Source organism: Gymnogyps californianus, chromosome 24, assembly GCF_018139145.2.
Source record: "Gymnogyps californianus isolate 813 chromosome 24, ASM1813914v2, whole genome shotgun sequence".
NCBI lineage: Eukaryota > Metazoa > Chordata > Aves > Accipitriformes > Cathartidae > Gymnogyps > Gymnogyps californianus.
Window position 1 is genome coordinate 5,672,971 of NC_059494.1, and position 60,948 is coordinate 5,733,918.

Here is a 60,948-nt window from a genome sequence, read left to right on the forward strand (position 1 = left end):
TGGCAGGGAATGCACTGTCTTGTAGAGCTTGTTACAGAGATTTCCCAAGAGAATGAGTTCAGTGTCACAGCAAAACTGAAGAACTTGCTCCACTTGTGTGTTGGAGCACCAACTGTCTTCCTCTGTGGCATGAGCTTAGAGTTTGTGATTGACTTTTCTTAAACTGGGACCTATAAATCTCTCTATCTCATTGAAACCAGTTTTCTTGAGACAGCTTAACTGCTAGTGACAGAGGGCAAAACTGCTTGCTTGTGGGATTTGTCCGAGGGACGAGCCTGTGGCTTGTGTACAGGAAGATGATTGTGATATTGGAGGTACTTTTCTCACGGTCTCAAACATTTGCTCTTGTCATATGAGCATGTTCTCTATCTGATGGGGAGACCAAGATTAAAAACCAAAAAGCCATGCGATGGCCTTTGACTGAGACTTCTCGCTTATCTGTGCAATTGCCTGCACTGTTAGTACCCAAATGTTGCTCACCTCAACGTGGGGTGACGCATCTGCGCTATACGATGCTACTGCCCCGATGGGAGTTGAGGCTGTTGTGTGAGTTGTCCTCTCGGAGGAAGCTGTGCAGAGCTGCAGACAGGTGGGGTGTCTCTCAAGTCAGTGCTGATGATGACTAACTGGAAACGCCAGGGTTAGCCAGAGAAGCTCTGGCTTTTCATCAGGCTTGTTTGTACTCAGCGCGCCGTCCCCGCAGTGTGCGGAGATGAGGCTGTCCTGCCCTGATGTGTGTGTGATGAAGATCTGTCAGTGGGGATGGGCTTCTTATCCCACTCTGTGCCCTTTACTTGCTCATACTCAAGGGACTGTTTGTATCCCCCTCTCAACCCTCCCTGTTACCAGCCCTCACTTTCCTTGGGACTCTCATTCTCTTGCTCCACTCTCCTTCCAGCAAGCTTTTATCTCTGTGTCTTTCCCTTCTGATACAGCTTCTAGCACTTTCTTGACCTTTTTCCAGGTTCTTGTCAAGAATGCCTGTGATTCCGCTGCGGTAGGTCAGCTCCAATGGCCATGGCCAGTCCCCGTTATCCACCCTGCTCATGAGGACATACAACTCTGCTTGGTTGCCAAGCTCGCACATGCACAGAATAATCCTTTTAACAGCTGGATGTTAGCCTTGTCTTTCCAAGGCTTAAGTGTTTGAATACTTTTTTGCATCTCCAAAGGATTGTGGAGACAGCTGCAGAGGAGAGTGTTTGGAGGGCTAAAAGAGCCCTGATTTTCCAGGTGCATTTGAAACTGTGATGGTATGTCACCCTTCAGAAACAGAGGCTTGAAGGGAAAGGAGCTGGGACTGGAAAATGCCTTTGTCATGTGCACTGTAACAGTGAATTTAATAACGCTGGTTGAGGACTCAAGGTCTAGCTACCCCCAAGCATGTGTTGTGGAGCGTTAGAGGCAGCCTCCATTAGTAAGGAAGTCTTAACTTTGCCAGGAGTGGACCAGGTGGCACAGGAAACAGCCAAGTGTGAGCTTAATGGGTATACCATGGACATTAGATACCAGCTGTAAAACCTGGGTTGTCTGTGTGTGGTTAGCTAATTAACACCACTGGCAGTCTTTAAGTGGAAACAGGAGAAAAAAAAGCATTGGAACTAACTGTTTCTTGTTTCTGATGTGTTTGACTGACCTTTTTTTGCTGTGGAATTGCACTGAGGCTGCAGAGTGAGGTCACCCCATGCTGGATGCCAAGGAGACCATGCAGATGAGCAGTATTACAAATGTACTTATTGTAAACAGCTTCTGACAGAGTTCTTGCTTTAATACATGCTGAAAGAGGGGCTTTCCCATTCTAGGTTATTGATGCTGGCCCGAATCAAGCGAGTGCGGGACACGATGTTTCCCTGGGAGGAAGTTAGCATAGATTCCTTGAAACAGCGTGACCAAAATCAACCCAAAATGCATCCAGCACAAGCTGGGCAAGTTGAGGCTGGTTATGGGCTTTCAGACTGTTAGTCCTGAGGGACTGCTGCAGGTCCGCAGCATGTGACTTTGTAGTAGTTCTGCAGGCAAAGATACAAAGTAAAACGTGCATTTAGGGGCTTTTTTCACTATTGTTTAAAATATCTTGGCTTTTTACTCTAAAAACTACAGAAACTTTTCTTAGAAGATGAAAGGAAGAATCGGGCATCCTGAACTATAAACTACAGGATGAGTTTGTTCTTCCCCCACTTGACTTTGACTCAGCTTTGGATATTTGCAGATTTCAGAGTTTCCGTTTTCTAAACTGTTTTTTTCCCCCTCCAGATTAAAGTTTATAACTGGTGTGTCTTTTCTGCCCTCCAGTCTTATTTACTCTGGTTAACTTATGCTTCTGTATGCTCTTAGCTCAGCGCCTTCCTGTGAGAGAGAAATGATCTCCGTTTACTTACATTTGTCCCTTTGAAAACACACTAACCAATTCTAAGTTAGTAAGAAATGGGCATACGGTCTCTGTGATGTAAAAGAGAAGCCATATGAAAAATAAAGCCGTGGGTCACTTCTGTGAAGGAAACGAGCACAGCACCAAATCAATAGGAAGGGTAGGCAAGCAGTTTCCACGAAGTTTGTGTAAAATAGCTTTCTCTGGTGCTAAAACGATGGATTAATCTCTGCCGAGGGCACAGTTCGTGGCTTATTGAGACAGTTAATGTCACGCATGTGAATAGCAGGTTCTCCGCCTCTCCAGGTCTGGTCTTGTTCCCTTCCCAGCTCCGACTGCAACAGTGCCGTTCCCCGGGGAGGATGCCGTCACGCTCACTCTGTCATCTTTATGCCGTGTTTGCCATAGTTAGACCAGGTTGGCTCTAGCTCATCAGCATCGCAGCAACAAATGCAGCTCTGCTAGAAGAGGCGGTTACCCACTTGCTGAGTGTTTGGGGGAGCGCTCGGCTCTTTATCCTGCTGTGTAAAAGCAGGGAAGTCGCTACCGGGCTTCTTACGGTTTTGGCCACCTTTCCTGGTGGTGGAATATGTCTCTCTATAGCTGTGACGGTTACAGGTTGTGAGAGCTCTAAGCAGTGATGGTAAAATGCAGAATGGCAAAATCCTGAAGGCATGGACTGACAAAGTGTCTCGGGGCAGGGACTGAACCCTTTGTATCCTCTAGTAAAGTGAATAGCCTGACGGGAGCTGTACTGACCTGCAGCTCTTCCTACCTGTCAGCCGTGTAAATGCATTCCTTGCCCCAGACCTCTCTAGGACGAGCAGTGTTACAGTTTGGAATCTGTGATTTGTCCCCATTTTCAATCAAAATAGGCATCTGTAAGTTTTATTCCAGATTTTACGTAGCAATTCTAACTAAACTTGTCAATTCCTGATATAGCGCAAGATGATTATGTGTGGTTAACCTCAAGGGCAGGCATGCTGTAACTGCTCTTGCAATTTTAATCAGTTGTCATGAAGTCAGTGATAGAGTGAAGGAAACATTCTCCTGCTGTTCCCAAAAAGAGGAGACAAGGGGCAAGGAGCGGTACTGGCTTGGCAAATATAAGTACAAACAAATCAAACCTAGTTTCTAAAGCACTTCCCTGCAAATAGGGGAATGCACCAAGCTCTTACAGTCTTGGCTTTAACACCTATTTCTTTGTTTGAAGCTTTGAGAGCTTTAGTCCTGTTTCAACTGAAAGCTGTTTGGGTTTAGATTTGAGAGTGGTGGGAGGGAAAAGGTAAACTGCAATTCTGGACTCTTCTCAACTTTTATTTCCTCCCAGTTTTTCTTGTACTTCCCTGTAGATAAATCAGTCGAGGCCTGTGTCTCCAGAAGAACTAGAAATGCAGCCTAAGCAAAACATTGTGAACTTAATAGGGAGAGAGAGAGAGACTGGGATTTTGCAGCACTGATATCAGTGAAGTTTCACTTCAGGATTGAGGAGGGAATTTGTAGCGGTAAGGAGTGGGCAGAAGGGAGACGCTGGTGAGATCAGCTAGGATCAGCTAATCCTCTTCTTTGGCTGACCATGGAGAAAGAGCATGCCCTCAGCTGGTGCCTGCTCTGGAGCTCTTCAGATGCAGACGGGTGGTGGGGTCGAAGGCTGTGGTGGTGCCTTTGCTGGAAAGCTCTTTGAAAACTGAGTGTGCTAAAGAGATTTGTACGGTGAAATAGCTAGCTTGAAAAATATGAATAGGCAAGTTAAATTCCAGATCAAATATCTGTTCGAAGATCAGCACGCTGCCCGGTTTTGAGCAGTGGTTGCATGCCGGCCGCACACTGCTCTGAGCAGTTGGAGCGAGCAGGGCTGCTGCATGCTGGGGTGTGGTTTGTTCCAGCTCCAGTTTGTTTCCAAGCAGAGCGTTGTTATTTGTATAACAGTGTAAATGGTCCTTCATAAATAGAGGAGGAGAACACTGAGGAGAATGCAAGTTCTTCCTGGCATGGGTTTCCCAATCCTGAAATAATGTTTTGCATGCCCTTGGAAGGACTGACTGGTCAAACGTTGTGTGGGCACTTCTGTGTTGATCTGGTGCATGCGTTACTGCTACAGTAAAATTTTTTTTGTTTGGTTTTTTTTTTCTGATGTATTACCCAGAGCTGGAAAATCCATTTGTTCTGAATAAACTGAAACTGCCGGGCAAGCGACTGCATAGGACTGGGGAGCCCTTGAGCTTTGGCATTGCTGCAGATGCTGCCTCTCTTTAAAGGGGAGCTCTCTGAAGCGATAGGCCTAGGAAGCACAAGTATTCTTGTATGGTTGCTGCTGTTATTTTGGTAGACGACACGGGTGCAAAGACAAATGAGAGGCCATGTGGCTCTGGTGCATTCAGGAGGCAGCACTGCTAGGCAGGAGCAGGGCAGGGATGTGCTTGTGGGTGGTGGGACGGTTGTTTTCCCCGCTGATGGGTAGCACTTCTGCAAGCATTGCTTTGTGGGCATGATAACCGATTCCCCCCCCCGGTTCATGATTCCAATAAAACTTTCAAGCCTTACTAATGCATCTCTCTTTCCCTGCAGAAAGAGAGTGATAAAATGCAGAGGGAGGTGCACACAGGGTCTATGTAATTGCATTACGTAGTGAATTGTGCTGCTGTTCACCTCTAAAAGCTGATGTCTTTTGAATACTCAGAGGAGCAGCAGGTGTTTCTCATGTCCCAGCTGGTTTTCAGTTGTGTCCTTATGAAACTTGTTATTAAAATGGCTGAATGACTGATTTTTGGTTGGAGATACCCTCTGCAAAGAATTTTCTCCTAATGTTGCAATTTGTTTTTCCAGATGTTGGTAATTAAAGTGCAGTAAACTTTCCTTTCATATGGTCTTGTGGCAGATAGCAAGTCTCAGAAGATCTGAGATAACTTTGTTCATTTTGGCACTCCAGCTGTAACGCGTGGCCTGATCTTTCCCAAGTACAGCTTACAGCAAGAAAAAAAAATCACCCTTTAGGCTTCTCACTTTTATACTGATCTTTTTCTCAACATGTAAACTTGAACCTTTTGCTTCTCTTTGAATGTTGAGTAACATTGTTATATATTAGGCAACGCTCTTCTAAAATAAAGTTTGATTGAAAAACAAGGGGGTGAACAACATGATAGGTACCCCGAAATGTGGGGTAATGGGAGCCCTGCTGTGTTGCAGCTCTGCTGTGTTCACACGAGGCCCATCCCTATGGCCTTGTTTGAAAATTAGGGTTCACTCCCGGTGGGAGCCCACTGGGAACTGCGGGGTGTGTGCCACATGGGTTTCATCTTTGCCAGTCCCTAGTTTGCCAGTGCTGCAAGATACGGTGATGAAGTGCAGCTACTGCAGAGGTTGATCAAATATGCTGAAAGTTTTGGAGAGGAGGGATGTGTGCGGATGCAGGCTTTGGAAAACAACAGTATATTGATCACAAAGGCTCACTGCAATATTTTTTTACCAACGGGAAATAGAAGTCAGATCCTGGCAATATGTCTGTTTGGAAAAAAATGAGTAAATCACCGTCTGTGGAAGACTGCTCTTCATCTGTGTCTGGAAAACAAACTCATTTGCCATCAAACCATAGTCTAAATAATCAAGACTTCACAGAGCTTCTAGAATATGCCTAAATAGTGGCTTGCTATAGAGAAGTTTTGACCATTTGTCCTCAGCAGGAGCCCGGTAAGTGAAGGCTTGCGTTACTATTTCACTGCTGCTGAGTTGTGTTACTGGAATAGTTGAGAGGCAGCGGAGTCGAGTCCCTGGCAGTGGTAGATAATGTACAAATATGGCAAAGACAGGAGTCCAAAAAGGCCGCTTCCTAGAAGCGTCTAATCTCCTCCTGGGTGTTACATGGTTAAATTTGGAGTATCTTATGAACGTTTGAAATTCAGCCCTAGGGATGAGGCAGGTAAGCCTCTGTGGACAGCAGTGGTGCTTCATGGTGTCTCAGCCTGTATGTTTTGCTGTTAAAGGTGGAGGAGGAGGTTCCTGGTGTGAAGCTTTATTAGAAGGTTCACAAGCTCCCAGGATGTTGTCCCTTGATATTTTTTTTTTTTTTTTCCCAAAAAGCAATTTGGGGTTTGTTTTGTTTTGAGCCTAGGGTCAGGTCTGTCCCATGACTGTCTGATTCACAGCGTTGCTCCACTGGCACTGTCTGAAGAGCAAGTTAACGCTGAAGTTTTTACAGCACCTCCTTTAGCTGTGACTGTCAACCAAATGTTGCAGGCAAGGCAGGAAATTGAGAAGCTCCTGGGGAGTGAAATGCTTTCCTGTGTGTTATCTACCAAATTTTAAAATGCTTTTTAAAAGCTGTTGTGTGGCATCAGATCTTATTTTGAGTGTTGGGGTATAGTCGTAAAATGCTGTGTCACTTTTCTCGCTAGACAGGATTCGTTGCACCCTGACTTGTAGGACCATTGCATTGAGATGACTTCTGAGCATATGACTTAAAAGATTCCTTCCCAAGTCCTGGGCGATGTGAGAGTTGCGGTGAGGTCTCATAGCAGAATTCCCCCCTCTGTGCCTGAGGGCACATCTTGTGAAGCTGTAGAGCTATCTTCAGCTGATGGATCAAGTGTGGGTAGATCTGTTGCTGGCTTTTTGGGTACTTTTAGGGTGTTATGCAGCAGACCTGCAGGGTAACTTTGGGGAGTCAGATAGCTGACATACAAAATCATGTACTTTTTTTAAAGAACAAAATAATGCTGCGGTCTTCAGCCCTCAGCAGAGAGTATGTTTAAACAAACAAAAACAAAGCCCTGCAGCAGTTTGGGACCAGTTCTTGGGGGCTTCTTGCTTGTTTTGTTTTTTTTTCTTTAGATTAAACCACTTACGCAACCTTTTAACAGTAGCAGGGAGCACTTCAGGCCACTCATCGCATCCCGCCCATGCATATCTTTGGTAGCAGCAGGGTGTGTAATCACTGTGGGTGCGAGGGTCTGGAGGCCAGAGCTTGCCCTCCGTGATGTATAGGAGGGGGTACCCTGCCAGTCACCCAGAGCATGGGGGCTACAGGCATACTGGTTAGGCACTGCAGCCACCTGCAGTAGGCAGAGCTGGGTGCTGAAAGACATGTTGCAGGCCTGGGATTGGATTTGGGCCGTGGGAAGATGTGCATTAGCTGGATGAGACAGGGTGTGTGGGAGCAGGTGCTTAGAGGTGGTGAAGGAAGCGATTCTTTGTACTTGTCTCCCTCAAGTTTGTGTTCAGATGATCTTAGGGCCCCAGGATTTGGGAAGTCCAGTTTTCGTGGTGAAAAGGAAAACATTGATGTTTGGAAATGCCCTTTAGCAACTGAAAACCTTCAGTTCACTGATGACATTTGCAGGATCATATGATTAGAAAACTCAGTGTCTGCATACCCAAGTTAGCTAAAATGGATTTGGAAAGCAAGCTGGGTAGCCTTGCTCCTGGGGGTTAAACATCAGCTTGTGTGAGCGGCAGTCGGAGCTTTGGCGATCTGCACACAGCGAGTGGGTTACTAGCTAAATTTAAAAAAAAAAAAAAAAAAAAAAAGGGTACTTACGTACAGATGGGTGGGTTGCGTTGGCTACACAACTTGGTTATCTCCTGGCTGCACTGTAGTGAGGTGCCAGGTCTTGGTTATGGTAATCGGGGAAATGGGTTGCTCAGTGAGAGGAACAGACTTAGCTGCTGGAAGCCTTGCCAGGAGGTGAGTCTTTTTCTTGGTGGAGATGTTCCAGGGAAGCTAATCTGTACAGAAGCTGGTGCATATGAGCTGCACCCGAAGAGGGTGGAGCTGGTTCTAGTTCCAGTTTGCTCTGGATCCTAGCAAAGCCTCAGAATTGCTCCAGGGGTTTACACCAGTTGAGATATTCATCGTGTAGACAGGCCACGAGTAGCCCAGAGGAGCCATGACCTGCACCTAACAATTCCCCTTTACTGGGATCATTTGGCCTTAGCCTTTCCTGTTGTCGTCTGTCTCATCTTAACTGTGGCTTTTCTCTTTGTGGCTTTGATCAAGGTATTCATCTGGCCTGCTATAGTTTCCCTGTCTGGGAGAAATAACTGTCTTATCTGGCTGCGAAGTCTAAATATGCAGAACAGAGCTGGGGGACCCTTTAGCTCCTTGTCTTCTGCTTGTTCCTGCTGGGCATGTCTTCTGGATGGAGAGCAGTGGTCCAGCCCGATCTCTGCAGTCTTGAGCTGTTCAGTCATTTGAGGGAGTTTTGAAACCCCTGTTGCCCTTTGGATGATATAAACTGGATCGCATATCTCATTGCGATGCCTGAAGACGGACAAGGGGGATATTTTGCTGGTGTGTTTTGTGTAAGCCACGTAGCAGGCAGGATCCTGCACCAGCACCATGGTCTCTGCCTTGGAGCAGCAAAGAAGCACTAGCTGCTCTTCAAGGAACCGGCTCATCTCACTGCACGTGTTTGCGTTTTGGAGTCCTAGTGCATAACTCGCTCTTCTGAGCCAACTTTCCACAAACAGGGTTTGTTTTTCTTCAATTTGAGTAATCTCTACAAACTCAGCCCTTTATATCCTGGATCTGCTCAGAAGCTGAGGATACAAAATGTTGCTGAGAAGAGACTTCTGATTTATTTGCTCATGTCTAAGTGTGGCAGCAGAGGGGATATTGATAATAAACCTGATGTCTCAGAGACTTTTTTTTTTTTTAAAAATGAGAACAAGAAATGTATCCCCAAGGAATGGGCTCAGAAATCACAGCTGCCCAGAAGAAAAGCAGTGTGTGGTTCAAACCAGCTGTGTGGGTCTGCTGTAACATTGGGTTTGGGTTCGATGAGCTGTTGACAGTTGTGAGAGAAGGCTGCGTGTTGATGAGCTGAGCCTTTAGGGAGCCAGGAAAGGGACTGGCTTGGCTGTACACCGTGGTTCATGTTCAGCTGGGTATGAAATTGGAACTGGAGTGCACTGCAGATGTTATCTTTGGATTTCAGTTATTTCCTCACTAACTGTATCCATGAAAATCTTGCTGCTTTTCCTTTGTATTTGCTGAATGGCATGAGTCAGATACTAAAGCAGTGACTTCAGGTTCCACCCTGGGATGGACCCTGACAAGGAAATGCAACAAAATTCTATTACAAACTTGTAATAGAAAACTGTGCCTTTCCTGATGGATGGCAGGGTGGCAATTCCCTTTCAGCCCTGAATAGGACTGCCAGGGCAAGGACGCGGTGCTGCCTGTATCTGTCAGATGTGGAGCACAAAGAGCCTCAGTATAAATACTCCCAGGACACAGGGAGTGAGGGCAGTTTTATTCCAATACGCAAAATGGACCTTTTTCCTCTGGACTTTAAAATAAACAACATTCTGGCTGAACAAATGGAACTGACCTTTTTATTAAAGGCATATATCTTCTCATGCTTGGTTCAGTAAGAGGCTTTTAAAATTGAAAGAACTCCTTAACTTGCAAAACAGCTGACTTAAGTCATTCCAATAGCATTTATCATCTTACTTTTTGCTCCTTAAAGTTGGAGAGCTTGTGGCTGTTTTTTTTAAAAAAGGAGAGCAATAATAAAAGTGGCTCTAACCCTGTGTGCTCTTTGCACAGGTGGAGAGAGACTGAGTCAAGGCAACACTGTGTCTGTTAAGTTCATTTTGAAGTTGATGGAAAGATTCCCATTTGTTTCGACGGCGATTGACCTGCCCACAAGCTCAAGCCTATTCCTGTTCAGATACGGAGGAAGGATTACAGATAGTTATCAAGAGCAGCTTTAATAAAGAGATTAGAAGCTTTTCTACTAGAAATTAGAAATATTCTGTAACTTGAGGGGATGCTGCCAAAGTTGGTGTCTGGTGATGAGACAGCAGTGGAGTGCTCTCTCCCTCTTGAACACGTTCACCACGAAGGGAGCCGTCCTGACAGATGAAGCCCTTGGTTGTGTAAGAGTTGCTTAATTTCCAAGACATGAAAGAACACTTGTGCTTACCCAAATCAGTGTTTTCAGGGCTTCAATGATCACGTTCTCATACTGGCTTTTTGTTTTCTTCCTCTGTAGTCTGGCCAAGCCTCCAACCAGGAACAAGCCCTTATTTTCTTTAGCTATTTTAGTTTGATTTAGGCTTAGCTGAACCTGACGAAACTGCAGTTTCATGGGAATGTTTGACTCCTGTTGTGCACAGAGATGTTGAAACAAAAAAGCATTTCCTTGGATGGGATGGTGAAGGTTTGTTTGCCTGCTTCTACCTCCAGGAGACGGAGATTGAAGATTCCCCCCCCCCCCCCCCAAATTAAACAAACTTAATTATTTTCATATTTCTTCTTTGGTAAGTTTTGGGGTTCGGGTTATTTTTGTTTGATTCCTCCCCCGACCTTTTATCCTTTTCATTGCTTTCATTTGAACTTTTTATGGGTTTATTTCTCTCTTGAAATCCAGCCACCAGGTTGAGACACCATTCCACCTATGATCCCAGCAGTACTGGTGCGCAGGGATTACTGTGCGTACCTTACATAAGGCAGTCCTGTTTACAGACACAAGGATTTTGGTCTTTACCAGCAGTACGATGTTGTTGGCTTGTGTTCAGCTTGTGACTAATTGTAACCCCAGCTCTTGATTTCTGCACAGCTGCCTCTTAGGGACCAGGCTAAAGGAGATTGGAGAAAATGGGATTTTTCTGAATCTGCAAAGCATGCCTGTCTTTGGGATTGAGATAACCCCTGCCAGGGAGGAACACAGCTGTTGCTGGCAGCTTGGGCGAGCTGCTGCCTTCCTTCAAAGGCAGAGAGCTCTCCCGTCTGCACGTGGCTCATCTGAGCCAGCTCGTGGTTTGTCATGTTGGGCTTTTTCTCTGCTTCTTCTCCCTGATTCTTGCATTTGCTGCTTGTTCCTTGTGCTCTCTTTGCTGGGCAAATCACAGAGGTGCCAAACGTGGTGGTGTGCTTTGCTGTTTGCACGTTGCTGCTATAAAAATCACGATTGATCTGAACCGTTGAAAGGGAAAGGAGGAAAACTGGCCTGCTGGCCTTTCTGTGGAGCTCTGGGAGGATTTTCAATGCTTGTGCGTGGTTAATACCCACACGTTCGCTGTTGGGATGTACCACATGGGATGTGGAAACCGAAGCACGTGCATTTCTGTAAAGAAATAAAAAAAATGGAAAATCAAAGATGGGGTGGGGAGAGCGTTTTGAGTTTGGTGGACACGCTTTAAAGGGCTCAGAAAGCACGTGAACGCAGCTGAGAGAAGAGCCTCCCTGAACTGAGCCATGTGGAGTGGTTTAAGTGCTGTGTTCAGGTGAAACCTTGCAACTTATACAGAGGGTATGAGCGTAAGTTTTCAGGACAGCTCTAGCCAGAACGACATGGGCCCGTGGGGATTCTGGTTGCCTTCCCCATCTCTGCATCGGCACATTCGGTTTGAAAGGCTTCATCAGGTTAAAGGGTGGGTACCAGGAATTCTCTCTGGGAAAGGCAAATTTGCAATTCTGACGCTAAATTATGTAAGTAGGACACTCGGAGCCTTAATTTTATGGTAAGGCAGCCTCACAAAGCCTATTAAAGGGGACAGAAGGCTAGCAAAAGCCGTGGTTGTTGGGGCCCTGGGGTGCTGCCAGCCCAAGTGGGACTGGAGGAGGGTGGCAAGGGGGGGCCTGCGTGCTGGCCGGGTGGTCCAGGGTACCGGCCTCTCACCGCGGTGCCGTTCCCGCAGGTCTCCGAGCCGCCGGTGCCGGTCCCCAAGGCAGAGGGGCCCAGAGCTGCCATGACGACGGGCGACTGCTGCCACCTCCCCGGCTCCCTGTGTGACTGCCCGGGAAGCGCCGCCCTCTCCAAGTCAGTGGAGGACTCTGACATCAGTCGCCCGCAGTACGTTACGCAGGTCACCGCCAAGGATGGACGGCTCCTCTCGACGGTGATCAAGGCGCTGGGCACACAGAGGTAAGGCTGCTTCAGGGAAGGGGCTTGGGATGACTGCATCTGGGCTTTTTTCCCCCTTTTTTTTTGTGGCTCTAGGGGTAGAGGGAGACAACAAAGTCTTGTTTGTGAAGGAGTTTGCCAGGGTGCTAATATTGAGTGCGAATCCTCGTTAGCCAGATGCTTCCCAGGCCTGTGCTCTCTTTGTGGGGGCTCACGCCGGTCGCATGTGCTGGTGAATGGGGACTTGTGTGTTCATCGAAATCCCCCAGGCCTGCAGCCACTCCAGCATGAGATGGCAGAGGTGGCCTCTTGCCACGTGCCTCTGCCAAGTCCTTGCTGAGCAGCAGCGAAGGTGGGACACCATGCTCGCAAGGGCAGCGTGCTGTTCATGGAGATGATTAAGGGCTGAAAATGGAGCACAGCCCCTGTTCCAAGGTGGTTGTGGAGTAAAGGTGTGGTATTGATTTGCAGCCCCAGGGAGAGGAGGGTGTTTGTGTTGCAGGAACTGCAGTGTCCAGCTGTTGCTAGAGGGGACGTGTGGCAGCTTCAGTTGCTCAGACTCTTCCTGATGTGACTTCTCATCATGTATTTTGAGCAGCTTCCAGAGCAGAGGACACTTGGTGGCATTGTTCAGTCCAGCTAGTGAGACCAGTCGCGTTTTGTGTTCAAATCAACAGCTGTTATTTTTTTCAATGAATTTGGCCAAATGTTGATGAGGTGTGAAAGTGGTGACTGCAGACGTGGGGGAGGAAAGCAGGAAAGCTAGACGAGAACTGAGGCAAATGTAATTGCTATATCTAGCAAACCTGGAGCAGGTCAATAAAAATGTGAGGGGAACTGAGCTTGCTCTCTGACAACAGATAGTCTGGGCGGGAAGTTGTGCAACCCCTTAAAACTTGTGGAGGTGTAAAAAATCAGGTGGGGAAACTGCCTGGGATTACAGGTTAAAAAAAACCAACAGGATTCCTCGTGTGTCTTCATGGGACACCAGTTTGTTCATTTTGGCGGTGGTAGGTTTCAGTCTCTTCCTTGTCACCAGCATTTAGCAAAGCGAAGCCAGGAACAGCGTGACTGTGCTGGAAGGTTGGATTAGTGATACGGTCTCTACAGCCTGCTGGAAAACTGTGTTTGAGAGTGTATCATGTGGAAGTGTGACCAGGCCCCCTCCCCCTCTGGATAGGAAGGAAGGAAAATGGAGTCTGATAAGAATTTTTTGTTTTCTCGCACTGTCAGCAAATTTTTTCCTTCTGGATTGTTTATTGGTAGCCAAGGTTATATTAATGTGCTGGAAATATGAAACTTCTCAAACAGGAAGAGAACAGATGAAATATCTTACAGATGCTTTTCTTAGGAGATAACAGATGCATGAGAGCATTGGAGGCTTGGGATTTTTTTTGGTCTGTCCCTGTCACTAAGGCTGTGTGAGCAGACTGTAATTTTGTCATTCTGATACAGCACTGAGCTTTATGGCAATAAAGGTTACAGAATCATCACATAATTCAGATTGGAAGGGAATTCTGGAGGACATCTGGTCCAGCCTCCTTTCAGAGCAAGGCCAGCTTCAAAGATGGATCAGACTGCTCAGAGCCTTGTCTGATGCAGTTCTCAGTATCTCTGAGGATGGAGTTTCCACCGCCTCTCCAGAATCCTGTTGCAGGGATTGTCCCAGCTGAAGAAGTCCCCTAAATAAAAGGCACATGAAAATGAGGAGAGAACAAGGGTCAGTGGTTCATCAATAATGTTTGGAAGAGAGAAGGGAATGGTGCAGTGGGTGTACATTGCTTCACAGCTCTAAATATGATTAAAAAGTCCAATTGGGGTGAAACCTGCTAAACATTGAGTTGAAAGTGGTAGAGATCTCCTGTGATGCGCCAGGAGAGGAGTCTTGCTTCTCCTTTAGTGAGCTGACGTGCACTTTCTTGCTGGCTCTTCTCTTCCCTTCACGTCCCACCAACGTTTTTCCCCAGTACGCTCCTTTTCCTTGCATTGTGTTTCTGCGTCTTGCTCTTGCTTTCTGCTTTGTCTGGTTGTGCAAACTAATGGAAGTAGCGCTACTGCTTTTGAAGATTGCAGATTGCTTGTTCTCACTGTTGTGTTGCAATCCCACAAACTTCTTTTGCGGTCAGTTTTTTTTTAAGTCAGAATAGCAGTGGAGTATGAACTGTGAGATGGGATCAGTGTGGCTTTTGTACTGTCAGCAGTATGTGGAAAAAGGTGATAGCTGATATAGCTCACCTGGATTTCAAGAGGGGATGCAATAGGGTCTTTGAAATAAAGATGTTCCTTTCTCACCCTCCCTCCCACCCCCAAATATGTGCAACTATGGATGTAAGAGAACGGTGGTTGTGTGAAAGAAATGGCTGGTTGGAAGGTGAGAAAGAAGTGAGATACTAGTGAGTGGCTCGTTTTCAGGGTCCAGGGAGGATAGCCCTGCACTGGGCCTCTGCCGTCCAGTATTTTATTCCTAAATGATCTCAATGAACGGCGAACACTGAAGAGATGTACTAAATTGCTGAGAATAGCAAACTTCGGTGTCTAGAGCCATTTGAGGTTTCCCAGGGAGCCCAAGACATCCTCATTATGGGGCTGGCAGATGTGGCACAGGGCTTCTAGGAAACCTGTGCCTTCGGATGCCAGCTGGGATGCCCTTGGACCTAAAATGGCATTAGGCGCCTGAGTTTAGGGAACTGAACATTATTGGAAATGACTGCAGGCTGAAATAATGGTTGCAGTTCAGTGTGCAGTGATGCAGATGAAGAACAATAGTCCGGGATTTACATATGTGTTCGCGGGTTTGGAGGAAGGAGATCTCCGGGACGTGGCAATTGTGTGCAGCAGTGACCAAAAGGCAAATAAGATGCTAAGGTTTAGGAAAGCAATGAAGAACAGAACACAGTCACTGCAAAAATCCCTGGTGTGCCCACATCTTGAAAACTGTAGCTCTGGTCCCTGCAGCTCCAAAAGGAAATTTTAGAAATGCAAGAGGTAGAGGAAAGGGTAGTGAAGGTGATCAGAAAGGTGGATGTGTTTCTAAGGCACGACTGAATAGGCAGGACTCTTCTGCTCGTGAAAGAGGTGACTGAGCAGGCTATGATGGAGGTCTGTAAATCTGAGGGGTGTGGAAAGCATTGTCTTTTATAGGACAAGAATTAGGGGATAGTACACAAAACAGGCAAATGAGAGGTTTCAAGTGAAAAGGACTTGGTTCTTTGTGCAGCTAGAGAAAGTCCTTGCTACAGGAGGACACTGGATGCTCTGAGTTTACGTAGGCACAAAAAAATGACTTTAGTTTGTGATGGAAATTTATTGCATGAGTATCATCTGATACACCTGAGCTAATGATTGCTGGATGCTGGAGCAGTAGCACTAATAGTCCACAGCCAGTGGCACCAGTTAGAGGTGTGAGGGAACATCTTGGGAAAACATGGGTGGTTTGGGTGCAATCAGCAGTGCAGGCCTCCAGTGGGGAAGGTTGCAAGTGTCTCTGAAAGTGTTTGATACTCCCTTCCCTCACAGCACCTCTGGTTCTGTGAGGTCCCAAGAGAGCAGATCTTGAACATGATCAAAGAGATTTGATTCTGTAGCTGAAACTTCTAGCCAAGGAGGGGGTGAGAAGTGGTGGTTGTTGAAGCACCAAGGCATTTCTGCAGCCAGTTAAAGGCCTGAATGCTGCAGAATGGTTCTCTGCATGGTGGTGTGCAGATAGGATGCTGAGTGACTTACTGCACTGTGATGGGCAGAGGGTTTGTATGCTGAGAACGTAGTCTGGGTGACTGCTTGCCATGAAATATGTTGTGTCCTTGGAGAGCTGAGCTTCCAGGGTCAATGTAGTTGTGTCTTTAGATATCGCTGTTCCTTGCGCAGTTACTGCTAAGCCCAGGATGCAGGGCAGAGATGGGGTGAGAGGAGGTAGGTGATCTGATAAATGTGACTGTGATTGCAAACCTCTTAAGTGGCTCCAGGTGGCTGGGGGCACGCTGTGACTAGCATGGATCATCCGGCTTCGCTTTGGGCTTCTGGATTTGCATCAGTGCTTCAGGGTTGGTTTTAGGTCCAGTGTCAGCCTCTGCCCGCTGTGCGTGGAGCTGGAGACTGTGGGACGTGCGCGCTGCGGTCCCTTCTGTGGCCAGCTGAGCTGGCCAGGCTGATGTACCAGCTTCTCTTCAGTGTTGTGGTGCTCATCAACACGGCTTCCAGATTTTACTGACCTGAAATGTCCCGGGCACCTCCACGCTCCCCTGAGACTGGTTTCTTGCTGCAGCAGGCTGCTTTAGAGAGTCGCAGTGCGCCTGGCACACTCTGCCATGCGCTGCCTGCTGTTTGCACGCCTTTCTGGGGCTTGGTGGGATCAGACCCCGTTCTCCGATGTGGCTGTATCGTTCTGCCTGCTCTGACCGTGATTTCATTCTGTTTGCCTCTTTAGTGACGGTCCCATCTGTCGAATCTGTCATGAAGGTGGAAATGGGGAGGGACTGCTTTCCCCGTGTGACTGCACAGGAACACTGGGCACCGTGCACAAGAGCTGCCTGGAAAAATGGTTATCCTCCTCCAACACAAGTTACTGTGAGCTCTGCCACACAGAATTTGTTGTAGAGAGAAGACCGAGACCTTTGACAGAGGTACCGCTTTCTTCCTGCTTCACTTTTATTTCCGTACCATTTGAGAGAAAATGACTGATTTGCCCTACTGTCCTTGTGGTTCTTGCTGTCTCCTCCTCCTTGCTGTACCTTAGCATTCACAAAGAAAAATTTGTTTAGAGAGATCAAGTCTCTTGTCAAACCAAATGATGTAGTTGCAAAAATGCAGTAGTTTGGGGCAACTCTTACCTGTGAACCCCCCACATGCTGCCTACCAGTGGCAGGCTGTAGGACTATGGAAAACATTGCACTTGTAGGTATACTTTAGTGCCTGAGCATCGAAACGCAGAGGTCACCACATGACCGACTGAAATATGAAGCTCTCAGAAATATTCCTTTTTCCTGTTAGTTTTAATCTTATCTCAGTGTTGCATTAGTGCAGCTCTCTTGCATGTGACTTCCTTGTCATGTTCTGCTCTGAAAAGTGAGATGTGGCGATTGCTGATGCTGTTCATAAAGGACCCGTCCTCCCTTGACTAATATAGATGTGTGCTCCAAAGCCTTTGGGTTTTGCTCCTTCCTGCTGAGCTGTGGTGCCCTGCTGCTGCCCTGTGTTCCCCCCAGTTGAAGGAGAAAGCAGGACATGGCTGAGCCAGTCCTTATGTTCCTCTTTGCATTGACCTTAGGGGGGCCAGGTTCCTGATGGGTCCATCAGCCTCCCAGAGTTGGAAGATACAATCCAGGCTCTGGTTGGTGGATTGGTTTGGTTTTGGTTTGTTTTTTTTATCACAAGGCTCTCTTCATTCCCCTGTTTAGGTGGTCTGCTGTGCTCATGTTTCAGACTTCCTTTGGCCCCCAAAGTTTATAGCAGCTGCTTGTAATGAAGCCCTTTACATGTGGGGAACAAGGGCAGCTTGGACCAGGCCATCTTCTGACCTCAGAATTCAAGTGTACATCCCCAAAGAGGAATAAGTAAATCAGTGAGTTACAGTGCAAAAGGCTGTAACAGTTTGTTTTAGAAGATGGTTTAATCTGTCTAAATATATGTGAGTTGTTTTGGCAGGTGAGTGAGCGATGTTGATATGGCTCCTGTTTCTGACAGTGCTGCAGGGCCACGTAGGAGGGTGTTGCTGGCGCACCGGAGGTCCAACCTGGAAGATCAAAGCAAGGTCCTGCAGCCCTCGCTGCCTGCACCTTGTTCAGATCCCATTCACTGCCTGTGAAACTGCAGGCAGGTTCTTCCCTGTGTCAGCTTGCTGCTAGGTTGGGCTTGGGTGTTCAACCCAATGTGCAACTGCAACACAATGTGCAACTGCAGAGAAGCATCAGTCTGCAGGTTAGGGATTTAGAGTTAACAATTTTGGGACCCCCCAGTCCTGCAGCCATCAGCAATGAGAGAAGTGGGAAAGTGTCATCTGGAGCCGCCCCTGCAAATACTGCACTTCTTTGCGTGCACCCTGTCCCTGCAGCGTTTTCATCGTGTGCCTTCCTGGCTGTGTTTGGACTATGGCACATAGCTCTGGCTTTTGTTTCAAAAGTTACTTTTCCTGTTGATAGCACTTCAAACCAATGCAAAGCAACGCTGCTGCTGCTGCACTGTTGTCAGTGGGGTTGCAGGAGGAGGTATGTGAGCTGATTCTTTACAACAGAATTCTGTTACCTGCCAGCTATCAGAGGTTTGTCGGTGCCTGCCACCAGAAGTGTATGTGTGGGGAGGCGAGGGTTAATTCTGGATTGTTACTGTGACCGCTCGTCTGCTCTCTCCTTCCCCTTGCTCCATCAGTTAGATTAAAACCGAGTCACAGTTGGAATTGTAAGTTGCTTTTCCCATCTCTGTTTCCATTCCCATCAATTCTAGAGGTTATTTCCTTTCCCTTCCCACCTCCTTCTGGAAACGATATGTGCCCCCTCCTCCTTCCTGCAGCCCCCAGCTCTCCTTCCCACACTCCCATCTCCTCTGGGTGCCCAGCGAGCCTTGGAGGGGAAAAGTGCCCCCAACTGGGGCAGCATTCAAGCTTCAGTTTGCAAAATTGATATTCAGTTTTAATGATAGTTTAATTTACAGCTGACTGTCATTGACTTGACAGCCCCAGACAGGAGAAGGCTTTAGACTACAGTGCTAAACCAAACCATGTATTTAGCAAAGCAGTTTGTAAAAGAGCATTACATCAGTGGTTAGTGCTGTCTGAGTCTTATCACTTTTCTCCCAGCTGCTAAAACATAAAAAATGGCTCTTTGACCAAAAACTCTCAAGTGGTTGTTTCAGAGGTTGAAAACCACTGCTTTAGAACATTTGGCAAGGGCCATGTCTTGACTTTGAGGACACGCTGCTGGCAAGCCCAGTAACAGTGGGCTGTTAGTAACTTGCTAGGGCTTATGCAGGCCAAAATTTCAAGTGTGGGTTTCAGATGTTTTAGCTTAAGAGCTAGTAAAGTATTCATGTCCAGAAACAAACATGTGGAAGTGCGTTTAGCCATAGTTCACAGATGCTGTAGCACCTCATAACAAGTACAGGCTTAGAAAACTGCATACTTGAATAAAAGCTCCAAGACCAGTGTATGTTGGAGGAGTTTGTCCTCTGACACCGACGTCTGTGCCTCCAGCAGGCAAGAGGAGCTTGCTGAGACAGTGCGACAGGAAAGTCCTGGGTCCTCTGAGCGCCTTCTTGTCTGTACTCCACGGTGGATGAGCGAGCAGCCTGGGAAAATCAAATTTTAGTTCCTGTTGAAATCTGTGAAGAGCCCCTCTGAACTGGAGCCTGTAAGGGTATGGTGACCAGCAAGCAGTCTGTGAGCACTGAGAGGTGATGGGTGGGCAGCATTTAATGAGCCTCAAACGCAAGAGAGATGCCACTGTGTTTTCAGAGAGGAATAGACCCCTCGAGCCGTTACTGATAGCAGTCAAAGGCTTTGGGATGTGAATTATTTGTTACTTCTCGTGTTTGGGGACTGTCTGTGAGCACAGCGAAGGGGATAATCTGCCCTGTTCTGGTGTCTCCTGTGTCTGGTAGGGGAACAACTTGCATAAAATGCCAGTAGTGCCTTGTGAGTTTGGAGGCTGGTAAGAACCTGATGAAAAGTTGCCAGTTAGCCGATGAGAGTGATCCCTGCCGTAGAGCGGAGTCTAACGTGCAGCTCGCCATCGTCATACAGCCCTGGAGCGATTCCCTTGTCTGCAGTTCACTGGCAGCAAGCTTTTTCCCTGGTTTGAGGAGCAGCCTGTAGCCTGGTTTAATAAATCCCATGGTAGCAGCCTGCTCTTGCTCGTTCTTAGGGGCCAGCAGCACTTCCCCGCCACGCGATGGAGTGCTGCGAGCCCGGTACAAGGTGCACTGAGCAGCGTGTGTGCTGTGGCTGAGGCACGCGGGTGTGCCGGGTCTCCGTACAACGTGGTTCAGCTGATTGGCATGTGCACTGCGGTCCTGGCACGTCATGAGTGGAGGGCTCCCGCTAGAACAAAATGGCTCACCTGGCTGGAAAGACCGCCTGCTTTTGTTGTACTTCTTCCACCACGCTGTAAACGCTCTGATCCCTGCCTGGAGTCTGGGGAAAACATCCTGGAGTTCAGTTTCTTGTTTTCCTTGGGAGTTGTTGCAACCGTTCTGAGCTTCTGCACCACTGAAATCTGTGCTCGTCAGAGGTAGTGACCATGAGTGTGCTTCGCCATGTGATGTTTGCTTGGGCTTTTTGTTCCCTTAGAAGCCAACTTACAGAACTTGGCCGCTTTCAGAAGTGTGCCTGCTGTTAGCGGAGGCTCTGCCCTTAGTGCAGAGCCCTTCTGAAAAAGCTGATAACCACTTTGCCAGCTTGCTGGCACTTTCCATTAATACCCTTTGTCTGCAGTCTGGTGTAATTTCATTTCTGTACCAGACTGGGCCGAAACTCTTCACCAAATACTTTTGGGAAGCGTCATCCCCAAGTTGTTCATCTGTTTCTGAGAAGAGGGCTAGGGAAAGAAGCTGCTTAGTCATTTAAAAATGACACGGTTCCCTCAGCCTTCTTATCTGAGAAATTCTCCGCTCCTTTGTTGCGGGGAGGGGTGGGGAGCGTTCTGAAACTTTCGGGGAAGTGATGCTCATGTGTGAGTGTGCTGTTTAGTAGCTCTGATTAAAAGTCCGCTGTTCATCAAGTAAAACTGTGAAGTCAAAATAGAAATTAGTGAGCAGAGGAGGATAAATGGGATGGAGACTAGGACTGGGAACGATGTGGGAGCATGCTTTATGGCAGTGGTGTTGACGAAAGGGTCTGTCCCAGGTGTGAAAGGCTATCCAGGCATCCTAGCTCTCTTCTGCTGTCATGTGGCCACCGTGAAACCCACAAGAGAATTAGGTGATACGCTACCCGCTGATGTTGGTTCTCACAGGAGAAAGCAGCTAGCTCTTGCTGTTTGCTCTGCTGTGTCCTACCTTTCCAGCCTGGGGAGACTTAGCTGCTTGTCGTGGCTGCGGTGATCACTGGTCAGCACAGCTGATCTACGGAAAAACTAGCTCGCTCTGTGTGTGTGTGAAGAGCCTTCAGAAGGAGAGAGGCTGAGAGCTGACTATGGACTGGAGGAGGCATTTTGGAGAGCGCTGTGGGGAAGCTACGTGGTCGAGTTGAAACGTTTCTGCGGAAGCTGCAGAAAGTTCTTGGAAGTCAGGAAATGCCACAACCAAAATTGCCTTAGTTTTTACTTCAGTCCTCTTGTATGTCTGCATTACAGTGTGGTCTTTACGTTGTCACAGACTGTATTTTCCAGGATCAGTGCATGGGTGAAAGATGCCCGCTAGCTAACTTTGTTTATCCTGCCGTGTTGTGTGGCTATGTGCTCTTGTATCCCTGCTCACAAGACAAAATTACTCATTTCCCCATGGGCTTCTCTGGGGTACTTACTGCTGTGATACCTGAGCACTTCACAAACAGTAATTTAATTTTGCAGCCTCCTTTAGGGAGGGAAGACAGCAACCTTGTTCAGCATGGTTTAAAGAGAATTTTTTAATAGAATTGGATTTTTATTTTCTTTAAGCAGCCATTTATTTATGTTGTGGTCTGTTCAATGTAAAAATAGTAACAGTGTTCGCTGCCAGCGTGCCTGATCTCTGAACCAGGAGTGGGGGAGTTGTCTGAGCCTGGAGCCAGCTCTGGCAGCCACGGGCTGGCCGATGGGTGCGGGGAGGATATCTCCTGCAGTTCAGCCTAGTTCAGTTATTTTTTAACTAAGAAGCTGATTGAAAGCTGAAAAAAAAACCCAAACAAACCCGAAAGGCTTTTGTTAACTGTTAGGCTGTGAGATTGATGGGCTGAGCGCTTTTTTGGGGGCACGTTTTGAACCACTGCAGGTGAAGATGGAGAGTTGAACTGCAGTCCCAGGTGCCCAGGGAGGGTCTGGAGCCAGGGGTGTGGGATGCTGCCGCGCCGGTGCCTGTGCTGGGAAAGGACAGAGTGGCTTCTGCTTGGCTCTCTGAAATGGTCTCTAGCACAAGAGGGCTGTGGACTGGGGCTCTCCAGTGAGGAGCATGTCCCCAGCAGAGAACGAGATGGCCAAGCCTTGGAGAAGGATGGTTTTCTAGTACTTGACTTTCCTACATCAATGTTAGTTTAATGTGCATCCATATGTTTACAAGGAAGTGATCTGAATCCATGAGACTGTAGCCAGCATGGCTGGCATAGTCAAAAAGTGCAAAACATGTTTCTGTGTTACCTGGAAGACTTCAGCCATAGATATTTAGATGAAATGTTCAAACCGTAAGTTGTAGTGCATACAGCTTTCCTGGAACAGGTAGTTTCTTCTTTGTTCCATTAACATTAAGCACAGAAAACGCACAGTTACTGCCTAGGATTCATCTTCAGGAAACATCTGTATCTTTGCTGTCCAGAGCATTGTAGAAGGAGCACAGGCCTTTGGAAATGAAGCATTGCTTCAGTCTAGACAGCTCTTTCTCCCAGGCTACAGATGGTCACACAGTTCTCTAGGCAGGGTTGGGTTTATTTGCCCTAACTTTTTACACCTTAAATTTGCCTCAGCCAAACCTTGTTCTTTAGAATCCTGTAGTCTATGGAGAGAAGGAAATACCCCTTGTGATCAGTTAATTCCTGCCGCCTTAGAAACCTAAGTTAGGATGGGTCAGCTTGTCTTGAGGTGCATGCCTTTTTCTGGCTCTAGGAGAACCAAGGTGAGTGCTGTTACAGGCAGCTCATTGTACGAGTCTAAATATCGTCCCCACTTAGGGTTCTCCCTTCCACGTAAACTCCTTTCTTTGGTCTGTGGCTAAATCCATCACAAACCTATTTTCTCTTACAAAGTGCTCTCCCCACTGAAGACGCTTTGTCCTCTAGGATTTCAGGCAGAACTGTATGGGTTGAGACATTTGGTACTGTATTGGATGCGTCGTGTATTTCTAGAAAGCATTATCAAGGGTGATGCTGTCTTTGTTTCTACAGCCACAAGCAAGCGCAGCCCTTCTGCACAGCTCCTGGTCTTCTCCCTGGCTGCAGCCCGCTGCCCACAAAGTGAGGTGGGAGCACGGGTCGGTCCATGTTTTGTGTACCTGAGCCCACTCCTGCCCGTTTGCCCTCTTTGCTTTCCCAGGTTACCAGCAAAAGTATTTCCTTTCCATGGCCGCCTTGTTTGGTGTATTTTGCTGTGGCGCTCACCCTCTCATTTCTCTTTTCAATTCATTAACCGCTTGTAAAGTGTTTTAACTTTAACCTGTTGTTAATTTTGTTCCCTCTGAGTGTTTTTAAATGGGCTTAAGAGAAACACCACCTCCGCCCCCCAGAGACTCCCATTTCAGGCCGTCTGCCCGAGCTGCGAGTCAGCTTTGGTTTCCCATCTCCCTTGGCCCGCACTGCCCAGCAGACAGGCGCTGCCTGCTCGGCCTGGCGCAATCCTGGCGTTGTGCAATCGGTGCTGTGGGTCCGTGCCGAGCAGCTGAGGTCTCTGCGTGGAAATGTCCTGCGCTGGCAGCTCGGGCAGGCGGCAGAGCAGCAGCTGTTTAATCCCAGCAAAATGTCAGTCCATGTTAAAGAGGAAGGATGTATTTTTGTCCACACATCATGTAAATCCTAAGGAGAGGAACCTAGGGGTTACAGGACTCAGCTCTGAGAGTGGGCATGAATTCCTGGTGCAGAGGCCAAGGCTCTGGCTTTGCTAAAATTACCAGGATGTCGAAAGCCAACATATCGTGGTGGTAAAAGCTAATGAGTGTTATGCATGGCTTGTTCATAATGCTTCTCAACACATTTATTACCTTTGCTAAAGCAAAACTCATTTGAGACAGCTCACTAATTCCAAAAAAGATTTCTCTGGTGAATCAGTCACCACTGGAGTAGTTTAGCCACACACTTTGTTCCTATATTTCTGTCCTTGCAAGCAGGTCTCATGATGGAGCCCCAAGAAAATTCTGCTTCCATGTCTTCAGTGCTGGTGCTTTCCTGCAATATGTGTGTTAACATGCTTTATTTAAAAATGGCAGCTTTAGTAATATCTGTGTGTCCCTATGCTTCTGCAAAACAGCTCCTTCCAAGGGTATTATGCAGTACAGGAGACTGCCAGTTTTTTGCTCCTACTGTTTTTCTTTGTGTTTTATTATGCAATTTTGATTAAAAGATGCTTATTTTTCACTGACTGCTAATACTTTTGGTTCACTTAATCTGGATATTTTATATAGGTCAGTGGATTTTTTTTTTGTCTCATAAAGAAAGTACGACTTCCAAATGCAACTGTCACCTGCAACAAAGTGTGTTTGAAATTCTGAGAGATATTTGCTTGGCTGTTGGGGTCACGCTGGAGTATGGGACACCTCCTGTGGATCTGCCACGTGCAGTCTTTCTGCTCCATCTCGCTAGTCTCCCGTACCTCCGTAGCTGGTGAAGGTGCTGCTGGGATGTCTTCAGTACAAGCAAAGTGAGGTTTGCAGGGAGCAATAGTGATATTCTTATTACTCCTGCTTATGTTACTAGCAGAAGAAATTTTGCCTCTGGGCGCAGTGCCCAGTGCAGCGATTGCTGCTCCCCCTCCAGTTCAGAGAACCGAGATGTGACGTACACTCTCCCCCACCCTTCCTCCAGCCTTATCTTCCTCGCAGACAGACTTGTCTCTGCTTTCCTTGAACTCTTCTGCTGAGCTCACTGCACTGTTCTCTGTCTCGTCTGTGCTCCTCTACCCCCTTCCCCAGCTTGTCTCTCTCCTTTCTCAGTGCAAGCCTATGTTAGACTGCTGTATCTAGTGAAAAACAAATCACTCTTGGCTCCAGCTGAGTCCCATTCCTCTCATCTTTTTCTTTCTCTCTTTGCTTGCACTTGCTGTCTGGATATGCTCTTCTCAGATCCCACCCTAGATCCTCTTGGTATTTCTCTGTGCAGTCCCTGGCACTGCTCTGCAAACCTGGAATGGCCTCTTTGGGGCCAAAACTGGAAATACTTCATCCCTGCGCTCTTGACACTTACCAGCGCTAGTCTCTTCCGTACATGTCCATCTTCAGCACTCTGTCCATCCCTGTCTGTGCCCTGAGGATCTAGAGGACCTGCTACCAGTGGGGTTTCTCTGAGGTGCAGCTGCTGGCAGTGCCGTGATCTCATGTTTGTGCATGTCATGGCACGGCATTTCCTGTGGTGACACCAACCACAGCAGCACCTGCCGCTGTGTAGGAAAGTGTCCTGGTGACCTGCAGCGCTGCTCGGGTCGGTTCCTCTCCTGTCCACTACTTCTAGCGCTCCTGCAGCTCTTGCTCTCCTTGGGTCAGCCCAGTCCTCCGTGCTTCCCGGTGGCTGGAGCCAGGCTGAGTGCATCGGGAAGGCTCTTGTACCTATACAAGGAGAGATTCAGCTTGTTGAGGTTTGTGGAGCATTGACAGCAGGTGGTCACGCAGTGGGGAAAGGAGGATGAGGAGGGGCAACTTTGCTCTGCAGCATTTAACTGCTCTGCTTGCAGGGCTAGGGGCACTTCTGGGTCTTGGCTTCCTGAACTCTGGGTACTCTGTTGGAAAACATCCCTCCCCACCTTGGTAAAGGAAACAGGACCATCCTGCTGGGGCTGCCCATGAAGGTCGATGGCCTGCAAGGAGGTTTTGGTGGATGCCCAGAGAAGGGATGTGATGGTCCCTCTTCTGAAGCTGCGTTTTTTGATTCGACACGTTTCTCAGGGCAGGGACAGGGCTAATCGTGCTGCTGTGAATCAAGGTCATGTTTTTCTTTCTGGCTTATGTAGCCAGGCACCAGGTCAGCAGCGAAAAGAAAATCAACAGGCGCCTGAGCAGCCCATAGGCTAACTATCTGGCGGACAGAAAGGACACGGGATGTTTTGTAATGCAGCTGGCTTTACACAGCCAAATACTCCTGTTGTTGGTGCGGCTTGCGTCATACTGTAGCTGTGAAGCACATGGGGAACTTTGTGGCAGGGTCAGCTGGTGAGATCGGCAGGTCATGCTGGTCCTGAAAGGTGCTCACCAGAGCGGGTGGTCCAGCTGCAAGGCTGGGAGAGACCTGAGCACGTGCTGGTACCACACTGCGCTGGTCCCACTTGGCATGGGACCGCCATCGGCTGGCACGTGAATGCTGCGTGCAGTGTGTTTTATGAATCAGGGACTAACAGCTCACAGCCATGTACATTTTGCAACACAAGGTGAGCGAGCTGTAAAAATCAATGAAAGCTTATTCTAAAACACCCATTTATAACCCCCCAGAGAGACTGCAAGATGCTGAGCACTGCTGGGCCAGTCCCTCATCAGTCCATTCCCCTTGGTCCCAAGTGGCAGAATGCAGCCCAGCTCTGAGACATGCGGAGTAGCAGGTGCTGGGATGAACTGTCTGGGAGACCGCTCTGTTATACTTTGAGCTCTGCTCTTGGCTTCCAGAGGAACTGATGATGTCCTGGTGCCTTTTTCTGCATGCCCTCCTCCTGCCTTCTGTCACCTGGGGCTCACCGTAGTTTCATGGGCACTGCAACACCCAAAGATCAGATACTCATCATCCCATAGCCCTGCCATGGGTCCAAGAAATGAGCTCCCTTCCACAACCCTGCTGATCCCAGTAGAAAGAACATCTGGGGAAGCCTCAGGATCATGCTGGAGGACAAAGAAATATGGTTGTACCCGGAATAACTTCTTGTCGCACAAGCAAAGAGAGGTTGTTTCCAGCAGGGCGGTCTGGGACCCAGCTCATAGCCAAAGTGGGCAGCAAGCAGCCAGCTCTACCTCTTTCCCTTTAGTCTCACACGTGATTGCAGCATGGAAGCAATTGTTGTTGGACTTGGCCTGGAAGAAGACCAAGTTGTGCTTTTGTTGCTTTCCCATGTTTACTTGATAGTTTTCCCTGCAAAAATTGTTTAATCTGACTGACCACTTTTTGGATTGTTTGCAAGGTTTATTTTAAGTCCCATACGCACTAATGTGCTGCTGTGCCAGAAACCCTGCGCCCTTAGGGTGGCTTATTGTATTCCTTTTTTACTGTGTCAGTGCATATTGGCAAAGTAAATCAACTACTTCAAAAGGAAATTAATTTGCTTCCTGCCTGTACATGTTTGGCTCCCATCTTAGGGAGGAAGGAGTTTCAAAGGTCACAAGGAATATAAATAGAATAAGATGCAGTAAAATACCTATCTATCTGCCTTCATTCCCTGAGATTCTTATTGTACGAGGGTCAAAAATGACCCAAGATGTCCTCTTACAGGGGACGGGGTGCTCTGGGATTGCTGCTAGAGGGATGTTGGTCCAGTTGGGGTAATTCAGCATGCACTCGAGTGCTGTGTAGCTGGGGCAGCCCTGTGCTGGTTGGAGTAGGGAAAGCCAGGCGCACGGCCCGGGGTTCGAATGATGGGGCTGCCAATGCACTGTTTGAAGGAGCAGCTTTACTGTGTAGATGAATTGCCGTCCACCCTCGCTTCCTCTTAGGGTTGCTCAGGACTGCGTGTGTGGTCCTTATCTTCCCCACGCAGCTCATCACCACTAATCTCCTCTGCAGAGCCACACAAGGGGTGACTTGGAGATCTGCCTCCCTTCTCCCAGCTCCTCCTGTCCAAACCACAGTTGTAGCTGCTCTGAAATTCCTTCTGGCTGTCTGGCCATCAAGTTGTGCTCAGAGTGGCTTTAAAAATGCTTCTAACTTGTCCTCTCTTATTGCAGGAGTGTCACTCGGTCCCCAGATCTGTCTGCACTCTTCAGCTCCCAGCTTGCTGTCTAGCTTCACTTGTTCTTGCTCTGTTTGGGCCTCTCAGATGCTTCAGGTCACATCTCTAAAATATCTTGCTGTCAGTCCTCCCAGCTGAAATTCCTGGCCAGACTCTTACCTGTTGCTGTGGCATCCTCTCCTCCATTCTTGGCCACCTCGGTGTCCCATCGCAGGTGTCTGCAGAGCATGCTGCTACCGTGGCTCTGACTACCCCAGCCATGTTGCTGTTCCTTGGCTGGATTTGCCATCTCCCCCTTCTCTCTCCCATTTCAACAAAAGCTGTATGCACTTCTCATCCTGTCCTCACCCCTCTGCTGTGTCTCGCTGTACATCCCTCATGTCAGACTCTCTCCGTAGTTAAATCTGCACGAATTTGTGTGCGCCCTTCCATGCTCCCCTTCTGGGCCAGCGCTTTCTGCTTGTCTTTCTGGCCAGCCATGTCCTCAGGTTACCTGTGCTCTGTTTTGACCGGTGTGGTCTTACTAATTTTTTGCATACCTGCCACCACACCTTCTGTGTTGTTATTTAAACTGTGGCTTCCCCTGTAGGGAAGGAGCTTTGTGTGCATAGTTCTCAGAAGGGTCCCTTTTCCATGCTGCCTGTTCAAAAGTGGGCACCCTGCTCCAAGTCTGGCAGTAGGACGTGCCTGCCTGGCCCTGGCTGCCTTGGGGATATTCCCTTTTCTGCTCTGACTGCCCTTTCGATCATGTTCTCCAATTTTATTTTTTTTTTTTTGAGGAAAAAAAATCCTAAATGAGACCAGTCATCCTCATGCATGAAAGAAGGAAGGATCTGGCAGCCCAGCATACAGAACTCCCAGTAAAAATGTGCTGTAACAACTCTGGGTATTGGTAGGAACCACAGCTGCTTGCTATTCTAAAAAAGGAAAGGAAAGGCTGAAAATAGCATAATCCCAGGAAAACTGGAACAATTGCTGTTGTCGAAGTCAAGTATCTAGACTGAACCCACACTAGAAGCAAGTCAGGACTCCTAAAAGTAGTCAACGTTTAAAGATTGCCTGTTGAGGGAAACCTGCCTGCAGCAGAGCTGCATTCGTTCTGCAACCTGCTAATTTTTGAGAGCTGCAAGAGAGAAGCACTTGCAAAGCCTCTTGGTAACACAGAGCAAAGCGCAGTAACCTCCACTGTGATGAATCACTTGCTGCCTGGGAGGCAAGAAAGCAAGCCTGAAAATGGGAAGGAATACACCAGAATTGGCTCTGTCCTGGTCCTGGCAGGTCTCTTCTGCCTGTAATGTGGTGGCCAGCGGATGGCCACCAGCAGTGGAAAGGTCTTTGGGATTTTGCGGTCATGAAAGGTGGAGTTTTCAGCAGCTGTGTCTGTGTGATCATGCCTCGTCCCTTCACGGTCACTTGTGATCCACTGAGATCCGGGAGAAAGCGATGGGGGATCTTCCCCCAGCCAGCCGAGTTCTGTGTCCCTCCTCACCTGACAGTCATGCCGCTTTCTCTTTAGAAATGGTCAAAGGCTTTCTCTGTGAGAAAGATGCAGATTTGGGCACAGGTTGTTCTGTAAAAGAAAATGGGTTTGTGTTACCTTCCTCTGCCGGGGCCAGCCCAACACCGTGGCCCCTTGGCTGCTGTCCTGCTTTGTCTGCTCAGGTGCAAAGCTAGCTTTCTGCTAGTTACTCACTTTCTTTTTGCTTTTCGATTTTTTTCCCCTCCAGTCTTGGTTTCTTAGTTGCTGAAGTGATATGCTTTTTTCGTCTCTGTCATCATCTCAGTGAAAATACTGCGTGTGTGGGTGTTTGCATTCCCCACTGATGGCCCTGGTTGGGTGCTGGGTGCCCCGGTGAGCAGCACTGCCGCGGCTTGCTCAAGCCCCGAGGACAGTGCCGTACCCTTGAGAGCGCTCCTCCTGCAGAGCTGTCTTGCACAGTCTCTCAGGTGGACCTGGGCATTTCAGATTTGATTTAAATCAGGAGTGAAGCTCTAAAATGCCACGATTCTCCAAAAGGAACCAGAGGGCTGGATTTGGGACAGCTGCCCTTACAGCTTGGCCTGGCCACAGACCCCAATGCCCCGGTTTCCCATTGCCCCTACACCAGTTGCAGAGTCCTGGATATGTTTCTGTTGCAGCTCAATCCAAGACCTGTCAGATCTTTACTAAGCCAGGCTTTACTGAACTGACCTCCCTCTGTCTGCTACCTGCTGCCTGCCCCTCGCTACTCCAGCGAAGAGCCCAGGCAGCTACTACTGCCTTCCCCTGCACATATTCTTCAGTTGTCTCTTCCCTTTCCCTTGTTGGCTGTTAAAAATATACTTGACGCTCTCTAGCTCTATTTTTGTGAAGGTTTATGTGAGTTAAGTGTATGCACCAGCTACGTACAGACTGCAGAGAGCATGTGAGAGCTTCCCAGCATAGCAGTCCTGTTTTGCTAGCATGCTGTGTGCTCCGCGTGCCGCTGACTAATGCCCTTTCTCCCTTCCTTCCTGCAGTGGCTGAAGGATCCCGGTCCCCGCAATGAGAAGAGAACCCTTTTCTGCGACATGGTGTGTTTCCTGTTCATTACTCCCCTGGCGGCGATCTCCGGCTGGCTGTGTCTGCGCGGAGCCCAGGATCATTTGCAGTTCAACAGCCGACTGGAGGCCATCGGACTCATAGCACTAACTATAGCACTTTTCACAATCTACGTCCTTTGGACGCTGGTAAGTGTCTGCTGCCCAGGGCCTTGGTTTTGTTCAAAAGGGAGATCGAAGTACTGGCTCACACCGCGTCGGTGCAGCCAGCCATTTCTGACTCCCCTTGTGAGAAAACCTTGGGCTCTTTCTCTTGAACGTCCATTTAATTATCTTCAAATGGGAGCTGCTAAAGTTGTTGCTGAGAATGAGAAACCGCTTCCTGATCATCTGCTTTCCAGATTGACATGGTAGCCGTGTTCCCCAGGGTGCCATGTACCCGGGCGCAAACATTGCCTGAGTGTGGCTGGGGCTGGATGGGAAGGTCTGGTGCTGAAGGCAGGCAGTGGTCCAGTTGTTGTACCTGTTCCTATTTTTGAGAAGAAACACAAACTTGGTGCCTGGGTGGTTTAGGGGAAAAATAAAATCTGGAAAATGTTTGACCCCTAAATAATCTGCCCTCATGTCCCTCCATGCTTTGTGCTGCCCAGCACAGGTTGGCCATGCCCGAAGGAGGAGCAGACTGGCTGTTGGAGGTCTCTGCGGCCCACAACTAAACAAATTCCTACACAATATTTGTAAGATGTCAGTAGCACAGAAGGGTGTGTGCAAGGAACACTCTGGCCCTGGGGAGATGTCTGACTTCTCTTTCACACTGGACTTTTGGACTCGAGCCCTGAGCCAAGGCTGGGTAGCCAGCCTGCCCTGGCCCACTGCTGTGGCTTTACAGCTGCGCTGCCAGGGTTGGAGGCACTGGGGCTTAGTGGGAACCTGCACTTGACACTGTCTGGGTGTTGAACTGATCCACGCTGGGAAAGAGCTTCCTGCACATGCCTCGCTTTGTATCTTTTTGGACATGCTGAATTAGGCAGCCAGGAGCTTGCAGCTTGGGGCGAGTCCAGAATAGCAGGAAAGCAAATGTGAGTTTGCTGTGCAGCACATCTGTGAGCGCTCCCAGCTGAGCGCCTGGGAGCAGCGGGGCTGGGGCGCAGCTCCCTGCCCTGCCGCTCCCTGAGCCCTCGGGGCTCCCCTGGCCCCGCTCTCTCCGGGGGCTCCCAGCCCAGGGACTTCCCTCTGTTTCCCGTTCAGTTTTCTCGTGTTCTGTTGCTAGGTGGGTTTCTGGGTTTGGATCTGCATTTTGGCTCTCCTGTTCAAACCCCTGTGTGTGCTCATGCCCTGTCGATACCCTTTTCCAGCTGCTTGCTGGGAAGCACCATTTTGGGAAGGGAAGAAGGGCAGTTGCTGGAGGAGAAATAGTGGGACCCCAAAAAGCTGGCAGTTCTGCGGGCAGTAGAAATGCCACAGCCCGTTTCCCTGCCATCTCATGCTCTGATTGCTCAGAATAACAGCTTTCCCTGGGGTTAGGACATTCCTTGCAACTCTCCCACACAGACTCAGGTGCCAGGGGAGGGTGTTCGCTCTGGGGGGGTGCCTGCAGCGAGAGTGCCTGATTGGTGCCGCTGTCAGAACCTGCAGCAACTGCAGCGCACAAGGAGCTGTTGAGGAAAGTCTCCACTGCTGCGTGTACGTGCTGCATAAGGTTCATTTCTGTAGAAAGCCAAGCTAAAATTGGAAACCTTAAGAGGAAGTGCTTCCGTCTTCTCTGTCCCAGGACTGGTCTGGAGGAGCTGGAAATCTGGAGGAAACGGAAAAATGTTTGGTTTTTTTTTTTGTGAAATAACGAGTCCTGACTAAAATGCCTCTAGTTCTGCTGTGCTTCACATTTCCTTGAACAGAGAAGGACATTAAGTGAAGCCCCTTTATTCACGTTTACCGTATTCATCTGCAATTCTTCTGTGCCGCCACAGGCTGTGCGGCACAAAGGGCCGTTACGTGGGTGAGTGGTGATGGCTGTAATCAACGTGAGGATTGCGAGAGAGGCCATGGCCAAGGTTGCAGCTCCTTCCTGTGGAGCAGGAGCTTTCCTTGAGGTTTGCACCATTAGCTCCCCATTCACACGCTGTCTCTGAAGACTGCAAGATGCATTTGCTTCTTGTTTATCGGCAAACAACCTTATTCCCACAGTTGTCCCTCTACAACAGGAAAAAGGGGAGTGCACAGATCAATAAGCTAAATTACCTCAATGCTGTGGCACAGCTCCATTTCTCATAGCAGATGTCTGAAACCTATCCAAAAGTAATAGGAATACTGACTTTTCCTTGTCAGATATACTTCCTGGTACTTCCTACTTGCCAGCTGGATGTTTCCTGTACTTTTACAAAGTACGAAAGCTTGGTTTTGATGAGTGGCTGACTAGATTCAGTATTTAATTTTCTTGCTCACAATTTCTAGGAAAATAAATGGGAGGATAATACATGGTGGTTTTATTCCTTCCTCAAGAAATACTCGAAAAGTGTAATTTCAAAGCTAAGGAATCAGCAGGAGCTGTGAGAAAATCTTTAGTGGTGTTCATGATTGCCAAAGGACACAGCAAGGAGTCCAGCCCGCTGGGGAAGCACAGCTCGAAGCTCCCCCTTGCAGGGCTGCTCTGAAACTGCAGGGCCAGCTCACCCCTCTGGGCCGGGCTGGCTCAGGTCCTCTCCAGCCGTTGCATCCTCTCCTGTCTCTCTCTGGGTGGAAAAGTCTCCCAGGCCACAGCGTTGTCAGAAAAAATGAGTCCAACCGATGTCCTGTTGTTGCAGACCAAGGAGAGAAGGCTTTTGCGAAGGGCGGAGAAGATCCACCAGGATCTGTGAGGTGGGAGGAGGCTGGTTGGATTCAGCCACTTGAGGCTGGTCCTGTTGACAACCCCTTGTTTTGCCCAGACAAGGTGCTCGCTTCAGCCCATGGCTAGGGTGAAGGGGCGAGTTGTGGTTCCTCCCTGCCACATCTCACCGGCCTGGTACCCAAACCCAGCTGAGCAAACCTTGTTCCTCTGTCCTAGTGCTGCCCAGAAAGCCCCTTTGGCTGTGCTATGCTCAGCCTAGTGTTACCAGGAATTGATTGATTCCTCGTCAAAGGCTTGGGACACAGAGTGCCCCGAACAGCTTCAGGGTCAGTGCTGTCTCCCTTGGCCAGGGGGTGCTGGTGGATTGACAAGGAATACGCAGAGGGTGGATGGGTGACTGTGTCTCACCGGCCCTCTACGGGCTCCAGTACTTGTGATGGAGGTTTGGTAACCAGACCGATGCCTTATACCCCACCAGGTTTCGTTCCGCTACCACTGCCAGCTGTACTCGGAGTGGCGAAGGACCAACCAGAAAGTCCGCTTGATGATCCCAGCCTCACGGAGCCCTCACCCCGTGCCCCACTCCCTCCTCTCCGCCAAGCTCATGAAGAAGACTGCAGATGAAACCACCGTCTGAGCCGTCCCTCGGCTGCTGCGCCACGTGGCTGCTGGGGCGAGGGCAGCCCTTCGGGGCTGGCAGAAGCAAAGAGGGTCGGGTGTCCCCATGCGCGCAGGAAACGCGGTAACTGTGGAGGCACTAGAAAACAATCATCCCACCCGAAGGGACTTTGCGGTCAGCACGTACTTTATACTATGGCAAACAGACAGATAATCAATGTCTGTCATGTGAAGCGGCCCAAAAGAGCCAGATGGCAGAATATGCCTGTCTGCAGGGACACTTTCCTATAACTAAATACCATATGTGGAAAATATCCCCCCCTATATATATATCTATATATAATATTATTTTTTAATGGCCATGCATATTGTGTTTCAGTCCTTTTGTGTTGATGTTCTAAGCTTCAGTATAGAAGCTGGCAGCCTGATCTCATTCAGAGGTTAAATCTATGCCTTTTCTCCAAATGAACACTTTCATCAACCGTTCTTGAAAGTCCCCTTCTCCTTTGCACTAAATTGGTTTTGATAATACTGCAGCAGCCTTTCCCGTTACTCTTTGGTCTCTTTCGTGGTGTTTCTGTCCTTTCTAGAAAGTTGTGTGTTTTTAATAATTATTATAATCCCAGAAGGAGTAAAATGACATAATACTGAATGGACACATTTTGTATTGTAAAGTACTGTAATTTTGAGAATTTCAAAATAAGTTTCAAAATGAGAAAATCTTTTCCTGTGCAGACGTGATCTCACAAAATGCTTTCCTTGCAGATCCTGGCTCATCCCCAGGACTCGGATGCACTCAGCTCTTGGTATGTCTGGCAAAGGTAGATGGAGGATCTGAGGGTGGGAAGCGATGGCTCATACTAGCTAAACCCACCATTGCCTTTTGCTTTTAAAAGATTCAGAAAGGAGCTTTCCTGACCCCAAAAGGTGAGAGTTGGGAGTCTCTGTTTGCTGATGTCCTTTCACCATCTTGAGGCTGGACCTCTTGTAGTCTCAGTTACACACGTACCTTACGGGACAGGCCGTGCTCTGCAGCTGCTTGGCAGGATGCAGGTGGTCTGGGCTGTCTCTGTGCGCTTTATTTGCACATTCCTAGGCAGCAGCCGGAGGAGCTGCTGTGATTTGGTTCATCCCTGAAAGCGCTGCCTGCCTGTTGTGTCCTCTAGTGAAACACCCCAAGTTCGCTGGTTCCCAGAGAACAGGTTCTGGGTCCCTTCTCCTGCGGGGCCAGCGTTCCTCCTCCTCCTCCTCCTCCTTCATCCACCTGTGTTTCCAGCACATCCAGCTAACGAGCCCCTCTGTCTTGGAGTGCCCAATCTGCTAAGGGTCTCCCTGAGTTTGGCTTTAGTCCTTGCCCCTCTACTGCCTCCCCCCCCGCCAGACGATTCCTGTGCTTGATGCTGTGCTTTCCTGAGCCCTGTGAGTGGGCTGGGCCATAAGGACACCGGCGTTGGCACTGCCCTGCTGAGTGCTCCAGTGGTGTGTGCAGCTGCTTGGCGTGAGCCTTGGCTCTGACTCCTGCGATGGTGAGGGTAGATAGCAGGGAGGAGGCAGGCTCCAAGGTGCCCGTGTCCTTGCAGTGAGGGTGGTGCTCACACACTATGTCCCTCTGCTCCTTTGCTGAACCCGAGTGGATCAGTCCAATGCCCTGCTAGATCGAGACCTGTAATTTCTTGAATTCAAAGCACCGTGTGCCATTCCTCCTTCTCTCTAGCTGCAGAGCAGGACGCTTTTCCTTACGTGTTCCCTGACCTTAGGCTGGAAGTCGCTGGTGGTATGAGCAGCAGGGGCCAGTGTCCTGTCTCTCCCAACAGGATTGCTCCAGCCCTGGGGCCTGGTCCGTGTCTGCTCTTCTTCTCCATCTCCTGTCCCAGGGTTCTCATGCAACTCGGTGATATCCCAGCATCTCTCGCAGCAGCTTCTGTCTGCCCAGCTGTGGGCCCCTGTGGGCTGGTCCAGGCTCTGTTCTGAGCGTGAGGGTCTCATTTGATCACGGGGTGAATGTCTTCTGCCACAGCCAGGCTGTGCATCTCTGCTTCCCTCTCTCTGCCAGCCTCCCTGCCTGTCTCTTCCCTTCTGCCATGTACCCATGGGCACCTTCCCTTTTCCCTGTCGTGCAGGGATGACTCGGTCCCCGGTGCTCCTGGGGGCTTGCAGTGCAGAGAGGCCTCTTCAGCCCAGCTGCAGTTACGGTCCCTGCACAGCAGTAGCATCCTGCTTCAAATCAGCTTGTGCAGTGGAGCTCCCACGCAGGCGCTGCCTCCCTCCGCGCACCCCTTCCCTTGGCGGTGAGTGTGGCAGCACTGCTCTGTGCCTTGTCCTGGGTACCCCCTCCTTCAGCCCCTCCCCGACAAACCCTGTGTCACCAGGACATTCCCAGTGAAGAAAAATTTGTGGGTTTAGTTTAACCTTTCCAGCCCTGGCTGCCTCCCAGGAGCTTGGTCTTGCAACTCATCTAGTTCTGGCAGGTAACGAAGGATGTGCACTCCCACACCACGTTCCCCTAGTAAGGACTTTGGAGCCAGTGTTTCAGTTAGGAAACCCACTGTTGATCCAAATATGCAACTGTGAAAGCCAGAAGTCCCTGGCTGGGGGCAGTTGGGGCCCGGCCCGGTGCTGCTGCGCAGCCATGGCTTCACTCTCAGCTTTGTTGTTTTTATCGTAGTTGCCGATAATTGGAGTTGTTGCATGTGCCCCTGCGAAACTCAATAGTGACTCTTTGAGTCTTCTCCTCCTTCCCAGAGGAGACGTTCAGCTCGTGGATGTGGGAAATCAGTGATTCTGACCCGCCACGTTCCGGTGTCATGGGGAAACGGGCTGTGCAATTATGTAAATAAAAGTGAGAGAAACTTTGGGCTGTTGCGTTGTTACTGGAGATGGGAGAGCCTGAAGAGCCCAGGCTGTCTCCCTGATAGCGAGCCCCGTGTGCTGGCTTCCCGAGGTGCTGTGGGCAGCTTTCCTGAGCTGCCCCCAGGAGAGCTGGCAGAAGGTTTTGCATTTGAGCCAAAGCTGGACAAAACCCAAGGCTTTTTGTCATTTGTGGGCAGGTTTCTCTTGTCTGTGCACAGAAACCTCCCTGGTGCGGGCCAAGCAAGGAGGTGATGTTTGGGCCAAGGGAGTCCTTTTGGCCTTCTCCAGAGGGTGGGCATGGGGCTGCACGAAGCGATCCCAGTGCTCCCTGTGACGCAGCCCCGCAGAGGCTCCTGCCGCTGCCCGCTGGCACGGCCCCAGTGAATTGCCTGACCGGAGTCTGCCCCGCTGCCGGCCGGTCCGGCCCAGCCCTTTGCTCCAGGGTGGTGGGAGACGCTGGACCTGTCTGCCAGGCCGTGCTCTCGTCCGAGCCCTGGCAAGGCCTCGGGGTGCTGTGTCCGAGGCTGCAGCGTGCGAGAGCCGTCGGCAGCTGCAGGGCAGGAGAGGCCGATCCACGCTCCTGGGGCACGCTGCGCAGCCGGCTCCGAGAGCATCTGGGGCCAGCAGCATGGCAGGGGCTGCAGGTTGGTGTGGGGCAGGACGCCTGCCCAGGGCTGGATCTGGCACCTTGGGGCAGAGACCCAGGCACCCATCGGTCCCTTTTCCATGGTGTGATGAGGAGCCCCAGCCCTGCCCTTAGCCCCTGGCCACGGGGTGGGCATTGGAGCCTGGTTAGAAAGGCTGTGCCGCTTTTGAAGAGGGGGGTGGAAATCAGTAAGCTGCATATTACAAGTGCCACTCAAGACACTGCAAAACCAACGTTCGAACACGTTTCCAAGGCCCTGGACAATGCCTTAGCCTTGGGCAAGACCTTGGACGAGACCCATGTTTCCTGGATGAGCTGGCACATCGAGAGGGCTCTGGGCCTGTTTGTGTTAAAAGAAAAAAACGTCTTAAAAGAGAGAGCGCAGTGTTCCTGGGGAGAAGACTCACCCCAGTCCTTTAAAATAAAACTGTGCTGCAACACAGCAATCTGCCCAGGACGAGGAGAAGAAAAAGCAGCGGCAGCCAGAACAGTGTAAAAGAAACAGAAAACCCAGAGAAAGAGGGCTCACCCTGTTTTAACAGGGACGGCTTTCATTCGCAGCTGCTCAGAACGTACCGAATCTGAGCAGGATTTGTTTGAAGCATCTCTGACGCAGACTAGCGTTGAGAAAAAACTGTTTATTGAGTTGCCTCCACTGCCCGTCGCTGCAGCCTGTTCCCCCGGGCACAGGGAGGATCACGTAGGTCTGATCAACACCCTGCTCTGCCTTTGCTGCCGGGACAGGCCCCACCTTGGTGCTGACGAGACCGTGGGCTTCGTGAGTTCCCCGCTGGCCTCCATGCCCGGCCACCGACCGATGCGGCAGCGGGTCGACTGCCGGCCCCATGCCTTTGCTTGGTCGCAGCTGTGACGCGCCGTCCACGCAGGCTCTGGGTATGGGACAAAAACTCCTGGCTGAGGTTGTCTTCCTGAGACGTGCCCCTTAGAGGGCCCATATTAGTCTGGCCTTGCTTTTCAAGGACCTCTGCGTTCCTGAAGACTTCCTACCTGCAGTGGCACCAGAACGCAGAGATACCTCTTGCACAAGAAGAGCGCTGAATGTAAACTCCTGTGAGTCTTCATGGTGCGATCCTACATGAAATTGTTGTATTTCCTACCAAAACGCTGCAATTATGCAACTCAGCTGCCAAAGAGTTGGGGTTTTTTTATTATTATTTTTGGGGGGGGCACAGCAAAGAGGAACCCATTAAACCTTTTCTCACCCTCCAAAACACAAAATTCCAGTGAAGAGGATCCAGGGCACCCATCTGTTGAGAAACCCAGCTTTCCTCCGGTCTCACCCTGCCTGCATCAGGGTGGCTAAGCTGGCTTTCAGAAAGCAATTTCCTTTTCTTGGTTGAGGTAGGTGTTCCTCACCACACGGGACAAGTCCTTTGGGGTGTTTCCCATGACAAGGAGGGTGCTCTGTGCTTCAAAGAGACCCCTCACGTTTCAGGATTGGTTTTGGGACTCTGCAGGTATGTGTGTGCTCGTGGCTGGGATCTCTCCGCAGGACCCGGGGCTCCGGGCACCAGGCAGCTGGTCGGCACGCAACTCGGCCGCCTCCTTGGCTATTCTCCAGAGATGCGAGGACCAGACCCCATGGCATTGGAGGAGACCAGGGACACCAATGCTGTTGCCTGTGCCCAGCTGCCACCACAAAGGTGACGAGTTGGCACTAAGAGGGTCCAACCAGCAATGTAGCTGGAGAAGAAGGAATCCAGGCTGGACCCAGGCAATGTTCCCCTTCACCTACATTCACCTTTTCTTCTCCTAAGAGCAGGAGTTAGCAGGAGAGGACAAAGCAAGGTCCCTGGGAGTGGGGACCCCCCACCTTTTCCAGGTCTAGCATGTCCTTTGAACGTCATTTCCTCAAAATCCCAGTTCTCCGGAGCAGATCTACAGCTGGAAGGCATGTCCTCTGAGGAGCGGCTGAGCACTCTGGGTTTGTCTTGTTTGGAGAAAAGGAGGCTGAGGGGCGACCTCATTGCTCTCTGCAGCTTCCTGAGGAGGGGACGTGGAGAGGGAGGTGCTGCTCTCTACTCCCTGGGATCCACGCGTCATGCGTGGGAATGGTTCAAAGCTGCGCCAGGGGAGGCTCAGACGTAACATGAGGAAGCATTTCTTTACCGAGAGGATGGTCAAACACTAGAACAGGCTTCCTCGAGAGGTGGTCGATGCCCCAAGCCTCCCCGCGTTTAAGAGGCATTTGGACAATGCCCTTAATAACATGCTTTAACTTTTGGTCAGCCCTGAAATGGTCAGGCGGTTGGACTAGGTGATCGTTGTAGGTCCCTTCCAACTGAAAGAGTCTAGTCTAGTCTATGTGAGGAGAAGGAGACCTTGATGAGGGGAGATCAGAGAATGGCAGATCTGTGGGAATTGCCTCGCCTGTGGACTTCAGACACTTCTCAATTTCTTGCTTACCTTCCTTGGCTGCCCCTGTAGCTTTTACTAGTGCTCTGCTGCAAGAAATGTGTTTAATGCACATGTCAGTGAGAACTGGAAATAAGGCAAGGAGAGGCTTTGGATGTATAGAGAAGATAAGCGTTATCATGAGCTCCAGCATCCAGCTATGTTTGGAGGTTTTTTTTAACTTGGTCATTAAGCTTAATTGAAAAAAGCCAGAGACACTACTCCAGCACCTTTTAAGGAGTTTTCATGGCCTTGTACAGAGCCGCTCTTCAGCACCCCAGCACTGATGCCACTTCTCTGCCCTGGGGCCACCTGGCACCAAGCTCCTCTGTGCACCAAATCTCTGTGCTCCCCGTTGTCTCTGCAGTCCCAGCTGTGGGGTGGAGGGGATGAAGTAGGCTCTTTGGTGGCATCCGTCTCCAAGACCTGCCAGTCCTCCCACTTAGTGGCCAGAGGAACCACGCGAGGAGAAGCCAGCAGGACACAGGACCCTCCCAGTTCCCAGCACCAAGACCCAAGATGATGGTGTTCACCTTTCCAGTCTCCCCCTGTCACCCGCGCTCCCTCCATGTCAGGGGCACAGCTTGAGCCACGAGTCCATCCCCACCCAGAGCCATGGGCGTAGCCTCTCCCCGGGATGTGAAGCCAGGCAGAAAGCAAAGATTGGGGCTTTGTTTTCGGTATCAGCAAATGCCACCTGCCTGGCTGTAAAGTCCAGGCAGACCTGGATGGCCCTGGGGAGGCAGGCAAGGTGCAGGGGGGTCCAGTCAGGGTCAGTGAAAGCATGGTATTGTCCAAACCACTGCCCCACGGCCCAGATCCCCTCCCGGGGGTTAAAACTGAGGACCCCCTTCCTCCTGACAGACTCCTGGGCCACCCCCACAGCCCACCAGTCCCCCCCTTGGCCACCTCCACCTCCCAGCAGTGCCTCCCTGTGGCGAAGCCCTGGCTGCCCAGCACGCACGGCTCCGTGTCAAACCGCTCGGGGTTGTTGGGCAGCGAGGTCCACTCGTCCCCCCGTCCCACGCCTCGCTGGTCGCCAGCCAGGATGAGGAAGGGGTTGGCGGTGTCTGGGTCCAGGGTCACGTCGGCTGGGGACAGAGGAGGAGAAGCTGCTCGGGACAGGCAGCCCCAGGGGTGCGTTGGGGCTGCATCCATCCCAGCAGAAGAAGGGACGGGGCGATTTCCTTTCCCCTGCCCAGAGATGTCCAGCATGGGGTGGGAAACCTCCTCGTGCTGGACGGCCCCAGCCTCAGTGCTGCCCTGATCCTGCCCTTGCTCCTGATCCAGGAGCTTCCATGCGATCCCTGGCCGAGGAGACCTCAGTTTCCGGGAGGAGGATGCGCCTGAGTGGATGGGTGCACATCGGCTGTGCAGACACCTGCACCTCAGCGTGGGTGTCTCTAGTGCTGCAAGAGCGAAACAGGCATGTCTGGGCACAAACCAGTGCAGACCGTGATAGACATTACCCCAAGACCAATAACCCGTGGCCCCAAATTCCTGTTTCTTTCTGTGGGCAATGGAGAGAGCCAAGGATGGCAGCTCAGGTGTCTTTGGTGGTGGTGGTGGGTCTACAGCTAAGCACGAGGAATTCAGCTGGGGGTGTTGCAGCCACCAAGTCTCAACCCCATGACAAGCCCAGGCTGGGAGAAGCCCCAGGTGCTTTGACCCTAAATAGCTCTTCCACAGCAGAAGCAAGATGCATTTTTCTCCTCGACAGAGGACAGTTCCCCCTCCTCTTCCCTTCTGAAAACTCACCTCTTCCACTCATCTCCTCCACCTCATTGGCCAGGGTCTCACTCTCGTCTCTCTCCATCCTGGATACCAGCGTGTCTGCAGAAAATCAGCGGGAGGGGAGGCAGGATTCCCTGTTGAAAGTGGAAATTGCGAGACTCGGAGACTGCCAAAGATGATAAAGCAGCAGAAGGAATGATGGGAAAGTCACAGCATTCAGGCACTTTTTAGACAGCCAGCGCTCACCTGCAGGCTGACTCCAGGAAAGGAGGTTTTGGATGGGTCTGAAGGTCTTCAGTCTGCTCTCCACTCCCCTGATCTCATCAGCTCGTGGCTGGCCTGGGCTTGCACAGCATTTCCAGCTTGTTCGAGCGAGCAGATCAAAGTCCAGAGGGGCTGGCTGGCCCGGAGAGCACAGCTGGGAGTTCGGCACCTTCGCCTCTCTGGGGGGATCGCACCACGGGAGCTTCCACCTCCTCTCCTCTTGGCAACCACCTCCCATGCCCTGAAGCTGCCGGCAGGCATGTGACCTCATCTAACACTTGAATTTGGGAGTTCCCTCTTGATGTTCCTGAAGTGCCCCCGTCCTGTTTGCATCACAGGATCTGCTGCATCTCCCCTCCCTTCGGCCAGCTGCAGGTGGGTGATAAGAGCCTGCTGCACCACTGGAAGAGGCTGTATCTTCCTGCGCCACGATGCTCAGAGCCCTCCTGGGTCAGCAGCACCACGTGCACCTCCAGCCTGGTGGGATGTCACTTGGGGACACCAGCCACAGACCAGTGGCCATGCTCTGGGTGTCCAGGCTGCGTACTGTGATGAGGGAAGAGGTCTGGCTCCTTACAGGCGCTGCTTGCCCGGATTTGTCATGCTGCCAATGGGTTTGCAGGGCACGTGTTGCCTCGATTGCTCAACTGGTAAATGGGGGACAGCAGGTACTGGGCTTTGCATCCCACCTCTCTGTTCTCCAGGCAGCTTTTCATATGCCCAGGGGTGATGGCCTCACCGCTGCCCGTAAGGAACCTGGGAGGTGGCACCCACTCGGCTTTGTCACAGCCCTCTGAAAGCCACCGGTTGAGCACAAAATAAAGCGGAGTGCAAGGGGACCTGCTGCCAGATGGCTCTGCTGCCTGGCGCTGGGACAGTGGCCTGGGAAGGCAGGACTGGGGACAGCCTGGCTCAGCAGGGACCGTTCAGTCAGGGACCGCTGTCGCACGGTGGCATGGGCATGGCACGGTGGGGGCTGCTGCTCGCATCCAGTGTATGCAGGCTGCTGCTGCTGAACGTCCCGTCTGCAGGGTCAACGTGTGTCCCAGAGACAGACAGACAGACAGACACACTCTCTCTCCCCCCACCCCTTCCCCTCTCCCCCTCCCTCTCCCCTCCCTCTCCCTCTCCTTCCCTCCCTCCCTCTGACACGGCCGGTCACACAGCCTGCCGCAGGCAAGGGGCTGCCTTCAGCAGCACCCACCTGCAGGACCCACATCACCCACCAGCACAGGCAGCCACGTCCCCTCCTCCTGTGGGGCTGGCAGAGGCAGGAGGTCACTAGTGCGGGCACACACGCGACACTCTCTGGGTTCACGGGCACATTTGCAGATCCCTCAAGCAGCGGCACGGCCCCTCTGTCCACCCGGTACCCCTGCCTGCACCCCGGGCCCGCTGACCCTCTCCCACGGGTCCCCAGCCTGCCAGCTGGTCCAGCTCGATGCTCGCTGCAAACACGCAGCACTCACACACTCATCCCACATGCGCCCCACACTCGTGGGCCCCCCAGACACCAGCGTGGACCCTCCACCTGCCTGATACCCCTGCCTGGACCTAGGGACTCCGACTCACCAGCTAGCCAAGCTCACTGACTGGCTCCGTTTTACCGGCGACTGGTCGCTTTTACACCCCTTTCTGCCTGTCCCACACCTCGTCCTCCCCGATTCCCTTCCGCTGCGCATGCCTTTAGCTGTTCACATACTTCCACTGACACCCCCCAGTGTCTGCGACCCTCAGCTTTGCATCCTTACAGTCACAAAAGCCAGGCTGGCCCTCCCTGAAGTGATGCCCGCAGATTTGTGATAGCCCATCGATTAGCGTGAGTGATGAGGTTGGTTTATTATACTTATCTCCGCTGTCACTTGTTGGCCAGGTCTGTGTCTCTGTGTGCTTCCTTTATCGCCTCCCTCTTCTCCTTGTCATCCTTTTGGCAGGGTCTCTGATCAGGTGCCTTTACCTGCGCAGATGCTCTCACCTCCCACGTGTGCCCACGCTCCTTGCTGGGGACGGGAGGGTGCGGGACCCGGCTGGGCTGAGCACCCGCTGGGGCTGCCTTCGTGACACATCTCAGGGCAGCAGCTTTCCCGGAACAAACCGTCCTCGACGGCCTCACCTCTTGACCGGGGCGGGAATTGCTTTTAAGCAATTTTTAAGCTAGTGCTGGGCTTTGCTCCCACCCCGGCACCGCCTCTGGGTGCAAATCCTGGCTCCGTCACCTCCCTCCTTCCCACTGCCTCTGGGCTTTTCGCCGGGGACGTGCAAACTGCTGCCAGTATCCATCCCCTCCCAAGTCCGGGGAGAGCCGTGGGAGGAGGCTGCGATACGCAGCCGTGGAGGGTGTCTGCAGCAGGGGCGTGCCTGTGGATGTTGCCAGAAGAGCATTTCCAGACAAAAGCATTGCCAAAAAACCCCTAAGTCACTCAGCAACTTTCATTTTTGAGCGGAGGCAGCGCAGGAGGAAACTGATAGCAGGCTGGGACGCAGAGTGACGTTTTTATTTGTTTCTTGGACAGGGAAAAGCTTAGCTCGAATCGGGATGACCCCTCTGGACGCACCGGGTGACGGCTGAGTAGCTCCTGCCCCAGCCCAGAGCCCAGGAAGGAGCTTGGGGCCTCCAGGTACGTGTCGTCTCTCGGAAAGCTGCAGGTTGAAATCACTTTCTGCCATCTGCCAAAATGGGTCATGGATTTCACCTCTCGTGAACAAAGCCAGGACTACGTCAGAGAGTGATAAGAGGCTTTTAGGGGGGGTTCAGAGCAGGGCCAGGTCCCATCTTGGCCGGGTGTTGAATTAGTGTTTTGGTTATTGTGCTTTCCCTGGTCTGAGACCCCTGCCCTCGCTGCGGTGGCAGGGGATGTGCTACCGAGTCCCGAGTTTGTCCCGCAGGAGAAGCGCGCAGCCCCAGCTCCACGTGCATTTGGTCTGGGTTTCTCCTTCTCGTCCTGCACCTTTCCGTCTCTTTCTTACGGCTGGATAAGAAAAGCAAAGGCTCCATATTAAAACAACTGCCACTTTTTCATGGAATTAGAGGAGATGTTGCAGCTTGTCCTTTGTTTCCCCATGGGAAATTCCTACAACTTTTTATACCAGTCGGGTAGTTTGTATGTAAAGCACCAAGCAAATTCAGGCTGATGATGGAAAACCGATTTCAACCTTCAGCACCTGAGGCTCTTCCCTAGACATCATAAAAAGAGGCTGCAATCAGCAATAAACCCCTTTAAAAGTGAATTCTGCTTTTTTTTGTATTCCCTTGTTTCTTCTCCCTTTTGCCCTTTCCCTCTCCTTCCTCGTCTCCAGGTTGTGCTCCAGCGAAGAGGATGCTCTCCGGTTTCCAGCTCCGCTGCTCTCTGCCGGCTTTTATCATTTATGGTTTAGTTCTCCAAGTTCACAAGCTGCAGTCAGGTAGGGATCCCCCTGGTTCTTGCTGATCCCTGTGGCATTGCTTCCAGCCTGAATATTTTCCCGGCTTCCAGTGCAGCAACTCCCCGTGAATGGCAGAGCCCAGAGCAGGATGAGACCCTTTGCCATAAACCTTGTCCGCTTCTGAGAGCGCCAGCATCCTTCTGGATCCTGGTTTATTACCTCCGGCCGTGTCAGCGCAGGCATTCGCACAACCTCGCTGAACTCAGGCGGAGATTAGATGATGCCGATGAGTTGATTATAGTTTGCTGCCATTTCCCTCCCTGCTTTCCCCGTTCCCAGCACAGTCCCAGCATGTCATTGCTTTACTGGGCTGTGTCCAGGGTGTGCTGGACCCTTTGCAGAACCAATTCAATAAAGGGAAAAAAGAACAACAAAAATGTTTTAGAAAATATTCTGGGCTCTTTTTTTCTGTTAGATTGCTGACCTGAAGCAGCTTCTTCAAGGCCGCCCTGGCAAAAGGATGCAGCACAACAGTTGACTCAAAAGTCACCTTGCCAAAAAAAAGTTGATTTGCTTTTGTTTTCCTTCAACCAGAAACCACTTTCTCTGTGAGTGGAGTGGCCAGCTTATTAATAAGCCTTTTTTTTTAATTTGCAAAGATGCCCAGAGCACCTGAGATGTTTTTATTTTCTCTTGTAATAGGTGCGAATAGCTGAGGAAATTTGAGTTTTATTTGTACCCAAGTTGTCTGCTTTCTCCGGCCAACCACCCAGAAACCTTCCAGCCGCTTCCTTCGTTCCTTATCCTGCTTTCTCCCCACCCTGAGCAGCATGGGCAGCACTTGTCCCCTTGAGAACAAACCGTCTTTTAGGGATTTGAAGAACTTTCCCGCTAGCGCAGGACAGGGAAGCAGAGGAACGGGTGGTGGCCCGGCCCCAGCCTGCTCAGCGTGCTGCATGGCAGGGGTCCCTCTCCCAGCCCTCCCCTCAATGCCTCGTCTCCCCTGGCACGGTTACGCTGCCAACGCGATGGCACGGCACGGCAGCACGCGAACCGTGCGGAGCAGCATCCGCTGGTTTTCCGAGCTCAGTCGCCACAGCAAACTCATGGTTATTTCTTCTTCCTCCGGGGGTTTCTCCCAGCTCCGCTCACTGTGATGGGACCCCCCGGCCCCATCACCGTGGCCATGGGCAAGGACGTGGTGTTGCCCTGCCGCTTCTCCCCAGAGCGGAGCACACAGGACATGGAGGTGATCTGGTTTCGGGAACAATTCTCGCCCTTTGTGCATCGCTACAAGGACGGCCAGGACCAGTACGGGGAGCAGATGCATCAATACCAGGGCGCACCGAGCTGTGGAAGGACGGCCTCGCCAAGGGCAGTGTGGACTTGAAAATTTTGCATGTCCAACTGTCTGATGGAGGGAATTACACCTGCTTTGTTCGCCATGACTCAAGTTATGATGAGGCTGTGGTGGAGCTGAAGGTGACAGGTCTGTAGTCCGTCTCCCTGGCACCTCTAATTTACTTGCTCGTAGCCAGCGCTCTTCTTCCCTGTCCTTCTTCCCAGAAGCAATTTCCGGTGGATGCTTTGGAAATAGGGTTTTATTAAGTAAGTCCCATGGTTGAAAATACCAAGAATGTCTCAGAGAGGTAAAACTGCCTACTGGGCGGCCGTAAGGAGCTTGTGAGACATGCTACCTACTTCCGAAGTGTTCTTGATATTGTCTTCTTCATATAAGTGGGTGTAAGAAAAAAATTTGGCATTGGGTAATAAAGTAAGAATGTCTTGGTTCGTGCTTTTATATTTTAATATCCAGGCCTGCAGATTATTTTGCTGCAGTAGTAGCCTCTAGAGCAGATCTTTGAGTTATGTGAAAAAGACTGCAAGAAACGTCCTGACTCCAGGTGACACTTGTCTTTTAAAAAAACCTAGGATTTGTCTATGTTGAAGTTTAGCCCTTCTTGTCAGGGAGAGGAACAGCCAGGCCACCTTATTCCCCCGATATCCGGCATCTCGCAGCATCACCTGGGGGTCTCTCTTTTCCCGCAGCCACCGGCTCTGCCCCGCTCATCACGCTGGAGCACTACCAGGACGGGGGGATCCGGGTGGCCTGTCACTCGGCCGGCTGGTACCCGCAGCCCCAGGTGCTGTGGCAAGATCCCCACGGGCGGCATTTCCCATCCCTCTCCAAAAAAGTGACCCAGGACGCGAGCGGACTCTTTGCAGTGGAAAGCAGCATAATCCTCACCAGGGGCGTGAACGAGAAACTCTCCTGCTCGGTCCAACATGCCCTGCGCAGCCAAGAACGGACGTCAGCTTTTTACGTATCAGGTGAGCAGAGGACGAGGGCATCGCCCTGTTAACCTTTCCGATGGAGCTGTGCTCAGAAAGCGCCGCCGGCAGAAAATCTCAGGTGCACCTTGCAGGCTGTGTGTTCGGTGCATCAAGTGTATTTTGCACGCTGCGTGTGCAAACAGCTGCGGCTTTCGGCAGCGTTTGTGCAGGTGTGCTGCCAAAATTCACCAGTTCCGTCTTGAAGTGTGGGGTTAGGGGGGAAAAAGACAACCGTCATTGTAGCAGAGTTTCTATAGACACCTGGATTAAACACAAACATTCACAACACTGGAACCAAACAAAAAAGGAGAAACCAACCCGTGCCCTTAGTCTCACCTGCTGTGAAATCCTGTTCTCCTGGTTTGGTATGAGAAATAAATCATTGTGTCTCATTTTAGCATCTGCATGTATTGAATATATTTTTATTTTTTCCTTGTCACACAGAAAAGCTCCTTTTTTACTGCAAGGTTGATTTGGGGCGGGGAATATATCAGAACAGAGGTGCAGTGGTGAACTGGACTGAACATACACCAAACCGCACCACAGTGTCACATCCTTTTCAGCTGCATCCTGTTCCTTTTTTACTTTGGGAATGAACAATTTTGGGAGACTTTATTTCCCGGGGGGCCCGTACCTTTCTCCTGGTGATACTGCTCTGCACTGGGGTGTTGCTGTATTTGTTACCCTGTTTCTGATCCTATGTTGCCTAATGAAATACAATTTTTTTTTTCCAAAGGAGAAGAAAGCATGCTTTAACTAGAAATAATTTGGTTAGAAATCCATTTTCGCTTTAAAAATCCCCCACAATGTATGCAGACAAAATGTCATCAGCCTCGGACAAGTGCTGAATTGCCAAAATGGATTTTTTTTTTTTAAATACTGTTTTTTGTTGGTTTGTGGAGTCCCGTCAGGAGCTGATTTTCACTCTCGATGGGATTCAGGCCTGCTTGGGAGGAGCTTGTATGAAATAATAGAAATAATCCGCTTCCTGTTGCTTGCTTAGGTTACTTGCAGAGTAACCCAGCCCCTTTGGGGATTTTATTTTTCAGATCCCTTTTTCCAAAACGCCCATCCTTGGATGATCGCCCTGGGCGTGGTCCTGGCTGCTGTGGTCGCTCTCCTCATTATCGCTGCCTATCTATTGAAAATTAAAGGTATCATCCTGGCGCGGTGTTTGGGGAAGGGGGCTGGGCGGCTGTCCTATTCGGCTGCCTCTGCTTTTGATGGACGAGTGAGTTTGAGAAATGCCCCGATGGTGCCGGAGTCTTGTCTCGGTGTCTCGGACACACGTACGGTGCCAGGGAACTTAAAGACCCAGGGATTTAATTTCTGGCAAGCAAAGAAAAGCTGTTTCTCCAACACAAAGGCTAGCAAAGAAGGAAGTGGGCCTTAAAGCAGCGCGAGCCAGCCGTTCCTCTGCCCCGGCTGAGGGTGCATTCTGCCCGCAGAAATGGAGCAATAATTTGCCTCGCCCTGCAAAAAAACCCTGGCACTTTTGGGGGCCTGGCAGGGCTTCCTTTCCTTCTGAAAGACCCCTCTGGGGTAACTAATACGGAGGAATGAAGGAAACTGAAATCCTGTATTTCTGACCAAAAGGAGCCGGAGCCGGTGGGTCGTGCAGGCACCGCAGCACTTCCAGACCCCACGGCCTTTCTGCCTTGCAAGTGGCTGTGACTCCTGCTGTGGTTTAATCAGTGCTCTTTGGAAGGGATGTTTTTAAAAATTACTTACATTTCTTTCTTTCCTTCGCAGGAACGCATGAGAAAAAAATAGGTAAGCTTTACTTTCCATTTTCCAGAAATTGGAGAATTCCCTCAAACGGAAGAATTTCTGGGGGATGTGGGGGAGGGAAATGGTTTGGCGAGCGGCTATAGAAAATTGTGAAATTAATTTATGAAATTATGAGATGATGTTGTAATTTTAAGGAAAAGCATTGCAGAACCAAAGAAAGCGTGAACAGATGTTGTAGCAACAGTGAACTTTTTGCTTTTCAAAGGGCTCTCAAGGTTCTTTCCAAAGCTGGAGGAAGCTTCGGGGTAGCACATTTCATTTTGCAGGGGCCTCAGCTTTGTCTCAGCACTAAAAAAACACAGGGGCAGGATGGTTAGGTAGCACCGAAGGTGAAATTTAACCCCATGCTCCTCCCTTGTTGATGCAAACCTGCCCCTTCACCGCTGCCCTGGAGCTGGAGCCCTTGCTCGGATCTCCAGCAACGCAGCGCTGGCCTCTGCCCAAGGTGGGTTCAGGGAGGGTGGGCAAGATCGCCAAATGTCTTGAGAAGAAAGGTCTTGAGTTGCTCCTGGGTTGAAGCTTTTCCATCGTGAGCAATTTCCGCCTCCTCCGCACCCCACCAAGTGTATCGGGGCAAAAGGAATCGGCTTTGGTGGTGACGCTCTGTTCTGGTTTTCTTTTCAGCGACGCACGAGGCAGCACTGCGTAAGTCTCGCTCCCCATCTTCCTGGTGAAATCCTCTGTGAAAACTTTCAGACTTTTTTATTCATCCTCTCATTCTGTCCAAATGTTCTTTTTAGGCAGATACTTTACTTCCCCCTCCCCTGAGCCCCTAATAGTGTGAAAATTCACTCTGTAAAGTCGTTAGGATTTTTTCCCTGAGTGGCTGTCACTTTCATTTTAATTTAAGTAGTGAAATAGTGCTGAAAAGTTATTGGGTTTTAGGGGAAGATTATGGAAACCTAAGCTGTTGAGAATTTTCTTATAAAAAAGTAGCTTGGTTACCAAGAGATTAAAACCAACAAAAACACTTGAAAAGGGCACATGTTTTTATTTGTTTGTTTGCTTGCTTGCTTGTAGCTCATAGAATTGCCAAGGAATAGTCCTTTGGCTATTAAAAATGAGCTCTTGCTAAATTGGTGCCAGTGCAGGGGGAAATAAATGATGGGGAAAATAAATACAGGTCAGCTCACTCGGGAATCATGAGCATCCTTGCAATCAGAGTGCAAATCAGCGCATCTGCCCCCTTCATCACAGCCTCTCCTCACCTCTGTGGTCCTTTAGCTGGGGTCCCAGGGAAGGGACTGTGTCAAATAGTAACTCGTGTGTGTTTCTGTTTGTTGTTCAGGGGACCGTGATGCAGAAATTGGTGAGTCTCCTTCTCTTCCTTACAAAGGATTTTTTACAGAGTCTGTATAGGGTGGCGGTCTTTTGTTTCATTTACACTTTTAAAGTGTGAAGTGAACGAAAGAGTGGTTGGGGGATAAGGGGGAAAGGAGAGAGTGAATTTGAGAATCAAAAAATTAAAGATCATTGAAGATGGTGTCTGGGGTTGGGGATGGATGACTGCAGCGGTGGCGCAGGCAGGGTGAGAGTGCCCTGCGACAGGTCGCCTTGTAGGCGAGGGACCTCCCAGAGCCCTTTTCCTGCCCCAGACTGGGGCAGGACAACCTGCACCATCACCTGCAGAGCAGAGCTCCAGGCTGGGGGTGGGAGCGGGCTTTGCATTGCCGAGTCTTAGCAGAAACCCGCGGTTACGGGAGAGGTTATACCCAAATCAATATCCCACAACCCATTGGTGCTGATTTATCTTCTTTTTCAGAGAAGCAAGCTGAAGAACTGGGTGAGTATCGTTCTCCTTCCTACATGGGAGACTTTTCAGTTGGGCCATTTTCTCATCTGGGTTTTGCACATATGCCCGCGTTTTGATTTTCCTTTTGGGAACAGAAGAGGTAGCAAATACTGAGCGCATTTCAGAAATGTTATTTTCCTTTGCTCTTTATGAGTTTTCAAGCTACTGTCTGTAATCCTTCTATACGAAGAAGAAAATTCTTTCAGTTTTCGAAAGAAAGTACAAACAGACTATAAATATGTGTCTGAATCGGGACAGGCAGCGTGATTATATTTGTAGAAAATGGATGGAGCCCTTTCACGTAGCTGGACATTGACGTTTTGAAGCTACATGCTGTGAGATGACTTTCACAAATATAATGAGCTAATCCGGTACACGTGTGTTCAGATTACCTCTCATCTGTGTTTTTTTTATGTTTTTTAAAGCATGGAGAAGATATGCAGCGCCTATAAAAGAAGGTAATTAAAGTTTAGTCTTTCAGGCTGCTGAATCATCTTCCCTGCTTTAATCTCCCTTCCTGGTAGTTCCCCTCCCGCAGTGATGCTGGTGGGACCAGGGATGCTTCTGCCAACCCTCACTTTACAGGAGGAAGCGTAGTACTCAGACCCGTTGTTCATTTGGTGCATGCCCCAGTTTCAGACAAATCTGGAGAGTCCTGGTCCTCAGTGAGCAGTGCTGGTCACATTTTAGAGACATGGGGACTTCTTCAGCCTGGGGGTCTGCTGACGATCCTCCTCCCTCTCTGCTCGATGTCATCTCTCTGCTTCATTTTGGGTTCCTTGCACTAATATTGTTACTTTGTGCAGCTTCCCATGCCACAGTCTGCCAGCTACCACTTGCACCCTTTTTCTTCTTCCTTATGCAGCCCCAGCAAAGATCTCTCCTGGGGTGAGCTCTGCCCTGATGTGTTGACTCCATCTCTCCTGCAGTGAAGGTGGTTCTGGATTCAGACACAGCCCACAGCGCCCTTGTCCTGTCTGGCGACTGCAAAAGTGTGAGACGAGAAGACATGCGGCAGAACATCCTCGACATCCCTGAGAGATTTAGCCTGTGGCGCTGCGTGCTGGGCTGTGATGGCTTCACCTCAGGGAGATACTACTGGGAGGTGGAGGTGGTGGATGCTGGAGGATGGACTGTGGGCGTCTCTAGAGAAGATGTGAAAAGGAAGGACGATATTGAGTTTAAACCGGAGGCGGGCATCTGGGCAGTGGGGCAGTGGGCAGGGCAATTCCAAGCTTTCACGTCCCCTAATCGCACTCTTCTTCCTGAAATCCAGGCTCCCAAGCGGATCCGGGTCTCTCTGGATTATGGAGAGGGACGGGTGGCATTTTTCAGTGTTGACGAGGAGATTCCCATCTTCACGTTTCCACTGGTGTCATTCGAGGGGGTAAAAGTCTACCCTTGGTTCTGGCTGGGTCCTGGGACGTGGCTCAAAACGTGGCCCTGATGAAGAGGAGGGAGTAAGAGAAGGCTTTTTTAGGGGACCTCGGGAGTTCAGACTCACAGAAGGATTTAGGTTGGAAGGAACTTGTGGAGGTTTCTGTTGCAACCACCTGCTCACAGCAGGGCTAACCTCAAAGCTGCCTTAGGTGTCTTTGGACCTTGTGCAGCTGAATTGTGTAGGATCTGCAAGGGTGGAGATCTCGTTACCTCTCTGTACCTCTGTCCTGGTTCTGCACCTCTCTCAAGGGGAAGAATTAACCCTTTATGTTTGGTCAGAGTTTCCCCAACTTTAACTCGTGACTGTTGCCTTTCATCCTTGCTCTCCACCTGTTGAACAACACTTCCACTGAAAAGACACTCCCACAACAGGGATCGCTTTTTAAATGTACAGAATGAAGTTACTTCAGCGGGATTTGTCTGTATGTGTGTGTCCTGGTTTCAGCTGAGATGATAGAGTTAATTTTCTTCTTAGTAGCTGGTACAGTGCTGTGTTTTGGATTTAGGGTGAGAATACTGATGATAACACACTGATGGTTTAGTTGTTGCTAAGTAGCGCTTATCTTAAGTTAAGGATTTTCGGTTTCCCATGCTCTGCCAGCAAGCAGGTGTGCAAGGAGCTGGGAGGGAGCAGAGCCGGGGCAGCTGACCTGAACTAGCCAAAGGGGTATTCCATACCATAGAATGTCATGCCCAGTATAGAAAGAGGGGGAGTTGGCCGGGAGGGGTGGATCGCTGCTCAGGCATCGCTCAGCAGGTGGTGAGCAACTGCGTTGTGCATCCCTTGCCTTTTCTTGGGTGTTATTTCCTGTTTTTTATTATATTCCGTTCCATTACAATTCTTATTATTATTTTATTATTATTATTATTATTAGTTCGTAGTGTATTTTGTTTTACTTTAGTTATTAAACTGTTCTTATCTCAACAGTTTTACTTTTTTTTTCCCTCTTCCTCCCCACCCCACTGGGAGTGGGGAGGGGGAAGCAGCTGCGTGGTGCTGAGTTGCTGGCTGGGGTTAAACCATGACAGTGTGTCAGCAGCAAACGTCTGTGTCTGAGGCGTTGTCTCCACCTCCTTTCAGCCTGTGGGGAGCTGCAGGCCCTTTTCAGAAAACGGCTCGCTGCATCCCGCAGGAGACAACGAAGGCATGTCAGTGGGATCGGTCCGTGGCTCTGCTTGTCCCCACGCCTGCCTGCAGCACAAGCCCGGGTGACGAGCTCACATCTACACTGCGAGATGGATCCCACCTTTGGTCGCTCATTCTGGGGAAGGAAAAGCTGCTTTTGCTTACAGTGCCGAGGAGCCTGGAGCAGGCTCAGGATGTCCCATGTGGGCTGAAATGAAGCTGGAGAACCCAAAAATTCATATGAAGACGGGCATCTCCTCTTGAGGCATGTTTTCGGGCAACTCCAGATTATTTTGCTGTAGTGGAAACTGCCACCTGCAAGGGGAGGATAGAAGTATGTGCTTCCTCTGAGGCCAGACATGCTTTTGCACCAGATTCTCCATTCAACTGATGTCCCGCAAGCATGGACCTTCCCAAGGGAAGGCTTCACCATTACTACTGAATTCACGGGCTTCTCAGAAATGAAAGAGGATGCACTTGTGTGTGTGCCAGGGTAGGTCTGTTCAAGCTCAGCCCAGGGCAGCTCCATCCTCCCACCATGGAGGAGCCCGAAGGAAAGAGCTCAGAGATGCTATTAGGGCTTTCACCTTTCTTTCTGCCCAGCCCCTAGGAGTAATGCTCCCAGAGGCTGGTGGTCATGTCTCAGCTTTGTTCCTTGCCATGCACAAGCCCACACGATGCAGCAGATGCCAAACCAGCTGTGGGGCCTGCAATAGCTGAGGGGCTTGTCGAAGGACCCGGTGACAGAGCGTTCCAAAGCCCCCTGTGAACAGTGTCACAAGCCTACAGGGCCAGGCAGCATGAGGGTGGCCCCTGCTGCCAGGGCTCTGAAGAGTGGTTAGACATTCATGTCCCTAAAGAAGGCTGGTGGGAAGGTGAAGATACAGACCCAGCTTTCTGCACCGGAGAAGGAGCACCGTGCTCCTCGAGCCAGTTGCACGTTTCTATGATCCTCGGGCACCATCACCTCATGATCTCCTTCCTATTTCCCAGAGTCACATACGGTGTTGGTGAGGTGCTAAAGGAAGTGGGAAACAGCCTGGATCACCTTGTTCCCTCCAAACACCCACTCGAAACAGTCTGCAGGTGAAATCAAGGTTGGGGCAACAACCTCATGGGAGATCGACCCCCGGGGTGTGGGAACAGGCTCTGGAGCAGGGGAGGAAGCTGATGGACTGGACAAAAAGGTGAACCTAGGACAGGAATGAGAGAGTGGACTGCAAATGTGGGGCAAAAGCATCGTCGCTAGTAGGATGGCTGACGTAACCCTCATCTCCCTCTTGCCTTCACCTGAGGGAAGCAGGTTCAGCAAGGAGACACCTTCCCCGCTCCTTTGCTCTCCCCACCTGGATGTCAGGACCCCAGGATCTCTCCTGGCCTCCTCCTCACTACTCGTAACCAGCCATGGGAAGAGTGTGCCTGCAGATGACTCCTGACCTGTGCACCCCTTTCCTCCGGTACAGCGTGCCCCTTCCCCTTCAGCAAGACTTGTCACAGTGGACTGCTTGGGTCTTCTGCTCCTTCTCCTTCAGGGAGAGAAGCAGGTGGGGTGAAGGACCTTTTGAAGATTAAAGGTGTCCTAGTCCGTTCATCTACCTGGAAAAGGGAGACAGAGAGGCAGAAGCAATGATAAGGGCTGTGGGTTGGGAACGTGGGGCCGTGGCATGGAAGACCAACTGGTGGTGGTGTGGGGGATGCTGTAGGCCCAGGGTGAGGGTAAGAGTAGTGCTGTGGAGGAGAGGAAACCACATGCAGGCTTAATCCCTGGGATCCTATGAGAAGGCCAGGGTTACATTTGCTCTCTCCCTTCCTACCGCCTGCTTTCTGTTGGAAATCGCTGATGCAGAGCCAAAAAACAGCCCCCCAAGTTCTGCCTCTGCTGCTGCCTCCAGCCCTCTTACTACAAGCTGAACCAAAATGCCCCTGCAGTGAGTGGGCTGGGGGTGAGAGAGAGGCCGGGAGAGGACACAGGAGGGACAGCTGACCCCAGTGGACCAGAGGGATATTCCATTCCATGTAGCATCATGATCAGCAATAAAACTTGGGGAGGGGAGGAAGTTTTTCCAAGGTACCATTGCTCGAGGACTGGCTGGGCATGGATCTGCTGGTGGGAGGTGGTGAGTGAACGCTTTTGCATCACTTTTTTTCCTCTCTCTCTTTCCTTCACTCATTAAACTGTCTTTATCTTGACCCACAAAGGTTTTTTTCTCACTGTTGCTTTTCCAGTTCTCTCCGCCATCCTGCTATAGAGGCAGTGGGCGAGCGGCTGGTGGGTGCTTAGCTGCTGGCTGGGGTTGACCCACCACAATCCACAGAACGGAAGACCAGTAGAAAACCAATCAGTATCTCCCCTCCTCTGTAGCATCTCCCCTTGCAGCTTTTGGGTGAACCTCCAGCCCTGCAGTCCAAGATGCTCTGCAGCGACCTATGGGCCAAGGAAGTGGAGACAGCTCGGCTGCAGGAACAGACAGCAGGAGGAATTGTAAAACCGAGCTCCTTCCTCTGCCTCTAATCTCCTTGCCTGGTCTGTGCTGCGGCTTCTCCCACAAATGTTAAAGCTGCCTCAGCTCTCCAGAAGAGCCATCCCCATTTTTCCTGGCAAGCCAGAAAGAAAGGATCCCTCATCTACACCACAAACAACTAGCTGAGGTTATGTGCAGAAACTGTTTCTCGCCGGTATGCCAACTAGGCTGCGGTCCCCAGGGTGAGGTGCCTCAAGGACTGAAGCCTGGAGCGTGCTGAGAAGCTGCCTTGAAGCAGAGGAAGGGGCAGACGTTTGTGCAAGGGACCGTTTTCCCCGGGATGTAAAAGGGTGCGGCTTAGGGGGCAGGAGGCATGCAAGGGCTCCTCCTTGGAGCAACCCTCCCTCCTTTACTGCGTAGAAGCAAGAAATTATGGAGCTGGTCTCTGGCTGAGACTTCTCCAAGGAGACGGTGGTGTGGCAGCGCAGTTAAAGCGAGGGCTGTGCTGAAGGACAGGAGATGGGTTTGGGTGCTCAGGAAGCCGCAGCTCCCCTCCCACAGCTGTGTGTGCTGATAGAGGGCCTGGGCAGCCCCGCCGCTGGCGCTGCCACCAGAGCAGCACCCGGTCCTCGGGCAGGAGGGAGGCAAAGCAGCAGGAGAGCAAATGCTGGAGGCTCCACGGGTGAGTCCCAGGGAAGCAGTGTCCATCAGGGGCCGGGCACTCGAGGTAGCCATGTCTGTGCATGGGAAGCTCTTTTTACATGATTCATGCTCCTACCTTGTGAACCCAAATCTAGCAGAGGGCTCAGCTGGTAAGAGCATAGTCAGGGAGCCTCTTCCAGCACACAGCTTGTCTGGGCTGGTATGGGTGTGGGTGTGCAGGGACGTGAACACCGCGGAGCCACTGCCTTTGCAGTGGTGAGGGCAGCAATGCCACCCCAGCAGAGGAGGCACCGCCATGAGGAGGCGTGTGAATCAGGTTCTCCCTCCCATGGAGGAGGATGAGGTGAGCAAAAGGGCAGAGATGGTGTCTCCTTGCTGAGCCTGCTGCCCTCCACGGACGAGATGATGGGGTGGGTGCTGGCAATGGGTGTGGGACTCATGTCTCCCTTCCATCCTCCCAGGGAGGAGCTGTGGGGCTCAGAGGGCTCCCAGAGGGTCTGGTGGGGGATGCCAGCTCTGTTGTGAAGAGTGCTTGCGTGGGAAGAAAGGCGATGTGTAGGTGTGTGCCTGCCTGTGCCCATGCCTCTCAGCTCTCCCCTCCAGGCCATGCGGGTCCCTGCCCTGCTCCTGCTCATCCTCCCGGCCCCGCTGCCCCAGCCGGCACTACTGACCCAGGCCAGCCCTGCCCGTCGGAGATGAACAAGGTCAAGGACCTCCTGGAGGTGAACTGCACGGGGCAGGCTCTCAGCGCGGTGCCCCCAGACCTGCCTGTGGACACAGGCATCCTGCTGCTCAACGCCAACCGCCTGGCATCCCTCTCCACCGCCACCTTCCTGCCCCTCCCCCAGCTGCAGGACCTCGACCTGTCCAACAACGGGCTGGCGGCTCTGCACACTGGGCCCCTGCTGCTGTCCCTGAAGGAGCTGATCCTCTCCCACAACGCGCTGGGGGCCCTGCCCGCCCTGCAGGGCCTGCCCGAGCTCACCCGCCTGGCCGTGGCCAACAACAGCCTGGCGACACTGGCCCCGGGGGCTTTCCGCACCGTGCCACGGCTGCAGGACCTGGACCTGCGAGGGAACCGGCTGCGGACACTGCCCCAGGAGGCCTTTGCGGGGCTGACGGCACTCAAGGACTTGGACCTCTCAGACAACCTCCTGGAGGAGCTCCCCAAGGAGCTGCTGCAGGATCTGCAAAAGCTGGAGACCCTCTGGCTCTCAGGGAACCGCCTGCGGACCCTGCCCACTGACTTCTTCCCCGAGGGCACCTCTTCATGTATGTCTTCCTCACTGAGAACCCCTGGCACTGCGACTGCGACCTGCGCTACCTGCGGGCCTGGATCCGGCAGAACGATGACAGTGTCTATCAGCCCGAGCGGGGCCTGGAGAAGACAAAGGTGGAGGTCGCCCCTGAGAAGGTGGTGTGCCACAGCCCCGCTGAGCATCGGCAGAAGCCCATCATCCACTTCAAGCCCAACTGCGGCAACATGGGGGATGCGGATGAGGAGGAAGAGTACGAATACAACGATGGGGAAGAAACGATGGAGAAAGCTACCATGATCACCTTCTTCCCCCCACATCCATCCCTCCCGGAAGAGCACACCACCATGCCCCTTGCTGTTACCTGGCCTCCCCTCACTACCACAAGACCTCCCCTCAGCACCCCCTGTAGCTCCACCCTTGCCCCAAGCACTTCGCTTGCGATGCCTGCAAGCACCACAGGTCCCAGCACCACCACTCCAGCGCCAGCCAGTCCCACCATCACACCCACACAGACCCCCAGCACTGCCACCATTCTCATTGCTGCTCCCGCCAGCACCCCGCAGAGACCCACCACCCTTGTCTCTACCACCTCACTGCCAACCAATATGAGCACCAGACCTCCCAGCACCAGCAGCCGTCCTCAAACCACCCTTGCCGCCGGCACTACCAACACCTATGCCGCTCTCATGGTGTCCACTGGCACGTTTTACACCACCTCCGCAGCAGTGACTTCTACTGCCACGCTAGAGGCCTCTTCCATTGTCAGATCTTCACCTCCTCCTCTGACGTCGACCACGCCGGCGGTCTCCACCACCATGCTTTCCACTCATGCCCTAACACAGCCAGCTTCCCTGAACACCACACGCTTCACCCAGCCTGCACCTTCCCTTCCACCTGCACCTCTCCCCCTCTGCCCATGCTCCACCTCAGGACTGGTCGTACCTGTGCTGCACTCACGGGCAGGTGGGGAGGGTCCGCAGCGGGGGCAGTGGGTGCTGAGGCACTGCTGCCTGTTGCACTGGGTGCTCTACCTGGCCTCCTTGGCTCTGCTGGTCCTGACCGTGCTGGCTCTAGCAGGCTGGCTGGTGTGGATGTGTCTGGTGGGACGGCCCTCCTGGCACGAGTCCCTGCAGACCCAAGAGGTGCAGTATCCGCTGCTGAGGTGGAGGGAGTCGACAGGAAGCCCTGCGATGCATCTCAGCAGCTTCAAAAGCCCCCGCCAGCGCCCCACGTTCTGTACCATCAAGGAAGTAGAGTTGTGCCCTGAGGTCACTTACTGCACGATTAAAGATGTGGGGATACAGCGCAGTCCTCCTGCAAGTTCCTCCTTCTGCACCACAAAGGAGCTGTGGGTCCACCATCGTCCCCTGAATGCTTCATTCAAGTCTTTCTCCAGGAAGCTGATGGTCACAAACCTCGGGTCCCTGAGGACCCCTTCTGCTTACAGCCTGGACAGGGGTGTCAAGGCCATCGGTGACGTCAGGGTGAAATATGCTGGCAACACCTTGTAAATGCTTCTGTACGTTCAGAGAAAGAGGCGGAGGGTTGTGGCTCTGCTTCACATACCCTTCTTTTACAAGGGAAAGATCTGCTTGCCCAGGGGGAAGCCATCCAGCTCCTTCCTCTAGTATTACTCTCACACACCCTGAGGTTTCTAGATCTGAAATAATTACTTGGGTACTTGGCAGGGGGAGAAGGTGTCCTAAACTGGTCAGTGATAGTTTGGGGCTGCCACTGCCTGGTTTTGGGGTGAGTGTGGGAAAGCAGAGCTTCCTTTGTGCTCTATGTCCCAACTGCTTCTGTTCGAATGCTGCACATAAAGATGCGCTATGCTTTCAACTCAGTGCCAGGTTGTTTTAATCACAGAATAAATATTCTCTTTGCCTGAATTTCAAATGGGTGCTAGTTCCATTTCATTGGACATCCCATAGTCCTGGCAGGGTACAGTGAATGACAAAATTGTCTTCAGTACTTGGAACAGTGAAGATGATAGAGAGGAAAAGTCCGCTTATAGCCAGCTTCCTGACTTTTGCCCCAAATGTGTGATCCTTCCCTGGGGGGTTGAATCACGTGGGAAAAGCATCCCACTGCATGTCCCACTGTCACGTAATAAGTTCAGGAAAGGGTAGGTGACGATGCCTCTGCATGACCCATCATGGGGTGGCTGGAAATGGGGGAGGAGGGCGGGAGGCTTCAGAGGGCAATGGATGTGACTTGTAAGGGATCACACTAGGACAAAGTGTCCAGGGGCTGGCCAAACTTTGTGACCACCTGTGCAGAAGTCACCCAAACATTTTGGGAGGTGTGAGAAGGAGACAGACGTTTGTCATTGGCGGGGGTCAAACGGCAGGCCCCAGCACTGGTGCACAAATGCAGCAACTAGATCATAGGAATCACTTTTGCAGTCTCAAACACTGTTCCAGTTCTAACTGTCCCAAACGTATCATCCAGCTACTGTGGGTCAGCAGGCCTTCTGCCAGATTAATTACTTGGCCCACAGAAGGATATGTGCGCCCATGCTTGGCCAGCTGGGGTGAGCATCCTTCTATGCAAGTCTGCCTGCTAGTCAAGCTCATGTGTGCTAGTGCATCTGTGGACACGCAAGCACTGCATTTGTAAGCAAGCATTTGTCTGTGTGTTGGTGCTGTCCTCTGGCCACACCATACTCTCGCCCTCTTTCCTGGGGCAACACTCAGTCGCCAAGGCGAGCAGCTCTGGTGCCAGCACGATGCACAGTGAGGTGGTCCGGTGCGGTGCACGGGGGGGTTACCTGAACCAGGGGAAGCTCCAGGGGAGCTGAGAGACCCACCAGGAGCCCGCAGGTCACGCGACCGCGGCTGATGAGACCTGGGCAGGGCCAGGAGCGACGGCGGCCAGGAGCGACGGCGGCCAAACCCCCCCCGCACCTATAAAAGAAGCCCTTTGGGAGTGCTAGCGACCAGGGCGGG

General features: G+C 51.0%; 1 protein-coding gene and 3 pseudogenes across 4 annotated transcripts; 3 read left to right on the forward strand and 1 right to left on the reverse strand.

The window, feature by feature from the left end:
• Nucleotides 1-12,024: 12,024 nt before the first annotated feature.
• MARCHF2 (membrane associated ring-CH-type finger 2) lies at nt 12,025-36,709 on the forward strand. Of its 4 annotated transcripts, none has more exons than XR_007767691.1 (5): nt 12,025-12,237; nt 16,640-16,835; nt 30,396-30,605; nt 33,722-34,036; nt 34,627-36,709. XR_007767691.1 is itself a non-coding variant. In XM_050910747.1 (5 exons), the coding sequence occupies exons 1-4, from the start codon at nt 12,062-12,064 to the stop codon at nt 31,130-31,132; spliced, it is 648 nt and encodes a 215-aa protein (XP_050766704.1). In that variant the 5' UTR covers nt 12,025-12,061; the 3' UTR covers nt 31,133-31,153; nt 33,722-33,784. The 4 variants fall into 4 exon arrangements, 3 of the variants coding, with proteins under 3 accessions (XP_050766704.1, XP_050766702.1, XP_050766705.1); XM_050910747.1 differs by lacking the exon at nt 34,627-36,709 and adding an exon at nt 31,067-31,153 and having other exon boundaries at nt 33,722-33,784; XM_050910745.1 differs by lacking the exon at nt 34,627-36,709 and having other exon boundaries at nt 33,722-34,347.
• Nucleotides 36,710-37,975: 1,266 nt separating this feature from the next.
• On the reverse strand, nt 37,976-41,951 carry LOC127025669 (butyrophilin subfamily 1 member A1-like; annotated as a pseudogene).
• Nucleotides 41,952-44,133: 2,182 nt separating this feature from the next.
• LOC127025668 (butyrophilin subfamily 1 member A1-like) lies at nt 44,134-53,415 on the forward strand (annotated as a pseudogene).
• A 64-nt stretch (nt 53,416-53,479) lies between these two features.
• On the forward strand, nt 53,480-60,178 carry LOC127025663 (platelet glycoprotein Ib alpha chain-like; annotated as a pseudogene).
• Nucleotides 60,179-60,948: the final 770 nt, after the last annotated feature.

What these genes read in the sequence shown, in the direction of transcription:
- MARCHF2 (XM_050910745.1), top strand. Translation starts at nt 12,062, where the DNA reads ATGACGACGGGCGACTGCTGCCACCTCCCCGGCTCCCTGTGTGACTGC. An exon ending in AAGGCGCTGGGCACACAGAG is followed by an intron (nt 12,238 to 16,639) that starts GTAAGGCTGCTT and finishes TTGCCTCTTTAG; the next exon opens with TGACGGTCCCATCTGTCGAA. An exon ending in TCTACGTCCTTTGGACGCTG is followed by an intron (nt 30,606 to 33,721) that starts GTAAGTGTCTGC and finishes ATACCCCACCAG; the next exon opens with GTTTCGTTCCGCTACCACTG.